Source organism: Montipora capricornis, chromosome 11 (assembly GCF_036669925.1).
Source record: "Montipora capricornis isolate CH-2021 chromosome 11, ASM3666992v2, whole genome shotgun sequence".
NCBI lineage: Eukaryota > Metazoa > Cnidaria > Anthozoa > Scleractinia > Acroporidae > Montipora > Montipora capricornis.
In genome coordinates, this window is record NC_090893.1 from 3,280,787 (window position 1) to 3,350,786 (window position 70,000).

General features: G+C 39.1%; 3 protein-coding genes and 2 long non-coding RNA genes across 5 annotated transcripts in view; 2 read left to right on the forward strand and 3 right to left on the reverse strand.

The window, feature by feature from the left end:
- The window catches only part of LOC138023926 (putative histone-lysine N-methyltransferase PRDM6), a 10,586-nt gene extending 8,008 nt beyond the window's left edge, over positions 1-2,578 (reverse strand). Inside the window, exons 1-2 of the mRNA XM_068871012.1 lie at positions 2,457-2,578; positions 445-629 (exon numbers count right to left, since the gene is read on the reverse strand). Coding sequence (XP_068727113.1) covers positions 445-619 — 175 coding nt within the window. The 5' untranslated portion in view covers positions 620-629; positions 2,457-2,578. The remainder of the gene's footprint in view (positions 1-444; positions 630-2,456) is intronic.
- Positions 2,579-13,500: 10,922 nt separating this feature from the next.
- On the reverse strand, positions 13,501-31,609 carry LOC138023715 (asparagine synthetase domain-containing protein 1-like). Its single transcript, XM_068870757.1, has 12 exons — positions 31,441-31,609; positions 31,110-31,322; positions 29,962-30,096; positions 29,105-29,245; positions 26,689-27,692; positions 22,711-22,948; positions 21,714-21,748; positions 20,173-20,338; positions 18,057-18,124; positions 16,838-16,921; positions 15,685-15,775; positions 13,501-14,284 (listed from the first exon to the last, which is right to left on the reverse strand). Exons 1-12 carry the CDS (start codon positions 31,498-31,500, stop codon positions 14,102-14,104), a joined length of 2,418 nt encoding a protein of 805 aa, XP_068726858.1. The 5' UTR covers positions 31,501-31,609; the 3' UTR covers positions 13,501-14,101.
- A 42-nt stretch (positions 31,610-31,651) lies between these two features.
- On the forward strand, positions 31,652-44,075 carry LOC138023549 (ATPase ASNA1 homolog). Its single transcript, XM_068870551.1, has 9 exons — positions 31,652-31,804; positions 32,627-32,774; positions 34,532-34,589; positions 35,216-35,306; positions 36,695-36,845; positions 40,080-40,187; positions 40,657-40,801; positions 41,305-41,363; positions 42,617-44,075. The coding sequence occupies exons 1-9, from the start codon at positions 31,680-31,682 to the stop codon at positions 42,734-42,736; spliced, it is 1,005 nt and encodes a 334-aa protein (XP_068726652.1). The 5' UTR covers positions 31,652-31,679; the 3' UTR covers positions 42,737-44,075.
- A 1,853-nt stretch (positions 44,076-45,928) lies between these two features.
- On the forward strand, positions 45,929-47,591 carry LOC138025059 (uncharacterized). The gene is made up of 3 exons (XR_011127138.1): positions 45,929-46,185; positions 46,750-46,834; positions 47,302-47,591. It is a non-coding gene; the product is annotated as an uncharacterized lncRNA (long non-coding RNA).
- Positions 47,592-59,097: 11,506 nt separating this feature from the next.
- On the reverse strand, positions 59,098-60,606 carry LOC138024919 (uncharacterized). Its single transcript, XR_011127097.1, has 3 exons — positions 60,494-60,606; positions 60,117-60,185; positions 59,098-59,997 (listed from the first exon to the last, which is right to left on the reverse strand). It is a non-coding gene; the product is annotated as an uncharacterized lncRNA (long non-coding RNA).
- Positions 60,607-70,000: the final 9,394 nt, after the last annotated feature.

A 70,000-nucleotide genomic window follows, 5' to 3' on the forward strand; every position in this document is an offset into this window, starting at 1 on the left:
TGACAGGACAAAAATGTCAACAGTCGAATTCAAGTGATAGGGCTCTTTTGGACTTTCTCAAGTAAATTTCAAATGCAATTTTGCGATTGTTTCCGTGTTTCGCACTACTCCGCGTATTTTTAATATCGTTGATGTCTCAGTGCACATTTGTAGCAAATCAGACAACAGCCAAAAGAAATTGAATTTTTCGCGTGCGTTTTCCGCTTTTTGAGTTGATTGGTTTATTTAATAATCTGCTTCTGTTGTAAATGATCGTGATGATACTCTATTTTTAAAAAAAACGCTCCTAAAAAAATAGAAAACATACGTACAATTGGCCTTGGAATAAGAAAATAGCGAATGTCGTTTTGAGTACCAACTCTGACTTCTTAGCTATCTTATCGTATGAGTTTCGTAAGTTTCAACAGAAAGTCTGTTGCATGCATGCCAGCATGCCCACGTTACCTTGGCAATTCTCCCTCTGTTTAAGCAATTTAAGTGGGTCTTCAATAAGTGCAGGCTCAACAGGCTTGTGGCCATACAAGTACATGCAGATATCTTCCAAAGAGAACTGCGGCCTCTTGGCTAGCGCTCCGGTTACTGGATATTTTAATTCACTCAATGGACACGTCCTGTTCATGCTCTCCTTGCTATATTGAAAGGAAAACAAAAATGGTGAGCCTTAGGCACTGTCTCGCAACACGTGAACATAGGCCATGTGGTAAGCCGACGAACCCGTTTTCGTCATCAGTGCTTCGGGTCTTATGTCTGCGCATGACCCGAGTCATGCGTAAAAGAGAAGAGCTCTGGTGACGAGATTGCGATGATCCCACACAGTTATTGGAAAGACCAGTGGGTGTCGCCTACGTCATGCTTTGTAAACAGGAACTCTAATAATTTAAGGTCGATGGATCTCTTGTCCCATTTTTACGCCTGGCAAGAAACAGAGCAAGAAACAAGCAGGGCAGTAGCGATTTTACCTGTTTTGGTATGATAAGTGAATGTGGGTAATGAGACAACAAAAACCCGTATTCGGTAGATGATAAAATCTCGATAAAAGTTATTGTTTTCGTTTTGCAAGTTGATGTGATCACAATGCTAGTGAGTCAAAGAGAAGTACCTCAATCACTATGCCACTCCTATTATGATGATGATGATGATGATGATTATTATTATTATTATCCGTTAGTATCTGGAGAAAGCATTTTGGTCAGGCTATCATTGCCGACTAAAATAAACACTATTGGGCTACCTTTCTCCTTTTGTTTTCATACAACAGGTTCATTTATCAGCCAGTTAAAGCAATTTTCATTGTCTGGATGGAGTTAATTTACCCAATGTTCGATCTTGGTCCTGTTTAGACCGTCACAAAAGCGTGGAAATTTTTATAATGCCAAAAAGTCTTTCACCGTTTGATAATTTCTATCCTTGTCCAGTGCTTTGAGAAGAAAACACGTCGCCAATATATAACTATGGTTTTTCGGCCCAATGTTTCCATCTGAATTAAAGTTTGTTTGAATAAGATTCAAATTCATTCGAATTGTTTACTCTACTGGTACACGCAGAACCTTAGGACATTTTTTTGTAATAACCTAAATGGAAAATCTTCATCTTTGTCATGGCCAGTGCAACAGGCCGAGAAACTAAAAAAAAAAAAACATTCTGCGTCGCGTTAAGAGGACAGTTTTGCCGACAACATCACATCGAGTTTATGCAACTTGAACTGAGTCCAAAACCTGACGAATCATTAGTCCTTTGAATAAATAACCGTATTTTTAACTCACTTTTTCCTTTTCTTTTATAGCAATTATAATAAACAATGTTTGTTTGTGAGCATTGGAGACTTAATTAGTTTGGAGCTCTTTGAAATGTGGCCAGGATTTTCGGTATTATTTATTTAAACAAAAAACCCGCGTATCTAACAATCACAAAGCCACACATAAAAGTTAATTCTCCTCAAAGAATCTAATTTACAGCACCGTTGTGGGCTTGAAATTTCAAGGGTTTTGTTTATGATACAATCTACGGGTCATTAGTAAATTATTAATCATCTTAAACTAGTTTTACCACAACTTTTGGAAAGAATTATTTCCAAGCACATTTAATGCAGAATACCTTTGAATCGCTTTGCCCAATTTCTGCGATCTTACTTCAGTTCCTTTACTCTTAAACAGATTTACTATTACATAGCAATGTAGCATCGTATGGCAAACTTTGTCTTTTGTGAGAACTGCTTTAATTTCGGAGTTCAGAAAAAACGTCGCCCTCTTCTTTTTTCGCAGGGAAAAACAAATCAGCACTCGATAATGTTCACTTAAAATCTAAAACAAGAATTTGAAATGTAAGCCTTGCGAGCAACAGCCAAAACTGAGTTTGTGGCTTTTGCCGGGCAATTGTTTTGTCGCCTTTAAGTTTAGTTCGTATCAACAAGAAAACTAAGTAGATATACACAGCACTAAATATAAATACAAACTCACAAATTATCTCGGAATTATCTTTCTTTCGAGCTTGCAATGTGACGGGATGCCCGATCCAAGGCAGTTTCTTGTGCATAATTAAATTATCTACAAAACCAACTGTCAAGGGGTTCGCACTTTTTGACAGATATCTTTAATTTGTTGAGCAGGTAGTTTAACTAGTCTTATTATCAATATTCATGATGAGAATTCTTTTGGGTATAGACCGCCAAGTGACAAAATAAAACAATGTTAGCACGCCAGGTGAATACCGATAAAAAAATCGAACTTTTTTACTTTTGTTGTTTGGCTTTATGAGTTTTTTAACTTCTAAACTGTTTAGTTTTGTCAAATTAAACACCAACTATACCAAAGTGGTCGGGATACAGAGAGACTAAATCTTGCTTTTTGCTTGGCAGAGAAAAACGTCTTTGTTTAACTCCTTAGGGTGTATTTTTTTGTTGAAACAATTCTTAGCTTTTAGCATAGCGGGTGCTACACAATTATGACGTTTAGCTTTTTTTTATTTTTACAACACACACGAATGTCTTTTGTTTTGCGAAAATAAGGGAGACAAAAGGGACTAGAAAACTCTTTCGCAGCGAAGGACTGTCTTCAACTTCTTGAAAATTACATTTTGAGTTTACCGATGGTCAATTCCTGAAATTGATCTGAGAAAAAAAAAGCTAGCGCATGAAGTTTGAGTACAAGGATGTAGAAAGAGTTTTTAAATTCTACTCTAACTTTGTTATTTCGATAATTAAAGTTCCTGAAAGCAAGACTGATATTCCTACTTACAAAAAGAATGTAATTATTCGAAGATTTGGACACTGAATCATCGAGGGTTCTAGCGCAATAAGGAATTTCTATCGATCTAGAAGGCATAACATGACATCTTTCGCTGAGTTGCAGTCATTTTTCCAGTTTGTACTGAGCAAAAATTAGCTACTTCTGTATATATCTCGTCCCAAATACGCGATCTCTCGCCACTCACTGGCAGCTAAGAACTCCCTGATCCCTGGAGTATTTTATGCCCCGATGAATGGCACTTGTGTGAAATTGTGACAACTACCAGCACAACCATACGGTTCTTAAGCTACAGGTATTCTTTTTAAAACGATAGCATAGTTTAATGATTTGCACAAGCCTGTGCACATTTTTATTAAACCATTTGAGCAAACTCGATTTTTTCTTTTTCTTTCTTCTTGAAACGAAATACGTTTGCAGTTTTAGAAAAACAAGTGGTTCACGTATTAAAGTGTGCATTTTGTACGGCGTTATCCAGATCTTCTTTCGAAGTTCGAAGTCAACGATTTATAAGCAAGAGCTGTTACGTTCTAGGCGCACAAACTACTCTTCTTTTGTACATGTGCTCCGGCGCAAACTTCCCCCTCGCATCCAAAACTCTAAACTATCACTAGATTAACGCAGAAAGAAGGATGTATCCGGGTTTTGTTGGGAGAGGATAAAAATGTTTTAAGAATTTACTGTGCAAGATGAACCAAGATTCCTCAATTTATTCCAGTGCGATCGAATTAGCAATTATACAAGCGCTTTGGAAGAAAACGCCTTGTTAAATAAACTCAACAAAGTCAATGGGCTAGGTCTTATGACTGCATTTCCTAAGTTCCTGTTATAATATTAATAACCAGCAAAATGCTGGACAAACAAGAATTATACATCATGCTGAAGTTATTCTCTTTTAGAAGTTTGACTATTAATCACTATGCCAATGTGTCAAAAAGTCTCGGGATATTTTGTTGGCTAACAGCTCTAATGAAAACTAGATAGGAATTCTCACTTTCGTGGTAACGTTCGTTACTTCAAGATAAACAATAAGACATGCTTAAAATTTGACTAAATTTAACCCTTTGAAAATTTGAAAAAATAAATGAAAAACACCCTGATGGTCTAAAAAAAATGTGTATCATCACAGTGTGAAAAACTTGTGAATCTTGTTGAAATTAATAATATTCTTTTAAATTACAGTGGCTCATTCAATGATAGCTCATGATAATGATTGTCAGAAAAAGCATTGAAAGAGAACAAACTCGGAGTTTTCTTATATTTTGACCTTCTTTGAAGTTTGAACTTACAAAGTTTTCTAAAATATTAACGCCTTGCACAGATTGTTGTCAACTTTTAGTTAGCTTTGAGAGTTTAATGTCGTACTTATAAAATTTTCTTTTATCGTTAGCTGGTTTACGTCAATCGCTTAAGAAACACCTTAAGGGATAAAGTTTATATTTAAGTTGACATAAACAATAAGAAATAAAACAGAAGGGAGTTTACGCTCCGACAATTTATACCAGTATCTAAAAACAAAGGAGTTACTGGTATCGAACTGGAGTTAATGCCTTTTATTAATCTAATTTACTCAATTTTATCCACCGTTGACGGTTCTCAGGTTGGTTACACATACATTCGGCGGGTCATTGTTGAATAATTTAGCATTAGGGTCCCATTTTTACCGCATGGTCTGTTAAGAATTTTGTACGCCCCCGAAAAATCTTTTCTTTGTTTAAGTGTATTTGGCTGAATGTTATAAGCGAAAAGGAACTAAAGAAAAAACATTGAATAAGATTTTTGCAGACAAAGAAAATGGAAAATGAGAAAATACCGAGGTGTTCATCGACACAAAATTAGGAGCTTGCATTAAATTGGAAATTATTCGTTTTGACGTCAATTTTGAGAGGTACTCATGCACTCACATTCGAGAAAGTTTTGTAACTTTCTTGTAACATTTGTATGTGGTTGAATTATAACTTTGAATGGACAACTCTACTAGCATTCACTCTATAACATATACATTCGTGTTTGTGTTTAAGATTTAGTACGAAATATCAACAACGATATTTAACAGTTAGAGATGCTCCGTTTTAATTAATATAGACACAAATTACACACATAAAACTCACTCGAAAGATTCCTTTCCGTCCTCTTCGACCTGGCCTTCAATGAACACCCGCGCCTTGTGCATAATTGAATCGTCTTCAGTCCAAGTGTCATAAACTCTACACTTTTTGACAGCAATGTTTAATTTGTTAAGCAGGTAGTTTAACTTTTCTTATCATCAATATTAATAATGTGAATGCATTTGGATATTTAGTAACCGCCAATGGTAAGAAGATAATTGAGAAGGTTTTGCACAAAGCCCACGTAAGTCTCTCAGATTCAGCAAAGAACATGACCCGAGCCAGAAAACAAGAGATTTCACATTATTACTAGCAGTTGTTTTAAGCAAGCCGGGTTAGCTTCCAAGTGAGTGTGAACAAAGGCCTGTCGGTTGCCATGGTATCAAACTCCCCTCAGCGTTAATCACGATAATGCTTAACCGAAGTCTACCGGTTGCCATGGTATTTGAACCGGCTTAGGGCTAATCGTTGATCGGTCCCTACGTCTTTTTTGGTCCGGTTCAGCGTTAATCTCAGGTCAAGTGCAACCAAAGCCGGGTACGTGCCAAGGTATTTAATTTGCTGCTTTAATGTTCAGTGCTGATCCTACTTCGAACAAACCGGTTCAAACACTATTTCCAATCCACCGAAGATTGTTGTATGTTTGGTTAGGATCAGTTACATGAAACATATAATTTTACTATGTGAGTTTATTTTTAAAAAAAACCTGGACGAATATTTCTTCTAAATAGGGTCGATAGACTAACCTTCTGGTCATTAATGACTCTCCGGCCCTGCACTGGATTTGATTGCCAACGGCGTCGATTTATCTCGACCGATTATCTCACATCGCTTAATATGAAGTTTGAGACTCGGATTCGAACGAAATATTCCCATGCTTAAGTTAGTTTTCTGAGTTCTGGATGCCTTTCAAGGTCATTCTTATGACTACCGAAATTTTTTTAAAGGTATGAGAACGGAACGGCTTATAAGTACTTGAGTCAGTCTCGTCACCAGAGCCCCGGATCTTATCTCTGCGCGTGACCCGAGGCTCTGCCAAGGCCACAATTCCCCGGGGAAAGTCTATGAAGGAGAACATGCTGCGGGGAGTTCTTATAGCCAAAAATAGGCTAGGTTCGAATTGTGCAGCAACGAAAGAACAGAGTCGAGGTTCAGGGGAATAATTTGCATTTTCCTTTGTTTTGAACATCTTCAGTTCCCACGGCCTGCTCCTGTCTGATCTTGTAGCTCAGTCGGTAGAGCAGCGGTGATCTAACCCGAAGGTCGTGGGTTCTATTCCCACCCTAGTCAAAGTTCTTCTCTGTCCTTGTGTGGGCCCATTTCTATTAGTAGGGCTAACGCTCGCATGGTTCATATGGGGTTGAAAACTATCACTTCACATCATACTCTAATCAGTTAAGTCTGTTCAAATGTAAGTGCTACACGGCCAACGATTGCAAAAACGTAATCCTTCAAAATGCTAAGTATTCCCCTGAACCTCGACTCTGTTCTTTTAATGCCGCACAATTCGAAACTAGCCTATTGGCTATTTGAACCTTACGGCGCCTGCTCACTCTTCGTGCTAACATGAATGCACCAATCAGAGACACTTTTGATTGTTCTTCACGAAAACCAATGAGAAGACACTTTGTTTCAGGGTTCCCCAGAGCTCTTCTCTCCCTCAACACGGAAGAAAAAAGAGCTCTGGGTTGACTCCGTGATATTTATTCATTTTAGCTTGATTTGATCGCTAGTGGCATCACAAGGGCCTTGTTAGCTTTACATTTACACACTTGCCATTAATGCGTATTTTTCACATTGAAAGCCCAGTTTGCGCAATAACTTAAGATATGATTGGGACAACTAAATACACCTCCCTTTAGAAACCTTTAGACTGCACTGAGGAGGAGTTATAAATTTTTGACCTAAAAAACTAGTGCGCATGCTCGGAGCTCGAACTCGCAATCGCGCTGCAAACGAAAGGATAACGACGGCTGCAATGACAACACGTCTAGATGTTAAGACTCTTTGAGCGAATACCGGAGACTCCCAGCCGGGAAATAGACGAGCGTACAGGTGGACAGACACTGATCTGAGACCTCTGTTTTTTGAACCATGTTTTTTTGTAAGCAGACATCTAACCTCTTTCCTTCTATTTTTGAAATTACTATAAGGGACAAGAGAACTGATTATTCATTTCAACAGCTTACTACTTGTATTGTTCACGAGCTACCATTTTTGTCAACTATTTAACACACTCGTAAATGTGATTATAGAGACTACTCACGTCCATTTCGACGCAATAAGCCTCATAGAGTATAGCTCCTGGATACAATGCACCGTGCACGTGCCCTGTTTCGCATCGTTTTCGCTCGTCCACACGTATACGATAAATCGATTTGAAAACGACAACTTTTTGAGGACAACCCAACTACGCATGCTTAACGCATGAGTATTCGTTTTTTATGGTAACTAATTGGAATAGAAGGTTGTCCCACCAAGCACTAATACTTTCAGGTCTAACCCAAAATTGTGGAGGTCTTGGCTGGCAACCACAAGTCGTTTCACCCTCTTGACACACGTAGTGAAAGTACCTAATAATGTTCTGCCGCCTTTTGGAATAGTCAGCTTGAAGAAACAACAAAGCTAAATTTGCTTGGAAAACAGGCATACAATTAGGTTTGAAATAAGCTCAAGTATTGAAGACAAGAAAGTGAGGCGACTGTCCGCCATCTTGAATAAGTTTACAATATTGCGTGTAGTGGATTGGAACTGACAGTGTGATGTCAGCGTTTTTGAAAAGTTCCGTTTTCGTCCGTCGATACGTACTCGCGAAAAGAGCGTTTTCAAAAAGTTCCGTTTTCAGTGATCGATTTAATCGGATACGTGTGGACGGAAGTCGTATCCGTAAAGAAAAAGTTGCGTTTTCAAATGAAAAACGGATATAGTTACGTGTGGACGGGGAATAACAAACAACGTAACGTAACGTAACGTAACGTTGATCTGTATCGTTCAGTAAACAAAATCCCCGCGCGTATCGAACAATCACAAAGCCACACGCGTAAAAGATAATACTCCACAAAGAATCCAATTTACAACACTGCTGTGGATTTGAAATTTCTAGGGTTTTGTTTTTGATACAACCTGCGGGTCATTTGTAAATTATTCACTTTTTCTGACTAGTTTTACCACAACTTTTCGAAAGAAATATTCCCACATTCAGAGAAAAAATACCTTCGAATCGTTTTGAGCAACTTTTTCTTTACTCGTTTCAGTTAATTTTGTTCTGAGGTAGAACTTACTAATACACAGCACTTGACATTGTAGGGCAAGTCATTTCAGACAACTGCTTTAACTCATAATTGTTTAAGCAGATTAACTTATCCCACACTTTTTTCCGCTGAGGAGAAAGCCATTCCTCTGTGGATAATGTCTAGATTTAAACCATGCAAGTAACAGCCAAAACTGAGTTTTTGCGGCTTTTGCCGAACAATTGTTTTGTCGCGTTGAAGTTTGGTTTGTAGCAACAAAGGCTAAAACTGATATAGATATTTACACCACTTAACATAAATAAATACCTTAACTGCTAATCCTGAACGAAATGACTAAACGAACTTAAAAAAAGTTGTTTCGCCTTCTAAAAACTTCCTATTGACGCTAGGATCTGCTCTAAATGTAAACAGCCCTAAAGAAGTTTAGATAAAAGAAACGCCATTATAATCATCTTTATCGTGAAGTCAATAAAATTAGATTGCTTTCCCTGTCGTGCTTTCACAAAATTCAACTGATTTTATAGAATTAATTCAGACAAAAAAATATTACACATAGGAGCTTATTCCCCACACATGCATCAATGCAAAGAACCGTAAGTGTTAATATTCCCGGTTGCAAGGGTTTTCCAGGGGAAACGCCCGAGGTTAAATTTCGGCTTAGATTTTTTTTTTCATTCAGTCATAAAGCACTTAAGCTTATAAAGCGCATGCGCGAAGTTAACCAAAGCGCATGCGTGGCATGGTTGTGCAATGCCTGATTCGTCTTTTAGAGCACATACGCGAGGTTTCAGAGAGCCTACGAGGCGTTGAACGAAAATTGCGTCGTTGAAAGTTAACACGAATATTGTAATATGTCTAATCCGCTCTAATGCACACGCCGTTCGCGGTTGATCCACACTAAAAGATGTCCAGCGTTTTCGGAACGAGTCGGTCCACGAACTTTATGAGAGATCACTTTACGAGCATACATGTATGATTGAACATTTTTTTTTTTAATTCAATATTTATCCAGGGGCATCCAATTTAGCAGAGCTAGTTTAAATGGAGCCCTGAGAAAATGGAGCACTGCCCTTTAAATGGAGAATCATTGCAATCACTTTTATAACCTAAATAATAAATAATAATCTAGTAGCCGCATCTCTCCTGTTTTTCGTTTTCTTTCTTTTTAATTTGACGACCCAGGACATCTGGGAAGTCCGAGTTTACGCAGACATATGCGTCTAGTTTTTCCTAAATTTCAAGAATGGACCATTCATAAACTCAAGTTCGAGTTTCACTTCACGAGCTTCACGTTGCGAAGAATTTTCCCTTCAGTTTTTAGTCTTTGTTACTTTCACGTGCATTTTAAAAACAAGAAGCTCCCCTATCATGTTACCTGAAGAACTATAAGGTTATTTGAAAGAAATCCTACACCCTAAGGACTTAAATAATGATGTTTTTGTTCGTCCAGCCAAAAAGTTATTATAAAATTCAGTTTCTCTTGAACTCGCTGTGTCATGTTTGCAGCTTACTTTAAAAATATTGAACAGTCTAAAAGTTGACAAACTCGTTGAATCAAACAACAACAATAATAGTTTTTTTCGATATTCACCCTTTGTGCTGACCCTTTTTTGTCTCCTCACTTCGAGGTTCATTTCCAAGAATTCTTATTATGAATATAATGAAAAGACTACCTGATTGATTGATGAAAAAACTACCTGTTAAACAAACTAAACATCTCTGTCTAAAAATGCAGGCTCAAGGACAGTTGGACTTGTAGATAATAGGGGGTGGTGATGTCCTTTTTTTATTTTCCGTGAAATGTGAAATGTGCAAAGTCATTTTTTCCTCGTGAAACGTGATTTTTGAGAATAACTAGCAGTGAAATGAGAATTGAGTGTTTAAGTCACCGTGAACTGTGATTTTGCTTCATGTTTTTAGTTTTTTTTATATTTTTATTTTGCGGGAGTAGGTGCTCGAGAAATTATAACAAAAGACTATATATGTAAATATACCTCGGCAGAGGAAGATACAACAACTGCATCTGGATCATTGCATGACTCACTAATACGTGAGCCTAGCTCAAAAATCGTTTCAGAAAGTCGCCAGACTCTTCCGATTGTAACCGTAAAGGTTCTGATGAGTTTCTTGATGGCAGATGCGGCTGTAGCTGTTCACAATCGTAAGGAAATTTGTTTTTTGTAAAAAAGTTCTTTTTCCCCGAGAAACTTGAAATGGCCATTTTATTGTTTGTGAAATGTGAAACGGTCATTTCAAGTTATTTTCCGTGAAACGTGATGAAGACCCGCATTTACCACTCTCATTTAAGACAAAATGCCTCAGACGAGTAAAGAGTCACGTCGGAAACTCAAACGTAATAGAATTCCGAAGTAACTTGTTAAGTTTACTTGTCTTTGTTTGCTGTTGTTGTCCTTGTTGTTGTCGTTGTTCTTCAGTTCAAGTCTGAGTCTAAAAAGGCGACCTACTAAAATCCCGAATTTGTCGCGTTGGGGGTCATGTTGCAGGGACATGGTGCAGCGACATGTTGCAGCGACAAAAAGGTGTGTAGCACACACTGAGGCGACATGCATTAGGGACGTGTAGCGGGAACATTTAGCAGGGACAAATCATAACATTTGCACACACATGAAATTGTTGCGGGTACATGTCCCAGGGATATGTTGCAGCGACATGTCCCCTCGTGTGAACTGATACTTCTATAATTGTGCCACACCAATATTTGGGGCGGGTGCTCCCCCGCGACTTCTCCCATGAAGTTCAACAAGCTGAACTTTATGGGACATGTCGCGGGGACAAAATCACCCCCAAATATTGGTGTTGCACAATTATAAAAGTATCAGTTCACATGAGGGGACATGTTCCTCCAACATATCCCTGGGACATGTCGCTGCAACATGACCCATCGTGTCTGCCCACCTTAATGTGGTTGTCAGGACGAGAAGTGTCAGGAATTTGTACTAAAATGAAAGATGCACCTGCGGGGCGTGCATAGCATAGCCATTATTTTTGTTCATTAAAACTATTGTTTTGTGATGTCAGGATGAAGTTTGCGATTTGACAAAATTCAAAGAAACTTGTTCGATTTTCGTACAAAAAATCTCTTCCCAGGTAACTACAGATATGGAAAAATTCTCCAAAGTGAGAATCAAGTAAAAATAAAAAGATAATTGTTATGCTTTTACGACAAGCAGCTGTCTCTCGTTTGCCCTTTGTCGTTCCACGGAAACGCGCGAAGCATAATATCTCTATTCTTTGATTGCACTCACATGATAAGACGGGCATGTTGGTGCCAAAACAATAGAAAAATGTAGCCCACGTTTTGCATAATAATAGAGTCAAATAGCCCTTATTCACGATAGCCGCCATGTTGGTTTTTAAATTGTCACGCAAATTAGCCATGTGTTATGCTGGGGGGCAAACATTGGAATAAAGGCAAATTGCGGAAAATCGGCTCGTCGAAATTTGAATTAATATTGCTAAAAGTACATTTTAGAATTTAGAATTAAGTACCTTTTATAATAATTTTATATTTTTGATTGCCTTTGACATTTTGACTTTCTACTTCCTTATCTGCTCATTTTTCACTAACAAAACATCGAGGTAACTTGTGTAATCATTCTATTTTACTACTTAGATGATAAACATTCAATAAACGTGAAACAAATCATCTGTGTGGCTAAAATGTTCGTTTTAAGCTCTCTAATTTGTGTTGTTTGCCCCCTCAGAAGTGTGTAGCTAATTTGCGTGATAAAGGCAAATCCAACATGGCGCCCATCGTGAACAAGGTCTATTCCCAAAAGACTTTTTCGCTATTCTTGGGTTTCACTCACGTGATCAACAACCACAAGTCGTTTCACCCTTCCTCCTCTTGACACACGTAGTGAAAGTACCTAATAATGTTCTGCCGCCTTTTGGAATAGTCAGCTTGAAGAAACAACAAAGCTAAATTTGCTTGGAAAACAGGCATACAATTAGGTTTGAAATAAGCTCAAGTATTGAAGACAAGAAAGTGAGGCGACTGTCCGCCATCTTGAATAAGTTTACAATATGCGTGTGACAATATTGACAGTGTGACGTCAGCGTTTTTGAAAAGTTCCGTTTTCGTCCGTCCACACGTACTCGCGAAAAGAGCGTTTTCAAAAAGTTCCGTTTTCAGTGATCGATTTCATCGGATTCGTGTGGACGGAAGTCGTATCCGTAAAGAAAAAGTTGCGTTTTCAAATCAAAAACGGATAGTTAGGTGTGAACGGGGAATAACAAAAAACGTAAGAAAATGTTCGTTTTAAGCTCTCTAATTTGTGTTGTTTGCCCCCTCAGAAGTGTGTAGCTAATTTGCGTGATAAAGGCAAATCCAACATGGCGCCCATCGTGAACAAGGTCTATTCCCAAAAGACTTTTTCGCTATTCTTGGGTTTCACTCACGTGATCAACAGCCATGTTTTTCAAGGAAAACAAAAGACGTTAGCATAATAATAGCTTTCAATTCCCGGAGAATTGGATCGGGACACCAACATGGCCGCCATTTCATTGTTTGGGGACACCAACATGGCGGCCGTGACGTCATGTGAAATCCAAGAATTGTTCTTTCCACAAATATGGCCGCCGTGACGTCAGGTGTAATCAAAGAATTACTGATGATTATGCAAGAAATTTTTTTTTTGGGGGGGGGGTGGGGTGGGGTAAAAGAGGTGTATTTATGGGACTTGTGCAAGTAGTGAATGTAATCTTTAGTACAAAAATTAAAGTTAAAGATACTCCGTTTAGTTAAGACATTAAATCACTTCGCATATTCTTCGGCCTGGTTTTCCGTTAACACCCACGTGTGTAATTGAGTCATCTGAAGTCCAAGTGTCATAAAGTAACACTACACTTTTTGACATAAATATTTATTTATTTAGCAGGTACAATAACTTTTAATGTCACAAATGTCAATCATGACATTAGCCGCACAGGTCAAGGAAACAATTGAAGAGGTTCGCACAAAGTCGGAGCATGTCTACTCGATTTAGCAACAATCAAAAACGAACTTGCACCGAGTTAGAAGAGTGGAAACTTAACATTAATTGTTAGTTGTTCTAGACAGGCTAAATTACAGATGTAACCAAAGCTTATCGGTTGCCATGATATTTCAACCGATTTAGCGCTGACTGCGGGTCAATTGTGACTGGAGCCCATCGGTTGCCATGGTATACGTATTTAACCCCATTAAGTGCCCGTGGCATGTCATGAGTAACCAAGCTATATCCATTCTCATGATAGGTGTACATGATAGGTGTACAGATAAAGGTGTATAAACAAATGGGTGGACAGATAAACAGGCAGCCAGATTTAAGATGTTTTTATTTAAAACTTTCCCATTTGATAGCAGACCTCATGAAGTGGTCCTCGAAGGTCTTTTAGTTATGCAAGGCAACTCTGTATAAAGAAATTCCCACAGTTTGTTTTGCAGCACGAAGAGGTTTTTTATCTTCGTCACTTCCAATCACTGTATCACAGGATACTAACACTCCAGCCTGGAACAGGCCTCCGACCCTTTCTCGCCACTGCTTTCCAATTTCGCGATGCGAGACCCAAACTGAATTGCTCTCTTTGGTAACTCCGACGATGACGTCAAACCAAGCAATCTGGCCGCTTGACGAAGAAGCAGCTTTTCTCCAGTGCCCCTGGGAAGACCTGGGTCCGTCTGAAATTATTTAAGAGTATTAAAATATTTAGCTTCCTATTTTCGGACAGGCAAACGTCAGTATGAAATTTGCGTTTGACGCAAAATTAAGAAAACGTTGCCTTTTCGTCATATCTTGCCTCCTGGCTCCACATACAGTGCAAGCGCCCACAGCAACTTCAGAATTGGTGTACGCTTAATGTACGTCAATTGAGTTTTATCAGAAACCCATAAGGGTTGAAACGTGTAACGCGCGTTCACAGCTTCCGAATATTCAGTGCTAAGTACCATATTTGGAACCCCTCGCTCCAGTTAATTTCGCGCGAGAACATTGGTGGTATTGCGTCACGGTGTTTTTGCGAACTGATTGGTTGAATGTTTCTCTCTTGTTGTTCCAAATATGGTACTTAGCAAATTGAATATTCAGAAGCTTGTTTCCCAGCACACAAGGGGCCGTTACACGTTTCAACCCTTATGGGTTTCTGGTTTTATATAATAAGCTCAATAGTGCACGCATTTTGATTGGTTCTCATCTATGATCTTTAAGAGGGCAGACGCATAACTGACGTCATCCTTTTAACAAAAAAACTTTTAATTCTTTATTATATAAAACAAATAGATTCCATGTTGCCGTGCGTCTCTTTCGGGAGCTTAAGCAACGACAACGGCGACGGCAACTAGAACGTCACAAATTTGCATATTTAGTGCGCAAAAACAATAGCTTTGCACGCTCTGCACGTGCGTTTTTCACTTTTGTCCATTTCTTTGCCGTCATTAGCAAACCAACAACGTGAAATAGCAAAATTTGAGGTTTTATGAAGAACGTCAGCAAATGAAGATAAATTTTCATTTTCTCTCCTAAATTGAGTGCCGTTCCGACTAGTGTCATTTTTGAGGAACTACCACACCGTTGTCATATTACAAAGGTTGAAATAGTCACGAAGCGATTGAAATAACGCAAATTTAAATTTTGAGATGACATTCTCATTGCCGTCGCCGTTGTCGTTTGCTTCAGCTTCCTAATAGATCACAGAAGAAAAAGGGGCACACGAGGCGATAGCCAAGAGCGTCACTGCATGATGTTGTCACCACATTTATTTCAATCACTTCGTGACTATCTCAACCTTTTTAATAGGACAACGGTGTAGCAGTTCCTCAATTAAATGTGGTAAGAACATCAGTGACACTCTCGGCTATCACCTTGTGTGCCACTTCTTTTTGTTTTTACCAATGATCTTTCATTGAAACCGATGCGCGGCAAAATGGCCTCTATTTGTTAAGTGGATGCAGGCTGGAAGTTTGTTTAAAACACGGGAAAAGCGCGTTATTTGTTCAAGGCGCCGGCGAGCCGGAGCAATTCCAGCTGTTCGAGATTTCTTTCATTTTGCCAAGCGCAACAAACAGTGAGGGGCTATTATTACCTTTATCCAGACAGGCAAGGCATTTAAAAAGGAGACAACTTCCTCATCAAGAAAAGGGAAACGAGCCTCGCGGCCATGATCCGATATACACCTGAAACGAGTCAAAGTAGAGAAATAAAAGTACTTCAAAAGAGGTTAGTTGCTGTTGTTAATGTGGTCAGCCAGCCAATGGCCGTTTTTATAAATAACAGACGAATAATCCGTCTGGGGCGAACTTAAGCAAACATGTTTTCTGAGTCTGTCAAATTCGTTTAATATAAAGACGGGCACAAGACGTATAATGCGTCTGGACGAACTATCCAGTTTAGAGCATCTTCGAAGTCTTTATACTAGACGAATTTAACAGCAGCAAAAAAATGTTTTCCCAAGTTCGTCCGGTCTTTACACTAGACGAAAAACACGAGAGACGCATAATTCGTCTGGACGCGTACGGATTATGCTCCTGGGCCCAGTTCCTCAAAAGCCGATTAACGCTAATCCCAGATTAAAAATAAACCAAGCAGTTCATTTCTCTACTCCCAAATGCTGTTCAACGCAGATTTTCGGCAGAACTTTCCCTGATTAGACGTCAATCTTGAAAAACAAAATTAAGCAAAAGAAACTTCAGCAAAAAGTTGAAAACGTGAGCCAAACGTTTACGCTAATCCTGGATTAAGTTAATCGGCTTTCGAAGAACCGGGCCCTGGTCTTTTTTCTTAGATTAATATTGGTCAGTCGGTCATATAATCGGATGGGTGGTTAGTCAGTAAGTGCGTCGATTGAGAAGTCTGTCAACGGGAAGGTCAGTCGGCTAAGTCTAAGTAGGTCAGTCTGCCTATTGACTTGGTCCGTCTATCAGTGAGTCCCTCAATGAAGACCGGCGATTATTTTCTAAAGAAACCGTGGTGCTGCATCGATCGGGAGTCAAACACGAAAATTTAGTTTTATCAAACGAGTTCATAAAGGTAAATTAAGCTCTCAAGTCTGCAAGACAAATTTGTGAGCTTACATTTCGAGCGTAAGCTCGAGTGAGTCAGTCTGTCATTTCGCGGGTGCGTCGGTGATGACCAATCAGTCCCCCTAGCTTGAGTCAGCTTGTCAGTCAGTAGGTTTTCTGGCCAGTAAGTCTGTTATTCAGTCAACATGACAGTTCAATATGAAATTTAAAGCACACCTATCGTCCCGGCCAAGATTTCGCTTCGATATTCGCTTGACTTCCATTTCCATCTCGTCCATAAGACCTTCCCAGCCTTCATTACTAGACGGTAAACAAACAAAAGATGTAAATCTTAGGTTTCCATTTTCGGAGCTCAAACCGACTTTTAATCTCAAAGTATTCAACCCTCGTTAGAGAGCTATTTATTTGCAATAATTGTTAAGAAATATCAATGTACTAATGAAATGAATCATATACTGAACTGAGGATATGAAATCAAGTAAACCAATGATCCTCGCAGTAATGGACAGAATTTTAACAATTGCGTAAAGAAGCCTGAATAATTCAGAACTTCAACGGGGTTTGGACCCGTGACCTCGCGATACCGGTGCGACGCTCTAACCACCTGAGCTATGAAGCCACTGACGTTGGGAGCTGGTCAAATATAAATGTACTGGCTATTTTCCAATCCCATAATGCAATACGATTTGGGATGTTCTTTACATAAAAACAACAGAAGTTATTTACTCTTGGGACTGTATCATTGTCAAAATAACGAATAAATCGGTTGTTTACTGTTTCTTACGAAATTCATGATTGTTCAAGATTTGAAGTGTAATCTGTCTACCTATTGGCCTTTTATACTACGTCATCTCTTCTAGTTTCCGACGATTTAATTCAGTAATTATCTCAGTCGTTCGTTTGCTAGAATCGATCCATGCTAGGTCATGCATTTACCGAGGAGGTCTAACCAGTTTTCAGCTTTTCAGCTTCTTTTACACCTCCCTGCCTTTCCTTTCTTTTTTTTTCCCTCTTCTTAAATCATTCTAGTTGTTGTATGTTCTTTTTGGCAAAAATAACACAAACTTCAAATAAACTCGGTATCGAACCCTTTGCCCTTTATTGCTCGGTAATGAATCAAAGTATAACCACTTTTTCCGCTTTATCTTTCAAAGCAAACAAAAAGGTGGATTTTCAATCCAAAGGTTCTAAGAACAACGCAATGTATTTGGGACGATTTCGGAGAATAAATAAAAGTGGAAGACAAATTGTGTTGACGTGATGGGCACTTTAAGCTTATTGTCCTTTAGTCAGGTGTGTTCTTTTTTTTTTCGCTTTGCCCCACCGACATTGGCTTTCTAGCTATTTGCGGGGTACTAAGCTACTTAAGATGTTATTTTGTGGTTGTTGACTGTGGTAGGACCTCAAAGATTTAAGGTCAAGCATCCTCACTTACATGAAGCGTGTTCTGTGCCTGGAATATCCTCCAAGCTGTTCATCAGCTCCCATGCCAACTAATAGGACCTGTTTACATAGAACCAAAAGAAACAACTGTCACCATCGATGATTACACCTCAGACTTCATTCATTTGCCGGGTCCAGTATTATTCACCACCTTTTTCCAGATACAATTGCGGGAATTCCACCTTTTTTCATGGTTCAGTTCCAGCTTCCAGGGAGGCAATGTGGTCCAGTGGTTGGAGCGTTGGGTTTGCATGCGGCTGCTCCGGGTTCAAATCCCGTTCTAGCCTCTGGCTTGGATTTGTTTCCGGTTGTCCCGGATTCAACTCTACCACGCTTTGTAAATAGCCAACTGGTTGCCTCCCGCCAGTTGGGGTTCTTAATAATGTTTCTGTTAAGTTTGAATTGTTACTTTCACCTTGTTAACAGTGGAGTGCCTGTAAACTAGCTTGATAGCTAAGTGCACTTCCACTATAAACAAAGCATTTACATTTTTTTTTTAGCAGCACACAGGACGAACGCCACGAGGTCAATAGGGAATTTAAGCAACAACCGGGAACTTATACGCAACGACAACGGCGACGGCAACGAGAACCTCATCTCGAAATATAAATTTGCGTTATTTCAATCGCTTCGTGACTATTTCAACCTTTTTAATATGACAACGGTGTGGTACTTCTTCAAAAATGACACTGGTCGGAACGGCACTTAATTTAGGGGAGTAAATGAAAATTTATCCTCAGGTGCTGAAGTTCTTCATAAAACCTCAAATTTGGCTGTTTCACGTTTTTGTTTTGCGCACGACGGCAAAGAAATGGACAAAAGTGAAAAACGCACGTGCAGGGCGTGCAAAGCGATTGTTTTTGCCCACTAAATATGCAAATTTGTGACGTTTAGTTGCCGTCGCCGTTGTCGTTGCTTAGCAACGCACAAGCACAAGCATAAAATGCTTATGCAAGTGAAAAGGAACGTCGACATAAGCATCAAAATCATATGCTCATACTCTCCCGTTTTCCCGGTGAAATAGGCGCTCTAATGCTTACGCATGCGCTTGAGCTTGTGCTTGCGTCGCTAGTGAACTGAAACCCAATCTCGACCCCAGAGCTCTTCTCTTGACTGAGGGAGAGAAGAGCTCTGGGGAACCCTGAAACAAAGTGTCTTCTCATTGGTTTTCGTGAAGAACAAACAAAAGCGTCTCTAATTGGTGCATTCATGTTGGCACGAGGAGTAAGCAGGCGCCGTAAAAAGGTTTAAATAGCCAATTTTTGGCTATGAGAACCCTACCGCGCCATGTTCTCCTACATAAAGTTTCCCAGAGCCTTGGGTCGATCCGAGGCTCTGGTGACGAGAATGACTGAAACCAGGCTTAACGACTGCTACGGCGACGATAACGTAAAAAGGGAAAATATTATTGGTTCACAAAAGGAAAAAATACTCGTGCTGCACGTGCGGCACGCATTTCCGGGAATTTTTTGCCGTACTCCACAAAACGAAAACATGAATTCACCATATTTCAGGTGTTGACGACAACGTAAGCATATCACAATGAACCGTATCTTTTCAACCGTTTGTACCAATCCAGTTACGTACAATGCGAACAAAGTGGAATCATCGTGAAATATACTTAAAATAGCGCTAAGTTATGTTTTGAAGTGAACAATTCGTTAACCTTGCCGTTCTCCTTGTTTAAATTCCCCAATGACACAGCGCCCACGATCTTCCTGTAGCTCAGTGGAAGGTCATAGGTTAGGGTCCAATTCGGAGCATTCGGGTTCTTCCGAGTAGGGTCCAATTCGGAGCATTCGGGTTTTTCCGAGTATGCTCGAGTCATAGGGGTCGAGATTGGAGTCATCAGTGATAAATCGTTAATAACAAATACGACTACCATAGGAACAGTTGCAAATACAGCGGCCCCTGAGCCCAACTTTCAATCTGTATTTCAAACTGGAAGTTGCCTATTACTTGAATTACTTTTATTTCTGTCCGCATTGGGCAGCTTCCTATTTCTATCCCTAACTGATCTCGACATTGAAGTTACCTGTTTATCTGTTTTGTTTTTCGAACCCGTTGAAACAAATACTTTGATGACAATTTAAAGGTTGAATTCATACCTTTGCTTTGCTCGTGTAAAGCGTTTTCTCGTCCACCGCGATGCCCGCCTTCAAAGAGGAGGCGCGCAAATGCCCTCTCCCCCGGGCTGCAAACCACAATGCACAGCCAATGCTGTCATCCAGTACAGAGTTCAGGGGGGACACCAAATGGCTAATATGGCGTGTTCTGACGAGAAATATAAAATTCAAGAATGCGAGGGATTATCATTCAAGTGTTACTTCAAATTGTTGCATTTTCTTTGCAAACTGACTGCTCTGGCGGGCAAGTTCTGACAAAAGGAAAGCGCCATAGGTCTACTCAAAAGCTTTCCCCGTTAACCATGTGATATAGATTTTACTCTAACGCCAGACGATTTTTCTCGTCCATGGAAGCCGGTTCAGGAGCGAAATTATCTCCTTTAAATTAACTTTTCTTCAACAAGGATGCCGACGAAAACAAACGTAAGATATAGGCTACGTTCACACGGTACCGGACGAATTTTCTACCCGTTGAAAAATCGTTTATGAAGGGGTTCCGTTCACACGGAATCACGCTAAACGTACGAAAATTTAGATGCCTCGCCGTTCAAAAGTTTGAACGCCCAAATCGGGGTCTACTTTTTAGCCGGTACAGTCGAAAATTTAACCGGCGCGCTGTGAACACCTTGATCTTCTAAATTTTTGCATGGCAAAGGCATGGTTGCATGGATAAGTGGTAACTCAGCTACTATCCTTAGGCTTTCTCTTTCTTGACGCCATTTTGGATTTCGTAAAGTCGCGCTCTGCGCATGAACAGATTGTAAAGTCACTGACAAAGGTTAAACTTAAAGCCAGTTCGTCAGTTCAGTGTGAACAGAGCAAATTTATTGCACGGTTCCGTGCGAACAAAATGTACGGTCAAATTTTCAACCGGTAGAAAATTCGTCCGGTACCGTGTGAACGTAGCCATAATTTATCACAAGAGCAATGAATTTTGGATTATTGCAACTTATTTCGCCTTTAAAATGTGAAACGACTCTCCTGGAATTCAATTGGCATAAGCGGCGTTGACAATAAAAGAGGAAAATGAAAAATCCCTGGTATGCGTTCATGTCGTCCACAAACCTCAAATTTGGCCATTTCAAACCGTTGCCTTAATGACGCACGTGCAATCACGTGAAGAACGTGCAGAGCCACTGTTTTTGCTCTTTAATGCACGAAGTTGTGGGCATCATTTCAGTGGAGTTTGTTTGTTTTTGGCGGTCAAGGTGTTCACAGCGCGCCGGTTAAATTTTCGACCGTACCGGTTAAAACTTCGTCCCCGATTTGGGCGTTCAAATTTTTGAACGGCGAGGCGTCTAAATTTTTGTTCGTTTAGCGTGGTTCCGCGTGAACGGAACTCTATTAAAATGCACGAATTTTCAACCGGTAGAAAATTCGTCCGGTAGCGTGTGAATCGGGCCTTAGTCAACTCTTTTGCTCCTGGAAGGTCAACGGGTAGCTGGGACTTAACGCACCAGTAAACAGAAAAACTTGTGGTAGACTCATATATCTCGCTTTCTTTTCTTTAACAAGTTCTTTACCTCATCTCCTGTAATTCTTCAACTGTGACATCAACCTTTAGATAACAGAAAAAAGGAGAAGAGCGCAATGTAGCGATTTACAAAAGGGTACATACGTGTTCCAGCACCTATTAGTAAGCCTAAACTCAAAAGTGAGGCAATTTCAATGAAAGCTATAGCAATATTTCTTGTTTACAAACATTGACGTCACATTTCTTTTGAAATTCAAATTTGCCAACCACAGAACAAAAGAAGTCATTGTTTCAACAACCAATTAGGTTCTGGTTGGCATATCAATAACAATGCATGGATGATGTCACGACAAACATCGCTATATTTTTCCGGTGGTGCTGTACGAGGAGTAACTTTTGGGTCTGTGGGTAAAAACCTAAAAGTGTGACCATCAGTTATGCAAAATCTACTGAGCAGTACTTTCCTGTGGTGATGTTTATTATCCTGTACAAGGTGGTTTTTAACTTTTGAGTCTGTTGGTGAAATCCAAAAGTGTGACCATTCAAATGAAAGCTACTAAGCAATACTTTCTTGTAGTGTTGTTTGTTATGATGTAAAGGGAAGTTCTATCTTTTGAGTGTGTGAATGAAACCCTAAAGTGTGACGATTCAAATGAATCCTGGGGTCAGTGCTTCCCTGTAGTGCCATTTATCATGCTGCGCTGTACAAAGTAGTTCTAACTTTTGAGTCTAAACGAAATCCTGAAATGTGCCCATTCAAATGAAAACTACTGGGTAGCACTTTCCTGTGGATTAGTTTACTATGATGTACCAGGTATTTCTAACTTTTTCGTCTTTGGGTGAAATCTTTAATGAAGTGAGGCCATTTTAATGAAAGCTACAGACAGAGCAGTACTTCGAATCCCTTTAGCACTCTCATTACCTCCTCGTGTGTAGTAGTTTTTACTTTCAAGTTCACGGCTTGAATTCTGAGAAAAGCGTAAGTCATGACTTTCAGCGTTAATTTAGATAAAGATCACTTGTATATTTGTAAGGCAATATGTCACCTCAATGAAATTCCACCGTCGTCCCGGGTTTAAACGTTGCAGTTCTTCCAAGCCTGATATTCCAGTTAATCGATCCGGAACATTGAAGTTCATTGTTGTTTGTTTTGCTGTCCCCGTTGCATTTCCTCCTTCACTCATCTTCTCTTTTCTTCTTTTCTTTTTTTGGGAGTTATTCAGTTGAGATTTTTGCTCAAATGCAACGTTTATAAGGTCTATGGCTTCGCCTTCCGGTACAAACCTATGAAACGAAACGGATTTATCGTGTGGAATATAACGAGGCAACTTATGGGAGCAGGGGATAGGGCAAATTATCCCGTATTCAATTCCCTGACTTGCCATCATATATGGGTTGAGTTTGTAGGTTCTCTACTCTGCTCCGAGAGGATTTTTCTCCTGGGAATCCGGTTTTCCCCTCTTCTAAAAAACCAACCTACGGTTCGATATTAGTTGTTTGATTTGACTTTTTTTCTGTACAACGCTAAATTCAGTTGTTACTTATTAAATAAAGTTCATTCAGTTATTATTAAGTTTATTATTTTGATAAATAGGGACGTTAAGATCTACGTATATACGACGGCGACGGGTTGACGAAAACCCCGGGGGGGGGGGGGGGACACCCATATGGAACAGACGGGGATGCTTGTGGGAAATTTTGAATTTAACCCCTAAAGGAGACCATCTGGGCGTGGCTCAAGCTTTTTGTGACCCCTAAAGGAGACCAATCTGGGCGTGTCTTAAGCAAATTTTGACCCCTAAAAACAAGTTAAAAAGAAAATTTGACTTCTGTTTCTCTTCGCGTAATTCTGTGTTTCTTCGCGGAACCCTAAACGAGACCTTGGCGGCTTAAAATATTGGCGCTTTGCCCGGAACACCCTAAGCGAGACCAAAATCCAAAATTTACACCCCTAAGCGAGACGACAAGCATCCCCGTCTGTTTCATTTGGGTTGCCCCCCCCCCCCCCCGGGACGAAACCGCCACCTCAAAATAGAACTTGGCCCTATCATAAAGCCAATGACACACGGTTCAACATCTTGCAACATTTGTTGCTCAACAAAATGTTGAACAATGCCGCACAGACGTGTTGGACGGAATAGAGCTGGTCTCTATTTTCGTTCAACATTGTTCAACAACGTTCAACGTGTTGAACGGCATATTTCAACATTCAACATGGCATGACACACTGTTTAACATTTGCTAAACAACAGCTGCAACATTTGTTGATCAACAAATGTTGAAACGTGTATCACCGGCCTAAGTCTTTCGCGATAATTCAGTCTCGTGCACGTCCTACAATATGGGCGAAGTATCCCAAAAAATAAATCGGTACGAGCGGTTTCAGAGTGAAAACATAGTCTAGAATGAAAGATTCTCTGTTGCATGCTTACTACGTTGTCGTCAAAACCTCAAATTTGGTGATTTCACGTCGACGTTATGCAGATGACCGCAAATATACTGGCTAAAATCCGTGCTGCACGTGCAGCACGATTATTTATGCTCTTTCAACCAATGATATTACTCTTTTGTGGCGATGTCGAAGTCGCAGCCGTCGTCATTTCTAAAACACCCTAATTGTAAATGCAGTACATATACGTTTTTATTATATGGAGGAGTGTTTTACTGGGAACTAAACCACTCGTAGATTCCATACGCCACTACATCCGGGACCCGAGTGGCGTATTTTCCGTATGTCACCTTTGTGAGTGTCGTATCGTTCAATGACGTCACGATTCCCGCCTTTTTTCCCCGCCTTTTTTTATAAAGCCCAGCCGTATTTGTAAAACGTGACTACTTTGAAAAACAATAAAATCGGAAATATTCAATATTTAGTCTCCATATAATAAAAAGAACATTACACGTTGGCTCGAAGAAGAACAATATCTCACGAGTGAGCTGATATTGTTCTTGCCACTCGAACATAAAATTCATATCTTCTCGCCACCGTGTAATATCCTCTATATCTTAACCTTGTAAGCGCCTGATTGATAATAGGCAGACGAGTGTGGCTCAGGGGTTGGAGCACTTGCCTTCAGATCCAGCGATCTCAGCCGCGTTCAAGACCCGTTCTGAGCCACTCCTTGAATTTGAGCCCAGTAGCATCTGGTTCAACTTCTCGGCTAAACTTGTAAACAGCCAACTCGGTTGCCTCCGGCCAGCTCGGATTCTTAGTTAATTAATTTTTTGCTGCTGTTGTTGTCGTTGTTCTATCGTTTGGTTGATTGTGTTTCATTGGCCATGAAAAGCCCCTAAGGGAAATGGTGAATAACGCCATTCTTCTATTCGCTCTGACGAGGTCAGCCATTTCATCTTTTCACGGTGACAATTAGATCTTCATCAAACCACATTTTTCTTGTGTTAATCCTCCAACGAGTGACGCAGCACGACCGTTTCTATCGAAACTAAACCCCTTCATTCGTTTATGATTAATTAAGTCTGTTTAGAGCACTTTTTAAAGGACTGTCGAAAGTAATGACGCGAGTGCAATTGCTACGCTTAGTAATTGGTTTCAAAGTTTCGCGTTAGTTTATCAACCTATGAAAAGGAAAACTAAAACCAATCGCAACTTGCACGCGCGATTTTTCCCGCGCTTTGAGTACGTTACATGGAATTGCTACGAATTTGGATTGGTTCATTGCGGCGCTGTTTGCTCCTGCTGTAATTGATCGAAGTAATTACTTTAGTATTTGTTTTACGACACTCAATTGTAAACCGCTCTAATCAATGGAAACCAAAAAATAATGCTTAAGCTTGGTTACCAAGAACAAGGTAAGGCACCAAGTATCTTTCTGTTGTCTGAAGCTTTGGATGAAAAGGATGGTAATTAAAAAAAAAAACGATTATAATAATAGGAAAACCACATATTTTTAGCTGTCAAGGCACATGCAGCTTTTGAGGTTGCACCCGAACAAAACACAAGAAAAAACAACACTTTAATAGAGACAATTGTTTAAATGGTTGCAAAGTCGAAGGCCATGCAGTTCAACTCGTGATTTAAAGCAAAACCGATACACAATCCACTATTCAGTATAATTATACTGTATACACTGGAAATTGTGTGCGGTGTATTCGCTTTTTAATACACCTTATTAGAAGGAGACGGCACCTTTTACAGTACGTCAGCATATAAAAATCACCCTTGTTGCAGCTTCAAACAATACGATTGTACTGCATCTATCTTGTTTTCTTTTCTTTAGAGCAAAAGCGGGCGGAAATTGAAAAGTTGTGCTTTCTGATCGGTTCTGGATGCGGGCACAACTGTTTTCTTATCCCTCCGACGAAGCCGGGTGGAATCGATACGTAATGAATCAACCGTTTGACAAAGATCACTGTCATCAATACATTGAATCGTTTTTATACATCTTTATTTTTAAGCTACTTCGAAAAGTATTCCCACTTCCTTCTTGTTTCAGTTTGAAAGATGATCTTCGTGTATATTTTTCAGCAGTTTTCTCTCAAGTAACTCAGAGATGGAAAGACAGATTTAAACGCGATATTACTAGACCAGTTTACACAGAATGACACTAAATGTCTTGCGTTCTCGGCCACATTTTTTTTCCAATAGGGACCTCCTGGCTGGTAAATGACGTACCGTTATCATTAAGGACGGTGCCTGCTATTGTTATTGCGCATACGTTCTGCGCATCTCGAGATACACGGATTTCCTATGGGTGGTGGTTATTAATACCGGGATAGTTCAAAACTATGCGGAGAAAGCAGAACTTAGCAAGTGCTCTTGGTATCCAAAAAGAAAATTGGGAGTAACCATGCATTTTTCAGAGCTAATTAAGCTTCAATTTGTTGATTAATTATCTTCGAAAAATGCGTTGCTACCTCAATTTTCTTTTTGGATTTCAATAATACTTGTTAAGATACGCTCTCCCCGCATATTCAGTAAACCGCGCAAAAAATACCTTTGAATTAGTAGGCACCGTCCTTAATTTCAGTATAATTTTTATTACTATTATTCTTTTTATACTTACTTATCTGCTAAAGCTGTAATCATCATCGAATCGATTCCGCCAGAAAATAACACGCCAACTCGAGCATCTTTGTTACCTTGTAACGAAGTTATTATTGTTTGCTCTTGTGAAACACTTCTTGCCAACATACTGGTTGAGGTTTCTTTGGAATCCAGCAAACTTAAGTCGTTGTCAGCTCTTGGTAAATTTAAAACCCGCTTCTTTACTGCTTCTCCGAGAACCACTACAAACAAGTCTCTGAAATCTTCAAACCTAGATTTCTCTCTTAACTCACTTGAATTACTTAAACTGTCCACATGTGGTACGTTTGTTCTCTCAGAAGCTTTGGCTGGTGTCCAAAGGTTATTCACTGTTTCTAGGCGGCAATCTTCCAAGGTCTTTGAGTCCAAATTGAGCCTTGAAGTACTACTATTTGACTCTTGGAAAAACGCATCCCTGACAACATTCAAATCACCACTTCTTGTCGATGTTCCACTACGCTGAGTCGAACTCCAAGTTACGTTTGAGACGCTAAGCCATCCTTCAAGAGTTTGCCCGAAATGAGAATGACTACAGGTGTCCTCGCCCCCGCGGCTTCCCAAATTCTCCAGTTTAGTTTTGTTTTCGGCGATTTTAAGACAACAGACCTTGTTTTCGGCAAGGTTTTCCACCCCTCCATCTTCAGGAATATACTCTTCGACTGCGCCATTTTCTCCGCTCACTCGTCGGTCATATGATTCTCGTTTTTTGACAGAGTTTTCTTCTGTATGCTTCAATACTTCTATGTTGTTCGGCGGAGAAAATAGTTTTCTATTAACTTCAATAGTTTGTAAATCTTGTTCATCCGGCATTTGTCTGTTAAATGGTGCAACAGGGCAAGTTAAAAACATCGAGTCTTGTGAATTTTCTAAAGTTTCCTTCCACTCAAATTTACAAATACTGAAAGGGTGGGCACGATCTTGTTCTCTTGAATGATTCGATAACTCCAGGCAGTACAAACCATCAGCTGGAACTTCTTCAAACCGCTGAAATACATTGTATCAAAGATAGGTAACAACAGAAAACATATCGTTTGCGTTTTTTGGCTTTGTGTTCAACAAATACATTGTAAATGACAGCATCGACAGTTTATAAATATTATCGTAAATGGTTTGAACCCTAGGAGTTATAATTATCATAATCGCTGTAAGTGAAGTACGATCGTCCGGGTGAGTCAGTCGGGATTAGGGACCTTAAGATCTACGACGACGACTTCAACAAAAACGTCACCTCAAAATATCACTTTGCTTTATCATAATTCTTTCGCAGTTATTCTAAAAATAAATTGATACCAGCAGTTACAAAGTCAAAACAGAGAATGAAAGATTCTCTGTTGCATGCTCACGTTGTCGTCAAAACCTCAAATTTGGTAATTTCACGTCGTCCTTATGAAGAGGTACCGCACGAATCCGTCCTAAAATCCGTGCTGCACGTGCAGCACGATTATTTATACTCTTTTAACCAATGATATCATTGTTTTGCGCCGTTGTTGTTGCCGTCGCCGTCGTAAAATCTTAAGCTCCCTAAGGACGACGACGGGTAAAGGCCGGTTTACACGGTGCGACTTGTCGGCCCGATTTTTGGCGGCGGCTGAGAAAAAAGTCGGCCCGACATAAAAAATCTGTTGCACTGCAACAGATTTTTTATGTCGGGCCGATTTTTTTCAAAGCCGCCGCCAAAAATCGGGCCGACAAGTCGTACCGTGTAAACCGGCCTTAAGAGAACGCCACATAACAGTAGGCTGCTTTAATTAGCAAAAACAATAGTTCTGCACGCCCTACACGTGCGTTTTACATTTTGATACATTTCTTTGCCGTTGTCGTCTTGGCAACGACGTGAAATGATCAAATTAGAGGCTTTGTGGGAGGACGCGAGGAACCTGACGTTGAATTTTCAATTTTCTCTCTAAATATCCACACCTTTCTCACCAATTTCATTCTTAAAAATTTGCACTCACACTTTCCATGCCGAGCGACTTGGCAACGTTCTCGTAGTCGTCGCTGTTGTACCAATCTCGTTCCCAGGGTCTCTCTTCTCTGTCTTCATTGTCGTGGTAAGACAATGGAGGCGGAAAAGAGAGACCCTGGGAACGAGGTTGGACAATAATCGGCCAAAATCTATTTATTTGACCACTAAAGACTGTTAACAGCGTCATAAGCATTTTGGATGGTCACATCCAATTTGCAAATGTACAGCGATTCATTAATATTAACCATTTGACGTCCAAACCGGCCTTAACCAGCCAGACAGTATTTTACTAACACCAGACGATTTTACTCGTCAATGGGGAACCCCTGGGAGTCAATGGGTTAATCACTCACTGAAAAACTATGTCCCCATTAATTCTGCGTTATAAAAAAAAGGAGGGTTGATGAACTATCAAGCTAAAAGAATTTACCAGATTTGTACCATTTGCCACACAGTTTCTCTCAGCAACAGATGTTACTGCTAGAACATCATCTGGATTGGAGGGAAGATGCCATAACATGCTCCGTCGCCCAAAATAATCTCTGCCAAACCACAGCTTTTGCTCAGTGGCCTAAAACAAAAATGTCACGAAAATAATTCACTTTGTCTGGTAAAACACATAAAAATGGATCTACATGAAACACCATTCCTGTATATCGTTAATAAAACTGCATGACTAATGTGCATCATCAGCAGCATGTGTGCCATAATTTGAATGGCTTAACCTTTTAGCTCCCTTGGAGTTAATCCCCCTTCCATCTGGTGACTTAGCACAAAAATCTGTGTCAATCTTAGGAGGCAAAGAGATTATTAATCAACAACTATATGAAGTTAGTCTCAGAGTCATCGACTGACTAGACTTCAATAATACAGTACAGTGTATCTTTCTTGTATCCTAGCAGTAACTGTTGTGAGGATAGTAAGTTGTTGTCATGATTGTTACAGATACAGGCACAGATGTCGTTGACCTGCCTCTTTTACGGTGTAGTTCTACAAAGGAATGGAAGGAAGGATGATTGGATGAATGAACGGACGAACAGACAGACAGATAGATGGACCAAAGAAACAACAGGCTGATGGAGGACTGACAAATGGATGGAAAGACAGAACTTGGGAACAAAGGAAGGAAGGTACATGCAGGAAGGTAGGAAGGGGGAACGAATGCAACCAATAAATATAGTTTCCGGAAGACGGACCATTCATAAAGTCATCCCATCCTGCAATATAATCATAGAGATGAGTAGTTTTTTTTTTTTTTTTTTCATACAAAAATGCCAGTTTCTTTACCTGCCAGTAAACAAGGGACCATGGACCTTGAACCTTGGCCATTGTGGAAAGGATGTGCTCAGAGTGTGTGACATCCGACTTAGGGCTCGACAAAATTTTCATCAGAACTGAAGTGTCGTTTTCTTCTTTCTTTACCTATTAAAAGGAGATCATACGTGTAAATCGATCAATTTCCTGCTAGCGGGGGTCTCTTTTCTTTTTGCTTTTTCTGGCCCGACGACGACAGGAAAGACTCTACCTCTGTCACAAGTCAAAACTCTCTTTAATCCAACCCCTGTCCACAACCTTGGACCGCATGCCCTATGATACATGTACAGTACATGTATGTTCACTGACAGTGATTTGAGACCACTGTGTCCCGTGCATTCCTTTAGAGTAATTCTGCTGTTGTTAAGACCGAGCCCACACAACATGGAGTATTATGTGAGGATTCAGTTGCTAAGTAACCACTGCACCAGTCACTGGTGGCTCAGTTGGTTGAGCATCGGGTTGCAGTGCGGGAGGTCATGAGTTAGACTGCGGCCAGATCAACACTCAGGGTCTTTAAATAACTGAGGAGAAAGGGCTGCCTTTGTAATTACATCCGCAAATGGTTAGACTTTCAAGTCTTCTCGGATAAGGCCCGGGTTGCTCAAAGCATGGTTAGCGTTAACCAGCGTTAAATACCATGGAAACCTATTGGTTTTGATAACCCTTAACTGACGGTTAGCGTAACTGGGCTTCGAGCAACCGGCCCAAGGACTATAAACCGTAAGCACCGTCTCACAAATATCTTCCATGTTCATTAGTTCCCTGTGAGATGTTAAAGAACCCACACACTATTCGAAAAGAGTGGGGGATGAAGTTCCCGGTGTTGTGGCTGTCCTCTGTGAGTACATGGGTGGGTGGGTATAGCAGGTCCACATCAGCTGAATAGCTGCCAAAATTTCAACCTGCTCAAACTTATAAATAACACAAGACACATAAAATAACATGCACATGATCAACACAGTGAGTTTCGACTCATGGAAGAGGTCTCTTTTTCCGTACACGTCAGCCCTGCGAACCCAAAGAAAAGACTCAGACCTCTTCTCGCAAGGAAATGGATCAACTACACACAAATAAAACTGAGCACATTTGGCTGAGCACTAATATTATGATCACGTTACCTTAATTCCACCAAATATTTCTCCATTCCAACACAAAATGTTCCCAAACTCATCGATCAAAGGCTGGGGAGTCATCTTGCCTCTTAAATGAAGAACCGTACTTGTCAAGGTCAAACAAACTGTTCTTTGATCATTTTTAAGACAAAGCTCTTTAATTCCTCGCCGATCTGGTCCTCTTCGCGCGATATAAGGAAGTATAGAATCTGACAAAGCCTGAAATGAGTGAATTTTCGCTTTCAATACGCAACGCAACGTCATAAAAATACAGAAAATTAACCCGATCACTGCTTGACATTTTAAATCAAGATTTAAGAGACTTCGATTCTCGAACCTGAAAATAACTCCTTGAAACTTCGGTGTCTGTGTATAGACAGAAGCAAATTCCACACATTGTAAAATGTAGTTAAATTAATTATATCATTTACTTGAACCTCTTAAATGAGGGATTCTTTTTTTGACAAAAAGTTCTTCCTTGTCCGCCATATTGAATTTTATGCAATGCGCCTATAGTTTTATGGTCTGCGGTATCCCTTTTCATTCCAGTTCATCTTGTCGTCATCCAAATTCAAGATGGCGACCTCTAACGTAGACGATTTTGAACCTCTAGAACCAAATATTCAAAATATCATCGATCAGGAATCCTTACGTTGGGTTTTTGTCGGTGGGAAGGGAGGTGTTGGAAAGACAACTTGTAGGTGAGTGGTCGAGTAGCTCTGGTAAATTTTTAGAAGACGTTTATAAAAATAAGACTCTTACAATAATTTCGCAATATAAGCTTTAATCTGGAAAATTTATTTTGATATCGGCCAGCGTATAGCATGTTGACTTTTCAATCACTACGGGCCTTTTTGTTTTTTTTTTCATTTTTAACGTTGAGTCAGTCTGTCTATTTTAAAATGTTTATTATGTACACTTCACTCAAATTTAACACTGAGGAAATGAGAGAGAAAGCTAAGTCCGAGTTGCTGTTTGTCTCGGTATCGAAGTGAGGCTTGGTGCTCAACTATTGAAAGGGAAATGAGTTTGATTTGCACAAGAATACGCAACTCATTTCCATTTGAATGGTTGTGCACCAGGACTCACTTTGAAACTGAGGCATGCAGCAACTCGGAAATAGGCTATTGTCAAAGCTCCCTTAAAGTCAAGTATTTACATGTAGCGTGTGCGATCTTTCAAGTTCAGTCATGTTCCTAAGCGTTCTTGTCATTTTATTATTATTATTATTATTATTATTATTATTATTATTATTATTATTATTAACATATTTACATGTACATCTGATCAGCTGCTCAGTATCCTTTACAAGATAAAACAGGGTTACAGTAGAGTTTAATAAGAGTAATTAAATTAATTAAAATAATTTATTGTTCTTAAGAAAGATTGTCATGAATACTTGTACTCATAAGCTTAAAATAGTAATCATCAGCCAATACAGGTGACCACCTATTGAATTGATGTTATTTGGTTTGTTTGTTTGTTTGCTTGCTTGTTTATCTTTTCAATTTTATTTTCCTTAGTTGCAGTATTGCCTTACAACTTGCCAAAAGGAGAGAACGAGTTCTAATAATTTCTACAGATCCTGCTCACAACATATCAGATGCGTTTGACCAGAAATTTAGTAATATTCCAACTGAAGTAAAAGGCTGCAACAATCTGTATGCTATGGTAAGCTAATGTGTTATTTGAGGGCAGTTAATAAATTAATTCCCGTTTTGTATGTCTATAAGTTTTATATTAAATTTTAAACAAAGAAAAAGAAGAGCTTATTTGAATAACAAAATATTAGTATAAATACACAGGTGATTATACAAAATCGCGCGCTCTCATTGGCTCGCTATCTCGGATTATGAGCCGATAATCACCTCGACGGACAAAATGGCTGCCAGTGGTCGTTTTGCCACTGTAAGTGAAGATGATTTCGATTTGAAATGTTTTTTTTTTTCTCTTTTTTGAAATAATCACCTGTGTATTTATACTATTAATTATTAATTGTTAAGTGTGAATCATACCAGGCGTGGATCCAGGGGAGGTGAAATGGGTGAATTCTCACCCCGCCCCCTTTTTCTGAGCTCCCCCCCTCTTCTTGCACAGACGTCAAACACCTCAACCAGGCTTTGGTTCTATTACATTATTAGAAAAATTCACCCCCCCCCATTTCAAAATCCTGGATTGGTGCCTGCATACATGTATGAATCATAGATGTAAGTGCGAATTAATGAAAAGCTAACATTGCTATACCAATACTGATCAAAACAAGTAAAAACTTCAGTAGTATTACCCGGTACAGTAATGCACAATGAAATTTGACATTGATATCTGTGTGATGAAAGTAATCCACTCAATACACATAATCATTGTTGTTATACATGTAATTGACTCTTTGACTCTACCTGTATATGTACAGTACATTTACACCTGTTGCTTTATTAAATGCGTGTATTATGAAAAACAGCATATTGGGACATCACTAAACCATGACACACATGGGCATAGCCAGGATTTTTCAAAGGGGGGGGTCACACTGTGTCAAACAGAGGGTACTCGCATTTTCGCAACCTGAATATTGTAGGTAGTTTGAGTAAAAAACGGCTTACAAAGGGGTGGGGGGGGGGGTCACGGGCACCCCAGGATCCCCCTAGCTACGCCCTTGACACGGCAAAACACCAAAATGGCAAAACGCTGCATAACAAAACACCATGTATGCCCCCACCATACATTGAATACTAACCAATAAAGGTTGGATTTTCAGATTAAAAATCGTTTTAGGCCTACAGCAGTAATTAGGCCTAATTAGGTCTAAAACGTTATTGCTTCTAATTTAATGAGATTAAGACTAGGATTCGGATTAAAATTGAGATTAGGAGCAATATCATGTTAGGCCTAATTCCTGAAGTGACATTTAGGGCGCATTCTTTTGGGACTATTCCGGAAAAGGAATACTCTGAATAGACGGTAATCGTGTTCTTTTGGGACCAATTTGGCAGATGCTTTCTTTTGGAAATTGGTATAATTCCATGTATTTTGTTATTCGTAAACCTTAATAAGAATTACTGGAATAGTCCCAAAAGAATGTGCCCTTAACAATCTCAAATCCAACCTTTGTTGGTTAGTATTGTATGGTGGGGTTGTACATGTAACACAAAGTCTTGATGTTTTGTTTTGCTGTTTCGTGGTTTAGTAATTCCCTTTAAATTCATTTGCTGATACAGTAGCTATTATAGATCCTCTACATGTAGCAAGCGAAGTACTGTTGAGAAGAGGATTTTTTGAAATTGTGTGGCATGTACCTGGTCTAGTGCTTTGTTTTCTTCTAGCATACATGTACACTGTATATGTACATGTTAAATAGTTTGGAAGGTTAATGTAAGGGAAATTTATCAAAGATAGATGTGTGATTTTTTTTATTCCCCTTTTTCTAACAGGAAATAGATCCTAATGTTGGTTTTTCGCATTTGCCAGATGATATTTTTGATGAACCAGGTAATTGTCACCACAACAATGAGTGTACTGTTCAATAATGTTAAGATCAGCAGTCACACCTGTCCATTAACGAATGTCTAGCGGCAAATGCTCTGACCCACGAATCTCAACCACGACCCTGACGTTCAATTCAAAAAGCCAAGAGCTTTTACACTCAATTTTAGTTAAGTTGTTAAAAGTCAAATGAACAGAGGGTGTAGAAAGAACAGTTAGAACCACTTAATTGTAGCTTGAATAGACTGTAAACAGTCTATTCAAGCCTGATCAAGGGTACCCAAATAGGTTTATCAATGCACCAATGAAATTAATTATTTTATGAAAACTGAATCAAATTATGATACATATGTACTTACATAGTTTTTTGAAACATTAATAGGGGTGATTCAGATGTCAATGGGTTTATCAATAATTCATCGATCCATTCATTCTTTCCTTCACTCATTCATTACATTATCTGTCTCTATTTGTCTGTCCATTGATTGGACTCATATCAGCTGATTTCGTCCTTATTGTTTAGGGATAGTCTTAAAATTATATGTAAATTAAGTATGTTTATTCATTTATTCATTCACTCACTGACCCTCACTTACTCACTAGCTCATTCTTTCATTCATCCATTCCCACAGATGTGATGTCCATGGGAAAAAAGATGGTGAAGGAACTTCTAGGAGCTTTTCCAGGAATTGATGAAGCCATGAGTTTTGCTGAAGTCATGCGGTATGTCTACTAGATATATAGGTCAGGTGTATTTTCCTGACATCACTCTTGACTTGTGAAAAACATTTTTGTATCTAGACTAAGTTAAATCTTTTTCTTGGTCAAGGGTTTCCTTCATGTCCCTGTCCATGCATTCTTTTGTTAATTTAACCCCGAACAAGTGCCTCCTGCATTGAATTTAATAATACTCTGGTTGACGCAAGATTATTTACATGTACTTGTCAGTGCCCCGATCAATAAAATTGCACGGTCCTTATTTTACTAAATTCACTTGACTCAAATCAACCAAGAGTTTTCCCGATGGATTCTGTACCTGGAAAAAATACCCTGGTTGAACTGAGTGGGTACATGTAATGTTCGTATGTTCATGTTGTAGTTAAGATTTTTTCTTGGATAAAAAGTTTTTAGAGTGGTTTGATTTTTACTTTCCTATTTTGTTTCATTTATATTATACATTATTATAATCTGAAAAAGAGGAAAGTGAAAAACAAGCTTGTTTGAAACAATTTAATTTAACCCAAGAAAAAGTTAACAAGAACATATACATTGTACTATATGTGGATCCAACAAAGTGGATAGAATGTATAGAATTAAAATTAATGCTGGCTACAGTGGTGAGGGACCTCAGTGCTGGAGCAAGAACTTGTTAATGCACTATCTCTGATCAACAATTCAGGGAAAATTTGTGCAACCACTTTACTTCAATCAATCTAGTAATAATAATAGACAAGAAAGGGTTATGTTTTCACAAACGTTTGCCGTGTAGCACTTATATTTCAACAGACTTAACTGATTAGAGTGTAATGTGAAGTGCTAGTTTTGTGCCCCATATGACCCATGTGAGCGTTAGCCCTACTAATGGAAATGGGCCCACACAAGGACAGAGAAAAACTCTGACCAGGGTGGGAAGTGAACCCACGACCTTTGGGTTAGATAGTGCTGCTCTACTGACTGAGTTACATGTACAAGGTCAGACAGGAGCTGTGGGAACTGAAGATGTTAAATTTAAAGTCACGGCAATGAGCACGTACAAGCACAAGGAAGGATTAGTCGTTTTTGCAAACGTTGGCCGTGTAGCAGTCATATTTCAATAGACTAATCTGATTAGAGGGTAATGTGAAGTGCTAGTTTTCTACCCATAATTATAAACCATGTGAGTGTTAGCCCTACTAATGGAAATGGGCCCACACAAGGACAGAGAAAAACTCTGACCAGGGTGGGAGTTGAACCCACGACCTTTGGGTTAGATAGTGCTGCTCTACTGACTGAGTTACAAGGTCAGATGAATAATTAATGAATAATTCGCTCTCATCCGAAAAGGGCTAGCACTCAAAACATCATCCATTTATCAACTTTTCTGATAGAACCTTTTTTTTTCTTCTTGACAGGCTGGTTAATACGATGGACTTCAGTGTTGTTGTATTTGACACAGCGCCAACTGGCCATACACTCAGACTGCTTGCCTTTCCATCCATTATTGAGAAATCTCTTGGAAAAATTCTAACCCTCAAGAACAGTTTCGGACCATTTATTTCACAGGTGCATGGTTTAAATGTATATTAGGTAATATCAATGTTGGTTGGTTTCTACCATTTTGAAGTGTAAAGCACAGAAATGAGTTTGTTAATCAATCACTCCAGACTATTAATTTAAAACTTGTATCACTCCTGGCTGTGTCAAAAATAATGACTTTTTGTGGTAAGAACATCAGTGACACTTTTTTGTTCTTACCACGGTCAATTACATGTACTGAACAGAATGATGCATTTTGTTAACGCCAGTGATAACCATTCTAAAAATTAAAGTGCTTATGGCCTAACAGTGCAAATCATCTAATTTATTAATTGAGTCATTCTATAATAAGTATTATGATACATTTAACAATAATATGTGACCCTATTTGGGAAAAGGGGGATTAAGGTGAATTTAGAAAACAACGTTTTAACGCGTTTAATCGCGTTCGTCGAAACGCGTGGAAACGCATTTTTTGTGCGTTTAAACAGATTTTTAACGCGTTTAAACAAACGGCTCTGTTGCGCTTCAATTACTGCATTTCGTATGCTGAAAAGTACGCTAATTTAGTTGTATTTGAATGAATAAATTACCTGTTCTATAATATGAAATGCGGAGATTAGAGTGCATGTCTTCCAACCCACTGTGTCAAAATGATCAATTCATCAGCAAACTTACCTTTACCTTTCCTTTTTACATTGCAGTAAGAATCACATTCCGTCTATAATAATTTACTATCCTTTTTTCTGTGAGCGCCTCATGCGCACCGACTTTAGCCCACTTGCAGTGCACGAATCTCGTGCTATCAACAACGGCAACCAGACAATTAGCACACGCAGGAAAGAAGATTCGGTTTTCGAGTCTTCCTAAGAATGGAGCAAGCCGTCGCATTTGAGCCTACGGATTCTGCAGACAAGAGCCAACGATATTGCTCAAAGAAACGCGAACCACTGAACGACGCTTCAAAAATGTTTCCATTAGCGCATCAGGTTTCACCAAGAGGCTGGTCAATCATTTGTCTCAAGCTTGTTTTAATATTTTTAAACTCTTTAAAATTTTCACATTCTCCTCCTTCGTGTTTTCCTCTTCGGAATTTTTGGCGACAAAAAGAGCACGTCGCCAGAATGAAATCGAAGTGATGACGCCGCTAGCCTTCGGGATGTGTCATATGTTATCACTCGAGTAGACTGGTCACGATGTCGTGACGCTCGCCCCGCAACAACTGAAAAATCAGGTTTTCGCCCCATAGCGACGAAAAAATTGGATTGTTTGTACCATTATTGATAATGCCTCGAGAAAATAGAAATTACAGAAAACAGGCTGTCAACATTTAACCACCTTCAGAAGGACGTAATTCAAAGAATGAGCGAATCACATAAACATTTCATCGAAATGTGACAAAGTAAACATCGCATTGACTTGACCAAATACTTCTGGGTTGTGTAATTCTCTCTATTGTTATCGTGGGGAAACAGAAACCTAAATATCCAGTTGCGAGAGAAGTAGGGAGCGATTCAGTGAAACTGGGAACGTTTTTAGATTCGCGAACATTTGGTAGTATCGCAAGTATTTACCGGTTTTTCTGATCAGCGAATTGATTTTTTCGGAACTTCCTTGGTGTTCACGAACAGGCTTTCCATCGGATAGTCTTAATTTATTTGTTACGGATTCTTTCAGTTGTCGCTATAATAATATAATTATTGTGGGACTGTGAGAGAAGTAGCGAACGATTTAACGAAAGCAAGAGCCGTTTTTCGCTATCTTTATGACCGGTACCTTCCGGTGTGATTAATGGCTCGAAGTTGAAGCTTTGGCCGAAGACGCTGAATATATCTGCTCTCGTTCGCTCATGAAATAGGTTTCCTCTGCCAAATGCAAATTACCCGCGAATGTTTCGGGAAGGTTGGATGGGTTCAGAGAAGTATGATCCATTTCTTTCAGAGCTTTGCTTTTTTTGTTATTTCAGAGGTTTAATTGAAAGCGCTATCATATTGTTGCAAGTTATCGTGCTTGTGTCTTGGCGCTTCACTATCTGCCTATTCAACCCCTTTTCATTATCGCAAATCATAAACAAACAGGAAATTAAACAAACTGATGTCTCCTTTTGACAAGTACTAAATGACCAAAAAGTCTAAAATTTCGGAAGGTTGCGTGACTGATCGCGACAAATATGTGGATCAGTTTATTTCTTTTGAGCGGTAAACAGCGAGTCGTCGATCAATTTCTTTTCTAATGGCTTGAACGTAACACTTAAATGCAGCTTTAGTTGAGCCCTGTCATGATGGTACGAGTTGTTTTATCTTCGTTCGGTTACTTGGGCCTTGGTCGTCGCCGGGGTCGTCGCTCAGAGTCGGAAGACAGCCGCTATGTCAACTGCCTTGATCAAACATGAATAAAGGAAAAATGGTAGTAAGTTTTGCATGTGAAGAATGCCTCAGCTGGTAACCCCAATGCAGAATTTTATTTGATTGATTTATAAGTGTTTGCGACTCTACTAAGACCAACATGAACAGCATTCAACAATCAACGTTCTGTTGTACATTTCTAAAACAGGATCGCACATGACAAGAGAAACCTACTGACGACCCTCGCTAATCACAGGGTACACATCAAAGCAAACTTGTGCTTAACACCATCTTGAAAATTCATTTGTACATTCCTCACTTCATTTGAAACAAATTTCTATTGTTTATGCTCATGATTTACCGTTAGAGTCGCTAAGTGAGTGTTTTGTTTTTTCCTCAGAGAACGCCGCCAATTTAGGCATGTTTAGGTTGGACTAATTCGCATTTCTTCTCTTTTCCGAGTACTTGCAGCGACTAAAACAATCAAGATTTCGATGGTTTGTCGAGCTGCACTGTTTAAATAAATCACAGTTAACCCCAGATGACACCCAATAATAATATTATAGCAAGCAGCCATTTAATTATGCGCTCACTTGAGGTAAATTAACAGCGTTTAAACGCGTCGTTTGTGTAAAGCTTTTCCGACATGAAATCTTACGCACGCGTTTTTTTCGCGTTTAAACGTTGTTTAAATGCGTTTAAACGGTGTTTTAACGCGTTTGCGTTTAAAACGATAGAAAACGCGTTTTTTTGTTATTCACCTTAATCCCCCTTGTCCTAAATAAGGTCACATATTGCCATCAATACATTATACGTTGTACATCAGTAATATTATTCTTGGTATTTGCTATCAGCACAGTTTTGTCAGTAAATTTAAAATAATAATAAAAATACTGTTACTTTTTTTATTTGTCAGTTTGGCTCAATGTTTGGAATGCAAGACTTAAATGCGGATTATATGGCCAATAAACTAGAAGACACCTTACCAGTTATACGACAAGTCAGTGAACAGTTTAAAAATCCGGTAAGTGTCAGGACACTGAACTCGATACGCACTATAGTGGTGATAATCTTTGTACATACTCGTAATGAAAGGACAAAGCTATTAAAAGATGGAGAGTAAATGGTTCACAGCTGTTTGAAGGATGGATAGTGCCATTCATCTTTTTGTGCTATATTATCTCACTGTTTTAGTATAATAATACTGTATTATACTACATGTCAAACAACTATTCACCTCAGTGTCAGTGGCTTGTGGTGGATATTTACCTCACCTCTTTGCCGCTCAGTAAATATCCACCCCTAGCCACCTCCCCTCTGGTGAATAGTACTGTTTTCAATTATCAACTGGTTAGCTTCAAAGGCCTGAGCTTCAAACAGTCACACAACTGGGAATATACTGTGCAAGCTGTTCACTTGTAGTCATGCACAAACTCCTGGTCGTGACAATTTCGAACTAACTCATTAGTTTGGGGTGTTTTTTTCTTTTGCAGGACCATACAACATTTGTATGCGTATGCATAGCAGAGTTTTTGTCCCTTTATGAGACAGAAAGACTAGTCCAAGAGCTCACCAAAGCAGAAATAGACACACATAACATAATTGTCAATCAACTTGTTTTCCCAGAAAAACAAAAAGGTGAGGTTTTAAGCAGTTATCAACATGTTTAGGGTGGGCATGTGTGTGGTTGCACCTTTAATCAAATCCCTCCTTAAACTATGGCTGGATGTATCTTTTGAAAGACCGAAGTGCAAGGCCAGCACGCATTGTTAATAGCCAGTCAGTTGGTTCCCTGTACAGCTCAGGGATCTTTGACCATTTTATGTTCTTTTTGACTTATTACTTTATTACTTTCAGATTATTGAAGTGGTGTGCCTGTGAACTAGTAGCCAAAGTGTAGCTTACCCTCCCCCTGAAAGAAAAGTGGGAGGAGGGAGGGAGGGTACGGGCTACATGTAGGCTGGTGAACTAGTTCCATAGCTATTAGTGTACTCCCCCTCTAAAGCAAAGCCTTTTTTTCTTCAAGGAGAAAGGAGAATTCCTAGAGTTTTCCACAAAAGACTGTTTTGCATTTATTATTTTCTTTTGTCTGATTAGGTCATTTTTCTGATTTTTCGATGTTTTTGTGTGTGCGTCGTTAGGTACGGCATGCAGTTTATGCCAAGCAAGAGCAAGGGTACAAACCAAGTATCTTGAGCAGGTACGTACATGCAGTCAGAAGTTTTCAGTTGAGTTTTGAAACGAATTTCGTGATTGGCTGGGTTTGAGTGTTATTTAGAAAGATTGTCTCAGTTTATATAACATTAGGTAGCTTATATTAAGCACATGACGTTTTTTGAGATGCGTGTGTAAACCGGGAGAGAACATTTCGAATCCCAGATCTCTAATGGAGGAAAGATACTTACATGTAGCAAATGTAAATGTGTGTTTTGTGAAGACAAGTTAAAAGGGAAAACAGCTCACTATCGGTTGCCGTTCGTGTCTCAAAATTGTCGCGTACTTAAGTTCCCAATTGTGTTTACCAAACAGTAATACATGTATGTATTAATTTTTTTGTGGTGCCACGTGAAACAACATTTAAAGGTGGCTCTCCTGTTGCCATGATAACCTATAACCTCTTACGTCACAATATGGAGAGCATTTATATGTTATCACGGACAACATCGCCGGTACGTGACAGACCATTGTGGAGTCAATCCTTGTAATAAAACAATCTCTTGAAATTATTGAGACTGGTTTGAGCCACCTTAAAAATTGACGTTTGTATAGATGAAAGGTAGGAGTAATAATGGTCCAGCTATACAGTCGTAGCTAGAGCTCATTCTCATGTGAACTGAGTAGTGTGTAACAGCTGCTAATTAAAAGAATTGTTACTCTCACCCTGGACAGAATGGTTATCCATTGCAGGGTTACCGAGCTCGTAGCCGAGTTAGTCGCTATCTTCTCGTCATTAGGGAGTTTAACAAACGACAACGGCTACGGCATCGTCAACGCCAAAAAGCAGTAATATTATTGGTTAAAAAGAACCAAAATGATCGTGCTGCACGTGCTGCACGCTTTTTTGAACATTTTTTCTCTCGCGTACTCGTCAAAACTACTACGTGAAATGACCAAATTTAAGATTTTGACGACAACGTGGACAAACTGCAGTGATCTTTCAGTCTCGCCCTTTACTTCAAATCCGTCCGTACCAGTCCAGTTGTAGGACACTTCGCACATATTGTAGAATGTAAACAAGATTGAATAATCCCGAAATATACTTAGAATAGCTCCAACGTATATTTTGAAGTGACGTTTTCGTTCCCGTAGCCGTCGTGGTTTCTTAAACTCTCTATTATACCCATGTGGGAAGCAACAGTTTGGATCTAAGTACACTGATTGCCTTTTCTTTTTTTTTTACCTTTTTTTCATGTGAGCTCATATCATATGTATTTTTTGTTTTTGTTTTCCCAGATTGAAGATTTATATGAAGACTTCCATGTTGTTCGTCTGCCACTTTTGGCGCATGAAGTCCGCGGAAAACAGAAAATCGAAGAGTTTTCAAAACATCTCGTCGTATCTTACTCAAAATAGCTTGTGGAACAAAATTAATCACTTTATTACCGCTAGAACATATTTATAGCAATTTTATTGGAAGTAGTCACTTGTCCTAAGGCAGTCGACATCCTGAAAAAAATTAATTTTTCTGCCCATTACTTCGGTTTACAAAAGCCACTGAGGTGGTTATGAGGGAACTTGAGTCAGGCTCAGACATTTATAAGAAAAATTATTTTTCTCCGTGCATTTTTGGGGGGATTTGTTTTGTTTTTTTGGGGTTTTTTGTGCTCTGAGCAGGTATATTGATGATATACATGTAGGATAAAACTCGTCTCTTGGCGTTCATGTATCCTAACAGTAAGCGTGCTCGAAGTCGTGTTTAAACAAGAATCGCGACCTATAGATCTTGGGAGTTTGCCGGCCCGAAGACAGCGATGACGTTGAATAAGCGATCATAGTTTGGGAGAATGATTTCAAGTTTTATAAAGCCACGACAATGCCAACGAACACGCGACTTCGAAATGTACAGTAACTGTGCGCTATCTCAAGACTTTCGCTATTATATACTATGATTGTATTTGTTAAATATTGACGTTGTACATTATAGGCCAATAATCTTACAGCTTTGATTGATAGAGAACGAAGGATTTTCTGTTGTAAGATCACGATGTCTTCAAAGGGTCAAATTTGGTTTGATGCACCTCTACTTTGGAGAACGATGAATGGAGCTTAGAAAGTTACAATTCTAAGACCCGTTCGTCAAACTGCAGTTTCGTACGTCTTTTAAGCTGCATCAATGCTTTAATTAATGTTTCATTGTCAACATTGTTGCTGTATGTAGCTTAAGACAAATGGGGTCATTTTGACGTTTTTGATTTGAAAAGTACGGAAGAAAACTGTGCTAAAATGTGTACGGCATATGGAACACGATTTTTTTTTTCTTTATAAACAAACTAATTATCAGTGTTTTGAGGCCCTGTCGTTGGCGCAGCTGTATCTGTTTCTGACACTCTTTTTGCAGCGACTTTCAACAGAGGTTCATAACACCAAATTCAGTTGTTACTCTGACCAATCACACGAGGTGAAAACATCTCGATTATCCAATCAGAATTCGGAATAACTGCGCGTGATTTACTAAAAGCGCGGGAAAACACGCGACTTCAGTTAGTTTGGGCTTTGCTTCCCATTGGTTGAAAAAGTGGCGGGAGATTTTTAGGCCAATCGTCGAGCAAAGCAATCGCATAAATTTACAAAATTATCTTCGAAATTCAATTGAAAATCGCTTCATATCTTTACATAAGTAATTGAAACTGGGATTGTAATGCAAGAGTTGCATTGGAACTATAAAATTAAAAAAAACGAACGAATACACTGTCACTTCACTGTCTCATATTTTCGTCTCTGGGGATTTCTTGTCTTTCTTCCTCGCAGAGGTCAAATGGAGTTTGACCCGCAGTTTCCGGGTTCAAGACTCGTTCTGAACAACCGTTAAATGTGTTCCTGGTAGCAGCTGGTTCAACTTCTCGGCCGCACTTGTAAATAGCCAAGTGGCTTGCCTCCGGCCAGTTGGGATTCATAACAGTTGTTGTTGTGTTCTGTCGTTTCGTTTATTGTGTTTCATTGGCCCTGAAAAGCTCCTATGGGAAGTGGTCAATTATGTATGTGTTGTATTGTATTCTTGGGTTTCACTCACGTGATCAACAGATATGTTCTTTAACGAAAACAAAAGAGAACGTTTGCATAACGATATAGTTCAATTCCCGGAGGATTGGATCGGGACTCCAACATCGTGTTTTAACAGTAAGACTGAAAAGGTGTCGGGTTGACTGTACCAAACAAGACATTCAGCATTACCAAAGTAAGAGGGGGAGGGGATGATTAAGAGAGGGGAGGGGACCGAGGGAGCGCGACAAAACAAAAATGGAGACATGATGATTGCCATGGAACTGGGGTCAGGCTAAGATTGGAGGAAAGAAGGGAACAGTAGTCCCCTGGGCCTTGTATCATACTCAGCAAAAACTGAGGTTTTCACAGTCTTTCCTTGTCCTTATTAACTTCAATATTGGTCCAACCAAGCTGTAGGTTACTTTGCCAACACTGGAGAACACGCCCAAGATAGAATTACTGAAGGTTGCGCAAAAGTTGTATAGGCGTGTTCCTGCGCGTGGGCATCACGTTTTGAGCATGCGCACTTGAAAAAAAAATCCAAACCCAATGCGCATGCGCAGTATCGAAAACTAAAAAAAGAAAAAGGGATTTAATTTGTTGAATTTCTTGTGCGCAATACTTATTATAGATCTTGTGTAAGCCAAAGAATTCAATACTGTTTACAGAGAGTGGACATTTGGCAATGTTGTGCTTGTGAATAGAGATCGAGGTCTAAGATCGAAATAAATTTAATCAGACGCAATTTTATCTTTAATTTTCATTGAATAAAATGAAATCAAAAAATAACTTAATTGAACATGTAACTTAGGAGCAACAAACCAAAATAGTAAAAACGGAATGAGGTGCATACCCAACTGTTACTTTTGGTCAAGATCGTCTGACATGACATTTCTTTTTCACTTGTAAAATGTTGTGCTTTTATTTTCCATATCTGACATCGCAAAGAAGGAGTATACTTTCGGTTTTTCGGAGTGATGGACGTTATGCGTTTACGGGTGGATCAGATTGAGATTCTTGACGCGTTTTGCTAAAAAACGCGTTTTTTTGGTTTTATCTGCAGTAGTTTATTTCCTTCCCCTGTCTCACCTTGTAGCACTGAAAATCTCTTTTTGAGGTTTTGGCAAGGATTGACTTTGACAATAGAAACAATGTGAATTTGTTCAATGTAAAACTTATCAAGTAATTTTCAGCGCACAATTGAATATTGAATCTCCATTTCTAAAATCTATAAATAATTTTTCATCTCTTTTTTTGTGAAATTCAAGGGACAAAATCCTGGCCCGTCCTGCCCCTTAAATATGGCAAATGATCGGCTTCGTTTTATCCTATAGCTATCAAGCAAAAGTCGACTCGGGTAGTTCCTATTTATTGTAAATTTTGTAGATTTTGATTCTTTTCTCTATACCACCTAAAACTGGAAGACATATTTCACTTACGATATCAAGTTTGCCTGCCTGTTTTGGCCGACATTCTTCGTTATGACGTAAACTATGAGAAGATGTGTGAGGCAAATTGGAATTTCATACAGATATGCAAATGTTATGCTAATTTCCTTGCCCACGTTGTGGAAAGTTAAGCAAAGGAAATTTCAAAATGTCGCTTGTAGATGCTATTTTCCAGCTTTCAGTCCTTCCTTTGTGATTGTTTACATCAGCAATTTCTTAGTGACGTTCTACGCACCGTTGTTAGCCGTTGGGGAAGGAAAAAGAGGCCGAAACGAATCTCCTTGGCGTTGAAGAAGGCTTCGCCGTTCGAGAACTTGCGGGGGACAAATATATTGTCACTGAAACCTGCCGGGATAACTCGTATAACTGCAGGTAAATATATTTAACTTAACTGAGACACATTCTTTCATTTATCGTTGATAGCTTTGTGATACTATCTGACGATTTAATGTTTCCGCGAAGATAATATAACAGCAGCAATAGCTAGTCATCGAACAATCGAACGCACTGTCTAATCAGAAGCTAGACTAAAGAAATAAATTCCTAGTCCTTATTTTACTTGGGAAGATCACACGGTTTTAGCGTTTAGTCAAGTCCATTGAAAAAGGAATTAGTGCTGATGACTAGAGTTTTAGGAATGGTTACAATTGAAGATTTCGCCCTAATTTTCAATAGTTGTTCAGTTGCCGCTATCTGGTATAGCAAAGTAGACAGTATATTACATATAGGAAAAGTACTGCTCTGTAGCATAATGATTTCGGATTGACATCTCGTGTGATTATTTTACGATCATAATAACTAGATTTCAATGGTTGGCAAGAAGTCATTGAAAACAATATTAAACTGAGATATCTCGACTTCAAGAAAAATGAAACTACAAGTTGTTAGGAAACGGTTAGACAATTGACTCATTTAATTCTTGTCATTGCAACGTAGGAGCTCACCCACCCTGGACACAAGAGAACTGATCTACATAAGAAGAGCAACTGAAAGATCAGAGCAATAAAGAATATAAGAAAAGGTGAGAGGGGTTCCTATCAGTATTTTGAAATGTACTTAGGTTATTTCATGTATTGACTACAGATTTATTTCTACTCCATTTCACGATGATGAAATTAACAATGTCCTGCTAAGTTACTGATCAGCTAAGATTTTCTTCAAATTGTTTTTGTCGGACTCCGGAAACAAGTGACTTTTTTTATTGAAATTATTTTTCACATTGCTGGGGCCATGGACACCACGTTATCTCTAAGACATTTTTTTTATTTAAAAGATAAAATAAATAGGAACTATTACATTTGCCAAAGGAAATAGGATAGCTCTGATTTCCTATTTTCTCTTAAAAAAGGAATGATATATTCGAATTAGACTTGTCATTTCGTTATTTCCTAAATTTAAAACAACAACAAAAAATTGTTTTAATGTATTCGATAATGTTTTTGGCTGAATTTAATTTGACTAATTCCATTTTGTTTCATTTTGGTGCAGCATGAAGCACTGGACAAGGTGTTAAACAGGGTGAAAGAAGACAATAACGGAAGCAAGTAAAGGTTAGAATAGTTTATAAAGAAGATAATTAAGTAAAGATTTAAATAAAGAAGATATTTAAATTAAGAATTAAATCAACAAAAAGAAGAAATCAAGCAAGACAGGAAGATGATGATCTTCACAGAAGCAAGAAAAGGTGACTTTTCACCAAAAGGAGGATTAGCTATATTGTACCGTATTTATCTGTGTGTTGAGGCCACACCTTTTAGAACAAATTGGGAAGATCAACAATTGAAGTAATAAAGCGAACAGAAAATTTGGCGAAGCAAGGGATAGCGATACACACATTACAAACGAATGAACCTTGTTTTTGCAAACATGATCCACAATTTTGTGTCCCCTAGAATTTGTGCACAGTGAAACGGGGTTGGGAGAGGTCGGTGGGGTGTATTGTACAATTGGGGTTCACAATCATTGACAACCCATGAAAGTTCTTACGCGTGTCAAGGGGCAATAGCACTAGCGGTTAATTAGGGACAATAATTATTTAGGGTTGGTAACAACTAATAGATCAGGAAATTTAGGTTGTATCTTGAAGACAGAAATCGCTGGAGAACAATTACGCTCTATAGGGCTGTAGGGTCAAATTGTGACTGGCAACAATCGACAGATCATGAAAAATTGGTGATATCAAGGAAGATGAATAGTGGTAGCCTTAGGACGAAAAAGTTGATTGGCAACCACGGGTTAGCGATAGGAGAAACTCATCGTCTGATTAGGTTCGAATCCTTGGCCTATTGTCGGCAATAAGTCTCTTATTATCATATTTCAGTCATGTCAAATAGGGTGGTAGCATTAGAGCGGTAATGTCAAATTGATATTGGCTGTCACTGACATGTCCTAAGTTTCAGTAGTATTATGGGGGGATACATTAAAGATAGCATCAAATGAATTGCTGTATAAATCCCAATTGGCGACATTTGACGGATCACTAGGAAATTTTGATCGTGCCAATTTTATGAGGTCGTGCAGTTTAACAAATTGACCACTTGCAGAATCAACACAAAAGGCAATAGAACCTTGGAAAACTACAGTAACTGCGAAATGAACAGTACTAGTAGATATATTGAGACTTGGTCAGTAGCGGTGCGTTCATCTCATACGTAGCGTTCAGTAAGTCGTACTTGGTACATCAAGAAATTTGTCGTTGGTTACACTAGTAAAGGAGTTATTCTCGAGTTGATTAAAATTGACAAGGCGTTTGATTGAGATACAAAAGAACCAAGTGTGGTGGGGTGGTTATTGGGTAACTGTGGGGCTACATTGTACTTTACATTGCGCGAAGCACGCGCGAGTTTGGACGCGGCTTACTTGCGGGAAAGGTCTCAACACCTAAGTTTTATACGGTACTCTATGGTGTTAAATTCTAGTTGTTAATGTTAAGATTATCTGTGCAGTGCAACCCACGATGAAATGATATTTTCTTTTTACGCGCTCTTTCATTCACGAAAATTATCAATGTTATGCTCGCGTGGTTTAGTTTCTCCGGGATAATGGGGTGCCGATGACGTAGTGATAATGGTGACGATGACGAAATGACGATGCTGACAACGATTGTGATGGTAATGACGATGATGAATGGTGATAATAATGTTGATGATGACAATGATGATGACAACGATGATAGTGATAATGATGATGATGACGATGACGATGATGATAGTGACAACGATGGTGACAATGATGGTAAATGGTGTTGATGATGTTCATGATGACGATGACGATGGTGACGATGATGGTGACAACGATGGTGACAATGATGGTAATGACGTTGATGATGTTCATGATGACAATAACAATGACGATGATGACGGTGATGGTGACAATGATGGTGACAATGATGGTAATGACGTTTATAATGTTCATGGTGACGATGACAATGACACTGATGATGGTGATAGTGACAACTTTGGTGACGATAATGGTGATGACGATGATCAATGATGGTAAAGATGTTGATGACGATAAAGACGGTGATTAGGGCTGTAACGATTGCGCTAGGCTCTTTGTGCGCGCACTTTACATTTCGAGCTCTCCTAAGAATTTTATCGCATTTTGAGCAACGTTTAAAATTTAATTGTTCATAGTTTGGGCTATTTCAGCGAAACATTTTGTCTTCAAGAACAGTTTTCGGCAAGCCGATATTCTTTGAATTGAAATTGAATAATTGAGCAAAACAACAGTTAAATTTCTCAAATGAGCCTGAGTCTGGGTTGCTGTCAACGTAAAGCAATTTAATTTAAACCCATGTTAGTCTACAAAATACATATCTCTAAAATATTTTTTTGTTCCAACAACATGAGTACTTTACCTCTAAGGTCGTTTTTTCTAAACTAACGGAAGGCCGATTATTTGGTAAAGAATTAGGCCTACTTCTTATAATCTCCAAGGGAATTTTTCCAAATTTTTTACAACTTTTGAGAAGCACTTTTTTTTTAATTTTGAGTTCTTTTTGAAAATTCGAGCACTGCGCCGCATGCATGCTTGATTACTTTCTTGCCGTTTTTAATGCGCTGTTGTACGACCTTTCCAATGCAATCGGGACAAGCCTGATGATGATAACTATGAAGAGGATGATCATGGTCATAATGGCGACGACGACTTTGACGTCAATGATGACGATGATGTTGACCACGATGACGACGACGATGACAACGCTGGTGATAAGGACGATGACGATGACGATGTGATGATGACGATGGTAACGATGTTGATGACGACGACGATGACAACGACGACGACTATGACGACGATGTTGTTGACGACGATGATGACGATGATGTTAACCACGATGACGACGATGACGACGACGACGACTACGACAACAATGACGACGATAACGATGACGATGTGATGTAGTGATGACGATGACGATGATAACAATGTTGATGATGACGGTGTGGTGATAATGATGATGACGACGACGATGACGATGTGATGTGATGATGATGACGATGACGATGACGATGATAACGATGTTGATGATGACGGTGTGGTGATAAAGATGACGAGGACGATGATCAACATAACGAAGTCAATACCGATGGTGATGATGATAATATTAACGGCAATGACATTGACAAAACAGCGAACGATGACAATGGCTATTACAAGAAGATAACACTCGCCAAACACAACTACGGGAAGCTAAGAATTGTAAGCTGATTTGAGCTCATTCATGGCCCATGATAAACTTCATGGTAAACCATGATAAACGTCAACGGGAAATCAGTCGTCAGTCAGGAGTAATCACAAGTAAACTGATCAGTCTTGCAAATCAAAAGTCAAGTGAAAAATTTTCTTTGTGACTTAAGAACCCACCCCACCTCCCCTCCCCTTTGGTACCGTCACCCTCCTCCAGAGGCATAACATTGATACACGTTGGTGCAAAAGCTGCCAACGTAGCGCTAGCATTTTATATTACTCCCAATACGCGCTTTTGGCATTCTCACATCGACAAGGACTATTTGACAAGGTTGCGCCTTTTTTTTTCAACAATCACTTTTTTCTGTTTTCATCAAATTTCTGGGGTTCGAAGCTTATTCATTTTATCTTGGTTGCACTGTCAGAATAATAAATAAGGACCTATCCGCACTAGGGGTTGATTTCGTTGATCAAAGCCACTATCAAAGCGAAAAGAACATAAACGTTTCGGTGAAATTGTGGCACACTTGTCAAGGGAAGTAAGTGAAGACAGCGAGTGCAATAAGTCATGCAAATATGCAGAGGTCTTTCAGTAGCAGTTAAAGCTAATTTCACCTTACGTTAGGTTTAGGATCATTGATGCACCAAACAACACAATATTAGGACCACTCTTCCAGCAAATCACACCTAGCAGACTATTTGTAGGTTCTTTCTTCGTAGGACTAAACTCACGACAGACAAGCTACCGATCCGCTTCTTGACTCCAGCCATTTACTAATTGAACAACAATAATCTGGCAGTAAATACAGCACGGACAACTACACCTCAAAGGCTTTTGATACTTCCCCCACTTACGTACTGACTAACTGACTGACTTCCACTGGACAGGGCTATTTTGAAATTTTTATCCATTCCCGACCATTCCCGACCATTCCCGACCATTCCCGACCATTCCCGACCTCGTCAATTTATGCAACTCAACCTTCCAAATATAACGAATACAAATCCAATCCCCATTCCCATTCCTCTAATTTTGACAAGCCCGCCCCAGCCTCTTAATAATGACCGGTCCCCGAGCCAACCTCATCAAACGGATTACTGATATAATAATTTTGTTCTCTAATAAGTAACTATACAGACAAAAGAACAACCTGTTTAAGGATTGATCACACCTAGATGATTAGGGGGACGATCATTAGACGCCCACTCGTAAATATTATTAGAAACGTGTACTGGGTACACCATCTACGACCAAACGTCGGTTTAGAAAACTTAATCTTTTTCAGAACACTACAGATACTGAGACTTTCAGACTTTCAGACTTTCAGACTTTCAGACTTTCAGACTTTGAGATTCACTCAAGCAGACACCTACAGCAAAGCATTCCCATAACATTTATCGGCACAGGCACATTTTTTTCTCTCATTTATCACCGGGATCAAACCATCTTGCACACCTCAGTTATATTATTGATAGCTCAATTTTTGGGGGACTTCTCTTTTGAGCTAAGATTATAATTATCTGTTTGCGGATTTTTCAAAAATATCCTCAAATGCAAGGCAACTTTTTCATCATACAGACTCATCACTTTTGTAGAATTACATCAACGTAGAAAAGCGGAGAATAGATGACAACCAAATAGAACTGAGAGAAAATCAGAGTCTCAGATGGTATTTGAATTCAAGGACCTCCAAGATCTAGGAACATGCCTTAAGTACTGAGCTACTAGAAACTCTATGGTGAGCGCGGATTATCTGTGGCCTGTTGGATAGAACCACAACTTAAAGTCACGTAACGTAACGCAACGCAACGCAACATGCCAGTTGTGACTTATATCTGCATCGCGCAGTCACATTGCGTATCAGAAATAAAAGATGAAAATTGCCACCCTTCCGATCAGTCGTCCAAACTGTTAAAAATACATCAACTATGAAAGAAATACAGAATATGAGATATATTTCTCTCAGCTTGGATCGTTGGAAGGATGGCTCTTTCCATCATAATTTTTCTTGTTACTTAACGTGACTACGCGACGTTGTAATGTGGTTTTAGTCAAAAGCTAATAGATAACCCTGCCCACCATAGAATTTCCAGTAGCTCCGTACTTAGAGCACGCGCCTAAATCTCGGAAGGTCGACGGTTCGAATCCCACCTGGAACTCGAATTTTCTTTTTGGTTGTCATATATTCTCTGTGTTTTGCCAATTAAGTGGTATGACTTATTGCACTCGCAGAATATTTATCTTTTTTTTCTTGACAGTTTTGTTACGATACCTTTTTCCTGTTTCTTTTTAAAATAAAAATGCACTTGCGATTTTTGATTTTCGACTGCATATTATGTCAGCAAGTTAGCGCTAATTTGTTTCAATAGTGGATATTGCTTTTGAAAACTAAAAGGAAATAACATGGTTTGTGCAGATGGGTCCTTTTAAATTAAAGAAATATAGTACGTTTATCGCATGTAGTTTGCCCACAAAATTTAGAGTGTCGGCGTTTGCGCGTTTATTTGTGGCAAGTTCAAAGCTTAAAATGAAGGCCGTAGAATAGAAACTGGCCAAAGGAAAAGCTGTATTCAGTTTGCGGCTTGCATTAACTGCGCTGAACTTGCCACACTTTATTAGCGAACCCCAAAGGTGTTTGTTGCTTTACATTTCGCCGCAATTTCACGAAGTAGTATAGGCAGGCGCTCTTGTTCTTTTGCCATCGAAGCTTTATTAGAAATATAACGCAAATAGCAGTTATGAACATTTTGAGGCAATACATTAATAGACCTGATGTTTCGCATGCTTCAAGAACTTTTCAATGTATGTTGAAATATACGAAACGTCAAGTCTATAAATACGTTGCTTCAAGATGTTTACAACTGCTATTTGTGTCATATTTCGACACTATCGCTTGCGGTTCTCTAGTGTAGAAAGATTTCTCTTAAGTATTCGATATACTCCTTTTTCCAGTAAATGTAAAGTCCCATAAAATCTCTGGAAGTAACTTTTCGTAGGGTGGACTTTGACCTTTCGTCTAAAATGACACTTAGATAAAATACGGCGTCCCAAATACGCATGCGCCGTATTTTTTTAAAAAAATTATAAGCTAAGACTCAAAAATAAAAACACTTCATCATATTGCTGTGTTTCTTTATTATTTCATAGCCTTACTAAAACACAAATATAATATTTAAGTTATGACTCAGAGATTTTATTTATATATCAAAGTGGTAATCTTGGATGTTGTTTTTCGTAAATCTTTATTTTTTCAAAAAAAAAAAGTTGACGCATGCGTACTTTGAGCGCCCGTACTTTTTCCAAGTTTTTTGGCGGGAAAATTTGACTCGGTTTGCACAGCGTTTCCCCTAACAAGTTTTTCAGTTAAAACAGTTAAACTCGTTTAATAACAACACTTTCGATCTCATCCTTAATTGAATACCACCTCGTACGAGAAAAATATAAAGAAACTTGAAGGGAACCTTCACCCCGATTAATGAGTAATTTTAAACCCAATGAAATAATGTACAGTTTGCAATCAAATTTGTTCGACAATTTTCTTCAAAAAAGTGTTTGTATCGAAAAAATGAACTTGAGAATCACTTTCTTTCACTTTCAAATTTCCCGTGCGCCACCATCTTGAATAATTGTGACGTATTACGGTTGAGCTTATTGTTTTCACACAAACAGCATCTGTTATTGAACAATACGGGCAACCATTTCACGTCACAATTATTCAAGATGGCGACGCCCGGGAAATTTAAAAACCAAAACAAGCTTTCATGAAATTCATTTATTTTAAATACAAACGCTTTCATTGGGAAAACTTCGAATAATTTTGATTGTAAACATTCTGTTCTGTGGTTTAAAGTTATTTTCTTCTAGTGGAGACTCCCCTTATATTAATTGAAACGTTTTTGAAGCTCGATGTTTGAACTTCCTTACTGTTATCATTTGCCTTGGATGAAGACGTTCTTCCACTGGACAAACGCAGGAAAGACTTAACACAAAGAAACAGCTTTAAAATGCGTGGCTTAAACTATGCCTCCGAATCGCTATTTTGCATAGCTTTAGACTGGAATGCAAACACAGTTAAATTACAGTAGATAAATTTGATTTTGTTTGACTTTGAACTACTGTAGCTACAACTGCGGGACTGAACTATGTTTTGGAAAGCAGTGATTTAAATTGTTAAAACGGTCTTTTCCCAAAAGGATGACAATCCCTAGACTATATCGGACGTTAACAATTTAAACGCAAATCTAAGGCCCGTTTTAAACGTTGCATTTCACATGTGCCGAATCTAATGCAAATGAGAAAAAATCCATTGGATTCGGCACACGTGAAATGTGATGTTTAAATCGGACCTAAAAATTATTTTTTGCCAATCTGCCGAGAAGTTATTTCGTGTTTCTTAGCCTATTGTTTTCAATTTAGGGATCATGAGATGATTGCACGTGGACAAAATTGAATATAAGAAAACTTATACGACGTTTCTATTACCAGCTTCAAAATCATCCAATAACTCAGTTTTCATGGGATGAACGAATTCAAGAAAAGATTGCTGAAACTAGTTGTTTGAAAATCCGTCCTCTCTTGCAACGAGTTTCGAAACGTAACTTTGTTCCAAGCTATCCTAGTAAAATACTTAATTGACCGCTCACGACATCCGGCAAAGAGCATGCCAAATAGGCCTTTTGCAACTAACGATCACATGGTACAAAATCCGCCATGCAGGAGGGCAAGGTCATTATTATTCTACCACTGGGACATTAAAACAAAGAGATCTGAACCAGTCAACCTTGACTTGCCATTGTTTCAATGTCCCAGTGGGGGAATAATAATGAGCTTGCCCTCCAGAATGGCGGATTTTGTACCATGTGATCGTTAGTTGCAAAAGGCTTATTCTTGACAAGTTTCCGTCAGGTAAATAATTGACTGTAAAAAGGTTACAAAGAATCAATGTTCAGCCGAGCTACAAAGGTTCAAAGTCAATCAAAATCAAACCCATCGACCACAAAGTTCACTATGTTTTCCTCCCAATAAAGTCTGTTGCGCAAAGTAACTGTCGTAGAAATGCGTCGCCGAAGCGCTTTAGATGCTGTTGTCCAGTAGAAAAGGCCTCTGCTTATGAATTAACTACAATTAAGAGCCCATGATAAACATGTCAACTTTAATGTCTGTTGAAGCATCACTTTGAAAACATTGCTCGCTGCTCTAATCGTTTATCGCGCACGCTTGTTGATTCAAAAGTTGCGCCCAGCTCATCGAACGACGGAAAACAGAGGTTATACAGACCAAGAGAATATAATCCAATCCGAGTCAAAGAGAACTGTTCTACCTTTGTTAAAGGAAAGCTCAAACGACAATTAATTGGTGTCGATGTAAAATCGACTCGTTCTTGTGCTCTATAACAAACCAAAGGAAGACAAGATGCCCCACCCCACCCCCTCCCAGTGGAATGAAACCCGAAGACTCAATTATCTATCCATCATCTCAAGATTATCTATGACTTCTACCGTTACTACGGCAAGGGTGACTGCCACTCCGATCCCGTTGAATGCATCCTGGTTTTTACCGACCTCAAATGGACGGAAAAGCTGAGTGAATTTTGCAAACAAAAGTTGAGATTATGACCAGGTGGTGGGTTTTTTCCGTTTAATTTTAAGAAAATTATCATTGTCTTGAATTTTTGAGAGAGAGCGTGTGTCCCTAACTTAACCTAGACTAACCCTTAAGGCAAATGTGTTTACAAAGGTTTTGGTAACTTAGAGGAACCTAATTTGGAAAACACGACTGTCTATATTTCACGTATTCCCATGAAAACTAGAAGTTTGTGACATTTATATTTTTTTCCTTGGTCGTTGTTCAAGATTGATGCGGTCTGTATAACGTCAGTTCCGATTAATACGCAATCCCGTAGCATTGAAAGGAAAAGATTTTACTGCGCACCAGACATTAAAGTTGTGATGAACCCAAACAATAATTGGCGTAGCGAACAAACTGCATGACAATTTTATGGCAGTACCATTAGCAATAATATAAGACCGACGTCAAAGATTTATTAATCGGTATGACGGTATGTGTCTATTTGTTTATTTAATATTTATTTACTTTCATGCTACTATATTTAACTTTCTTTCAAGCGGTAATGAAAATAAAAGGAAAACTTTGATGTTTTGTCAGTTACAAATAAATCTGAAATGATTTTGAATTGAAGGTGAAATCAACTCCTTATGCCAGAGTCCAGTCGAGAGTGTCCGGGCTAGTGTTGTCTACGTCATCTTTTACAGTTTTCCGTTTTTAGTTGGTCAATCGCCTGTTCAGTCCTGCCAGTTTCACTAGCACGCAAGCAGGCTCTTGCTTTGAAATGGCGCGCGGCCGAAATATAGGAGCTTAATTGGTTACTAGTTTTAGAAACTAGTGACTAAGCTCCTATATTTCGACTGCGCGCCATTTTCAACGGAAGAGCCTCCTTGAAAGGCTACAGTTTCACCAACACGAGTGGCCTGGCGGTCGCAGCAGATGATCTTGGAAGACATTCGCGACTTGTCTTTGTTTTTCACTGTCGTAGCTACAAGCTCTCGTGATTGGTCAGCAAGCACCGCAATGTTCAAGGCTCGCACAATCCGTGGATTTGTCTCTTTAGCATTGACGCATTAAAGGTTCCACGGCTTTGTAGATACTAGTTGTGCTGCACGTTTAGTTTGTGTGATGATCGTCGGCTGTGGGGCGGCTGTCGTTGGGTCTTGTGTTTTAACAGAGTTGACAGATTAGTCTCTGTGGTAGTGTCATAAGTAATCTTTCATCCACTATTAAGCAGGGCTCTTTTCACTAAAGCGCGTACAACTGTCTTATATTTTTTAAAAGGTAGAGTAATGTTGTAAGGCGTCTTAATGAGAGTGCAAAGCACGTTTCAGTCTACAGTACTAGTAGTAAGTGATCAGTTGTCATCACAGCGTTCACTTGCAACTGTTTTTGAGAATCTTCGATTACTTCTCTGTGCATTAATGTAATTGTGTATTGTGGACTTAATTTGCTATTCCTTGTTCCGAGATCTACATCACGAAAAGAACGGAGACTGGTGAGAACTCGGGCTTTCCCGTTAGTGAATTACCGGTTAATTGATCAAAGTATTGGAATCAAGTAGAATCACGTGGAACGATTGGAAAGAATTTAGCAATTCCATAAGATGGTTGTGCCAGTTTGAAATTGATGGTACAATCTGTTTCGTCAATGAATCTCAGAACAGGAATTGTGTTTGACTCTCGTTCATTGTTTTGTTATCAAAAGCCACTTGTTTCTTGAGATGTAGTACTGCCATGATGATGTCAGTCACCGATTCTTCGTCGATTGTCCTTTGTGTTAAGATTCGTCAGTCAGTCGCTATGGAGTCATTCTGCTTTAGTTCAAGTGGTTTTCAATGATGGAAAGTATAAACCATTTTAAAACATTTTGCTTTGAAGCTGCTCTGACCTATTTTCTTACTAACTATCCAGGTAAAAATCTTAAGCATGGAGGGCGAGAAAATTGTTTACTCTTAACAATGGAAATCTCGAGTTTACTGATTTTAGAACTACAGTAGGTTGGAAAAGTGTTTTTCACTGTTTTAACGCTCGATAAGTCTATGTTATCTTAAACGCAAGTGTATTAAGGGCTGACCAGCGTAATTATTATGCATATTTTTATTTGAAGGGAAAGCAATTCTCCAGGGCCTATGAAACTTGGCAGGCAGTTAGCTATCGGTATTGATATAACTTTCCAAAATGTTCCGTACCACATTCTTGTCACGTGACCCGAAATCGACTTATAACAGTTATATTTTTTACTCAAAAATGGGGAACATTCAGCTACAATATATCAATCTTGTTTCTTCATTATTCGATGACCCCTTTTAAGGGCTTTGTCATGTCCACATGTAAAGAGCAAGGAACAATTGAAAAAAATAGGTCACGTGACATGATAAACATCCAAATATTTTAAAAGGTAAATACGGAGTACCACATTAAAAGGCCGCATTCGGTAGGCACAGTTGTACTAAACGTGTTAATGCCAAACGTTTTCAGAATTTTGAAGTATAAATGTTCCCCATTTTTGAATAAAGGATATAAACGTAGTAATTTGCTTTAGGGTCACGTGATCAAAATGCGATGCAAAATATTTTGATAAATTAATAACAGCGATAAAAACTTTCTGCTAAGTTTCATGGACATTGGACAAATACTTCCCTTCAAATAGAAATATGCATACTAATTAGATTGGTCAGGCCTTAATACACATGAGAAAAGTATTTATTTTTACTCTCGCTATCATTGATTGACAAATGTTACCCCGGTTAAGGAAATGGAGAGATGACTATTTATGGATGGTGAATCGTGGATACTCGGAAAAAGTACGAGTGCTCTTTCCGGAGATTCGAAGGCTTCCGATTACAAGCTTGTTCGTGGGAGCCTGGTCATAAAACTAGGTTCTGGTAAGAATTGTCATGCTATACTGTTAGCATTCTCGCTGTAATTTCATCCCTAGCAGTAGGGCGGAACAATAGTAATCAAACCTACTTTAATGACCAAAATCCCACGAGTCTTCAATGATCAGTCGTCGAGGATCCGAGCTTGTAATCAGGAGGTCGTAGTTTCACTCGGGTTCGCTCGGACATTTTCCGAGTTCCCCCGAGTTACAATCACAGAAAAACATCCCTATTTGTATTTATTGTTATATTTAAAGAGCCGACGGTTTACACTATATGGATTTTAGTAACACCGACAAAAAGAGTATTTTAACGATCTTTAGTTTTATCACCGAATAACAGATTTGAACTGTTAACTTTCCACGTATCGATCGGTACCATGACCATAAAATTGTCAAACATGTTGTCACACGAGCCGTGCGATAAGAGTATGTGGGCAACATTAAAGCTATACACCAAGCGATCAGTTACAAAAAATATGATTGGATAGAAGCAAAGATCGTCAAACGCCCAAATTGCGCAAACAATTGCAATGCATGCATTTTGAAACAACAACGCTCGTTTTGCGACTCATTTGAGGTGATAAGATCCAAATACACTGAGTCAGGAAACAAAATATCAAACTGCTTAATCAAACCCACTGATCGCTTAATGTTGAAATGGTGACTATGAAAATTAATCCTATGTCATCTCTGCTGTGCTACTCCGATCTAATGCAACAACTTTAAACTTTGACCGCGGAATAGTCATTTGAGGATAAAAAGAGTCTTCTTTCCACTTTGAAGCTCACGCCATGTTCGTCGTCGTGCGTGCAATCCAAGAATACAATCCCATTAACACAAAGACAACCTGATAAGCTCGCTCCAGTGAAAGTAAAACGAAATCGATTGTAAGGAAACTTTGCAAAATAGCCACCATTTCTAAAGAATTAGTAAACTCTAGAGCTCTTATCTTTGTCGAATCAATTTCCTCCTGATTCTTCGATTCACATCTTCCTTCATTTGCTGTTTCTTTTTGTGTCCATTCTCTGTCCATTGGTACTGACCTTAAATATAAATAAATTGAGGATAGGTGAGACTAGTTTAAAGAAGAAGCGTCTATTTTAGTAAACAGATTAGTACTATTTAATAATTGTTCATGCAGCTGATGCAGGTAAATGTTTACCTTAAACGACTTTGTCTTCAAAACTTTCCCTTCTCTTTCCGAAGAACCTGAAGTCGTTCGGTTTCCGACCTGCGAACAATACCAGAACAATACATTAGTTAAAGTTCACAAGTTTTGTTATCTTAAATTTTCTAAGTTACAATTTGTCTTCGAGAGACTTTGAAATATATTTTCTTAAGCGCTGGTGAAGTTATTCAAAACACTTCACCATGGCTAAAGTAGTTTCTTCTTCGTTAAATTGGTCAACGAATAAGTTTTAATTCTCGAAAGAATTACGACAAATAAGTCCAGCAACAAGCTAAGCACATTCTAGAAACGTAATTCGCTGTACATAAACTTCTCTTAAGGCTTAAGAAAGTAACCATGCGAAAACTTACCATGTTTGAATAAGCGGGACAAATAGACTTGCCTCCTCCGTCTTGGTCCAAACAGCGGCAAAAGAGTACCGTTTCAAAGACAAACCATGAAGCAGAAACGCAGCACATCTTGCCAACGTGACAGCAACTGTAAAATGGGCGAAATTTTGCGACGTTGTATGAATATGGATTAGATTGTCCAGAACCAATCACTGATAAGAACGTCATTAATATGAAAAGGGCGTTCTTGTCCGCGCATTTTAATGCAAATTGCAAGAACCGGAAAGGAAAAGAACAGAAAGCAAATTACTTTTTTATCAGAGTTGTTGTATTACTAAAATGTTTTCCTAATTTTCGGACAGTATCCCACCTGCAGAAGCTACAGTTTATTACGCAAAAAACAAAACAAGACAAAAATCCTACGGGATAAAAAGACATTACATCGGCAAAGAATCGAATAGGATTCGATACCGCTGAATTTGAACTAAGCGGGATCCTGCTCTAACCATTGAGCTATGACAGCATATACTTAAGAGAAGTAGAAAATTTCTCATTCCCACAAGTGCGTATGATTCACGAAATAGGAACTAGAAGGCGATCTTTCATCAAACGACTCCATTATTAAAATGTTTTTCTCATTTGCGCATAATTTGTTAGCTTGAGGTGCAGAAAAAAACAGCCAACTTAAGCAAAACAAAGCAAAACACTTAACAAAAAAAAAACAGCAACGGCCAGGAATCGATTTCAAAAAAAAAACCTGCTAAGTTTGAATTGGGCGGGGTGCTCTAACCAATGAGCTATCTCGGCCGATGCTCGAACAAAATAGAAATTTCTCCACACCACAAGTTCCTCCCATTGAAGTAAGAGAGGCTAGAAATCGTTTTTTTTTTTTTCAAACAAACGGATAAACTACTAAAACGATTTAAACATTTGCGAAAAATTTTCCAGTTCATGACGCGTAAGCGCCAGCTTATTAAAGAAAACAAAGATAAAAACTTAAGAAATAATAAAAAAACACAGCATCGGCTAGGAATCGATTTGAATTCGAACCCGCTAAGTTTGAATTGGGCGGGGTGCTCTAACCACTGAGCTATCCCGGCCGATGCTGGAGTTAACTTGTAAATTTCTCAATTTTATAAGTGCGTCCGAATGACGTAACAGGAGCAAGAAAGCGTTCCTTTTATCAAACAACTATTTTCCTAAAATGTTTTCTATGTTTGCGCACAGTTTGCCAGCATTAGGTTCACTAAGAAATGACAGCTAATCAAGCAAAACAAAACAAGAAAAATGTCAGGAGGTAAAAAACACAGCATCGGCCAGGAATCGATTTGAATTCGAAACCCGCTAAGTTTGAATTGGGCGGGGTGCTCTAACCACTGAGCTATCCCGGCCGATGCTGGAGTTAAGTTGTAAATTTGGCAATTTTATAAGTGCGTCCGAATGACGTAACAGGAGCAAGAAAGCGTTCCTTTTATCAAACAACTATTTTCCTAAAACGTTTTCTATGTTTGCGCACAGTTTGCCAGCATTAGGTTCACTAAGAAATGACAGCTAATCAAGCAAAACAAAAAAAGAAAAATGTCAGGAGGTAAAAAACACAGCATCGGCCAGGAATCGATTTGAATTCAAAACCCACTAAGTTTGAAATGGGCGGGGTGCTCTAACCACTGAGCTATCCCGGCCGATGCTGGAGTTAAGTTGTAAATTTGGCAATTTTATAAGTGCGTCCGAATGACGTAACAGGAGCAAGAAAGCGTTCCTTTTATCAAACAACTATTTTCCTAAAACGTTTTCTATGTTTGCGCACAGTTTGCCAGCATTAGGTTCACTAAGAAATGACAGCTAATCAAGCAAAACAAAAAAAGAAAAATGTCAGGAGGTAAAAAACACAGCATCGGCCAGGAATCGATTTGAATTCGAAACCCGCTAAGTTTGAATTGGGCGGGGTGCTCTAACCACTGAGCTATCCCGGCCGATGCTGGAGTTAAACTGTAAATTTCTCAATTTTATAAGTGCGTCTGAGTGACGTAACAGCAGCAAGAAAGCGTTCTTTTCATCAAACGAGTATTTTACTAAAATGTTTTCTATGTTTGCGCACAGTTTGCCAGCATTAGGTTCACTAAGAAATGACAGCTAATCAAGCAAAACAAAACAAGAAAAATGTCAGGAGGTAAAAAACACAGCATCGGCCAGGAATCGATTTGAATTCGAAACCCGCTAAGTTTGAATTGGGCGGGGTGCTCTAACCACTGAGCTATCTTGGCCGATGCTGGAGTTAAGTTGTAAATTTGGCAATTTTATAAGTGCGTCCGAATGACGTAACAGGAGCAAGAAAGCGTTCCTTTTATCAAACAACTATTTTCCTAAAATGTTTTCTATGTTTGCGCACAGTTTGCCAGCATTAGGTTCACTAAGAAATGACAGCTAATCAAGCAAAACAAAACAAGAAAAATGTCAGGAGGTAAAAAACACAGCATCGGCCAGGAATCGATTTGAATTCGAAACCCGCTAAGTTTGAATTGGGCGGGGTGCTCTAACCACTGAGCTATCCCGGCCGATGCTGGAGTTAAGTTGTAAATTTGGCAATTTTATAAGTGCGTCCGAATGACGTAACAGGAGCAAGAAAGCGTTCCTTTTATCAAACAACTATTTTCCTAAAACGTTTTCTATGTTTGCGCACAGTTTGCCAGCATTAGGTTCACTAAGAAATGACAGCTAATCAAGCAAAACAAAACAAGAAAAATGTCAGGAGGTAAAAAACACAGCATCGGCCAGGAATCGATTTGAATTCGAAACCCGCTAAGTTTGAATTGGGCGGGGTGCTCTAACCACTGAGCTATCCCGGCCGATGCTGGAGTTAAATTGTAAATTACTCAATTTTATAAGTGCCTCCGATTGACGTAACAGCAGCAAGAAAGCGTTCGTTTTATTAAACGACCATTTTCCTAAAATGTTTTCCATGTTTGCGCACAGTTTGCCAGCATAAGGTGCACTAAGAAATGACAGCTAATCAAGCAAAACAAAACAAGAAAAATGTCAGGAGGTAAAAAACACAGCATCGGCCAGGAATCGATTTGAATTCGAAACCCGCTAAGTTTGAATTGGGCGGGGTGCTCTAACCACTGAGCTATCCCGGCCGATGCTGGAGTTGAATAGTAAATTTCTCAATTTTATAAGTGCGTCCGAATGACGTAACAGGAGCAAGAAATCGTTCGTTTTACAAAACGACTATTTTCCTAAAATGTTTTCCATGTTTGCGCACAGTTTGCCAGCATAAGGTGCACAAACAAATGACAGCTAATCAAGCAAAACAAAACAAGAAAAATGTCAGGAGGTAAAAAACACAGCATCGGCCAGGAATCGATTTGAATTCGAAACCCGCTAAGTTTGAATTGGGCGGGGTGCTCTAACCACTGAGCTATCCCGGCCGATGCTGGAGTTAAATTGTAATTTACTCAATTTTATAAGAGCGTCCGAATGACGTTTCAGAAGCAAGAAAGTGTTCTTTTTAATAACCGACGATTTTCCTAAAATGTTTTCTATTTCTGTGCACCGTTTGCCAGCGTAAGGTGCACTAAGAAGTGACACCTTATCAAGCAAAGCAAAACAAAACAAGAAAAAAATCAGGAGGTAAAAAACACACTATTGGCCAATAATCAATTCTGATTCGAAACCCGCCAAGTTTGAATTGGGTGGGGTGCTCTAAACCTCTGAGCTATCCCGGCCGATGCTCCAACAAAACAGAAAATTTCTCCACACCACAAGTTTGTCTTTTTGAAGTAAGAGGAACTAGAAGGGCTTTTTGGTATCAAGCGCGTTTGATACTGATTGCGCACAGTTTTCTAGTTCAGGATGCATTAGTGCGTCCTATTTACGTGAGAAGCGCTACTAGGCATTTTTTTGACAAATAGTTTATTCAATAAATGTTTTCGTCATTGGTGAACATTTTGCGTGTTGACTTTGCATAAGAGGTAGCTTATTAACCAAATCATCAATTCTTAGGAGAAAAAAAACATGCTGAGGTTTCCGCCACGAATCGATTCGGATTCCATACTCGCAAAGTTTGGATTGGGCGGGGTGATCTAACCACTTAGCTATACCGGTCAATCTTAGGGGAAATAGAAAATTTCTGAATACAATACAAGAGTCTTGTCTGCAAACTATGCACTTCTTCACAATTTCCAAAGCGTATGAATTATGGGGCACAAACGTTTGCTGTTTCCACAATCAAAAAAAGAAAAAAAGTTGCATTGGCCGAGGAATCAAACATACGATTATCCGCTGAGTTTGGGTTGGGCTGGGACCTCTTATCAAGTCATCATGCAGTCCCGACCGATGCTTGATAGATGATATAATTTCTTAGAAATCACATCTTCCCAGACCCATCTTCGTCAGATGTTTCTTTAAAGAGCGAAAACACTTTCAAATGCAAAGATCATAGAAATTGGGTTGGGTTGGGCTTCAGATGTACCCACTTGAGTATTCCAGGCCGATGCTTTTTCGAAGACGTAAAATTTTGAATAAAGTTGCTTTTTTTCCTTTACAGTGATTCTACGGTGTTGGTGTCTCCCTTTGCAGTAAGAAAAAGTTTTGCTCAGCCATTAAAATGAATCAACCCCTGAGGTTGGATTGGGCGGGGAGTTCTTACTACGTGAAATATGGGTGGTAGGCGACGTAAATTTAATTCAGTTATAATTAAGTAAAGTACGATCGTCCAGGTTTACTATATCAGAGTACTGCATGCAAGAGGTATTCTATAATACACGTACATACCTTAGACCTATAGACGAAATGCACCAATCACTGTTAGTCTTCCCAGCCAATTACACCTAGGCTCAACTGACAGTCGACCAATAACATCACGAATAAGTTGACCACTGACATCTACGACAGGAGTTTTTATAGTATCTACTGACATTACACAATCATTTGACTCTGAAGATGACTTCCACTCAGGTTGTCGAAACGTCAGTCAATGTCATCTCAAACAGTCCTTCTTAGGATTACACTCACCCGAACGATCGTACTTTACTTAATTATGATATGACCCCTGGGCTCAAACCATGGCCAGTTTTGGCAATCTAAAGAGACTGTCCTATTACAAGCAATGATCTCTTTTTCGCATAACGGCAATCCTGTAATGCAAGATAAAACACAAATTTTTGCTCAACACGATGCACTTAATATTATTGGCAAATATGAAAACGTGAAAGCTAAAGGGTTTGTACGGGAATGCTCATATCTCAAAAACGAACTCGATGGCCCCATTTTCTAATAGCTTGAAAGTTAATAGCAGGGTAAGATGAAACTCTTTGCAAACTTAAAAAAAATCTCTGGAGCGGATTCAGAGCCACCTTAATTATAAATAAATTAATAGTAAAGTTAGCGATGAATGTGCTCCAAATATTTTATTTTTAGCTTTGCAAAGAGTTTCAATTTAGCTTGCTTATTATCTTCCAGTGACGGAAGATTTAGTAATAGGCCATTTTCGAAATATCAAACATTCAGCTTGGTAGTGAGGCAGCGTGGACAAAAACAATAGAAACACGTTGGAATGAATGCGAAAAATATTCGCATATCATCCACTTTCCTTTGTCTTTGTCCTCAGTCTAAACCTCTCTTTCAAGCTGAATTTTAATATATCGAAAAAGGCCTATTCGTTTAACAAAAATACATAATCGCCATTAACATGAGGAGGAGTTTACCTTTCCTTCTGATTTGCATTCCTACGAAGGGTAACATGCGATTGACTGCTTCAACATCATCATCTGCTTGCAATTGTTTCAGAGAACCAACTTTTCCTGTCTACGGTGCGGATCTGTGCGAACGAATAGACGGCGTTCCCAGGACGCATTGATGGGAAACACTTTTATATAAGCTTCTTAAATGCATTAATAATTCATCACCCAAGTCCACCAATCACAGGATGCACCTCATATCACGTGGATGAGTTTTCATACCCAATGAAAACAAAGAAAATGAAAATCTTTGGATCGAAGCGATATCGAAATCGCGATACAATAGATGGCCACTCGTTCGAGAAGCTATACCAAAAGCTTGTGCTTTGTGTTTCATCACGGGGTTCCAAACACCTCGAAACAATAAAAGCACCCGGCCTTCGGTGCTGTGCTTTCATCTTGTTTTATTCATTACTTCAATATTTCAACTGGACATATGTCGACGACACCTTCGCTTTGGTACCTGACCTAGATAAACCCTAATACTAATTTCTTTGCGGTACTGAATGGCACGCACACAACAATCCAATTTATAATGAAAACAGAAGTTGACAGCAGGTTCCCCTTCGTCGACCGGTATGCAAACCATCAGTACAAGAAACCACCTTAACACCTGTGTCTATAAAAAAAAAAACCAACAAAGGACTGCTACTTCATTATCAGAGCCATGTTGATGACAAACACTAACGATCACTTTTAAGAACTATGCTTGATCGCGAAAAACCCCTTATCATCGAACTTCACCGATTCTATTCGCACAAGAATGCTAGTACCTGAGAAACGTGTTTCTGATCTACATGAAAATATCTGGAAAAATTGACTGTTCATACTTTCAACAAAGTCAACTCCTCACAAGGCCAGACCCAGCATCTTATTACCTCTGTACGTGTCACCTACGCCTTGAAAGACCAGATAGAAATCCGCCGACTATGTACGTCGAAAACTATAGACGTCACCTTCTTGGAAAAAAAAACTACCATGTTATCCAACCATTTCTTACAAGTAGGAAAATTTCAGACGATTTATAAGTCACGGAGACAAACTCCGCCAAATGAACCCACAATACGTGGTGTATAAATTAAACGTGATGCGAATTATGTGGACTACACGACCCGCCACCTCTATCTGCGCACTGATAAGCACAGATACTTCCCGATCGGACACACCTTAAATTAAAGAAAAAAGCACTACAAAAAGCCGACCAATCTTCATGAAGAAGTTATCACCGTTAAAGAATGCCGTGAATTTGAGTGCTTCCATTGCGAGATGCTCCTAATGAGTAAAAAAGAATACCATCTCTAAACACTCAAAAACACTCCATTCCAGCAAAACGTTTTACCTCGAACATTCTTTGGTTTTCGCACCTCTTGATAGTCCCAATGCCTTTTCACACCTTCGAGGCCCTACCAGGGCGGGTCCTCGTTCCTTTAAGCTTGCTCCTTTTAAAAAAAATTTCTTGCATTCCCTTGTTCTGATAATTACTTCGAAATTACTTCCGCTTTTTGATCCCAAATAACCCATTACGTACTACATGTACTAAGCGAGCTCGAGGGCCGTACTGTAAAATTCCGGCCAAAAACCAGCCAATCAGATTACTCTATTTAGCATGAGAATGAGTTAGTTAGTTAAGCCCTTGGCTCCAAGTTGGAACATGGGCCATCAACAAAAAGCCTCCAGAGACGTCTCTTTTCTGCCAACTGTTGCAGCTCCTTCCAGCATGAGAATTGCTTGTCATATAATAAAATGGTCGTGTCCCCTTGTTTCTTAAGATATTTTGTCTCTGTTTCCCTGTTCCCCAGTTCAAATTAGCCATGTTCCATTTTTCCCCAAACTTCTGCGAGGGCCTTACTTTCATTCTTCAGAAACAATTTTACCAAACTCTTTTTAATCTACACTTTTACGTTTGATGATGGTGACACGATGTCGTCGAGTTCGTTTCAAGAAAGATATAAACAGTTAAAGGGAAACAGTCGCGAGAAGCGCATGCGCTAGCGTCTTGTGAAAACTTGAAAAGCGTTAGGTTAACTTTTTTCAAGTTGAATCGACAAATTCAAAATGGTGTCCACTGGGGAGGGCCATGGTGGACAAAGGAGAAACTCCGGTGAATATACGTGACTCACGCGTGAATCCATAATGGCGGCTAGAATTTTCCGTGGGCTCGAGAGCAAACAAACTCGAGCATGCGCAGCTCATGACAGCGCCCCTTTAAAAAGAAAACATAAGGTGTTTTTTGATGGATCACCACCCGTTGCTATGGTAACATATTAGGTCACACCCTCCAGCGCATTTAATTGAAGTGCCTATCATCTCGACAAACTTTTTCTCTGTATTTATTCTCCGAAATCGTCCCAGCTATATTGTGTTGTTTATAGAACCTTTAAACTCACATATATTTTTTATTCGCGTTGAAATACGGGAAAAATGGTCATAGTTTGATCCATGAGGAGCAATGAAGAGGAGTGGGTTCCATACCGGATTGACGTCACAGATTACTTTGCATCGCGTTTTCAAAGAATAGACCATTTGCGAGTTCATGTCTGCCTCCCCTTCAAAGTGAGTCTAAGTGCGAAGTTTTTGTGATGGTAATTAGTTCTACTTTACACAGAGCGGTTTTCAATTGAGCGTCGAAAGTAATTAGATAATTACTTTGGTTTATGATTACTTCACTCAGTAATTGTTTCAAAGTTCTCGCGCCATTTAATCAACCAATCAGAAGTGAAATCCAAACCAGTCCTGGCTGGTGCGTGCACATTTTCCCGTGCTTTGTGTCGGCTACGTGTAATTACTTCGAGTTTTGATTGGTTTGCTGGATTGTCTTAGTCTTTTTTGATTGGCCAAAGTAATTACTTTGGTTTTGGTTTTACGACACTCAATTGAAACTCGCTCTGAGTGAAAACTAATTTTCATAACAAAAACTTCTCATTTGGACTCGCTTTGAAGAGGAGGCAGACATGAACTCGGAAATGGCCTATTATCAAAGGAAGTCTGTGACGTCAACCATGTATTAAACTCATTCCTCTTCCTTGCGCAGTCGTATATAGAATTGCAAACTTTTTTTTTACTTTCTAGGAGCCTCTGAAGCAGTGACTGAAGGAGAGAGTTTCGTGAACCAAAGAATTAGCGTAAGACAAGTGCAGAGAATTGTTGAGCGAAAAGGGTTTATTGAGGTGCATGTTGGACATTTATTAAGCTTTAATTATATTGCTATTTTACATAATGGAATGGAGCCCTGCGTAGTGATAGTGTTATATAGAGTCAATCCTTCTTATAGTACAAAATGAAACGGCTTCTAGCCTCTTTATCCTTCGTTTTCTAGGTTACTAGACTTGCCATAAGGCGACCTCACGAGAATCCCAAGGAAATTGTTTGGGCGAGCGAAGCGTGATTTTTCGGACGCGAGGCGGATGAGCGAGCGACAAAGTAGCGCCATCAAAATGAGACGATGGACTTTTTTGTAAGTCGACGTTACAACATACGATCAGTTCTACGCTGCGGGTCATTATTACTCGGGCTTTCCAGGGAAAACGCCCGAGATTAAATTGCGGCTTTATTATTATTATTTTTTTGGAGTCAGTCTCAAATAGCAATCAAGCTTGTAAAACGGATGCGCGAAGTTAACTAAAGCGCATAAGTGGCATGGTTGTACAATGGCTGATTCATCTTTTATAGCGCATGCGCGAAGTTTAAGCCAATGTGCTAGACGCGAGTGAAGCTGTAATGTACAATATAATTCCTTTACATGGTCAATTAAGTTTTGTAATCACGTGATTTCGAGCGCAAATAGCCCTTT

Excerpts from the sequence above, each read along its gene's own strand:
- LOC138023549 (XM_068870551.1), top strand. The coding sequence starts at position 31,680 with ATGGCGACCTCTAACGTAGACGATTTTGAACCTCTAGAACCAAATATT. Across the intron at positions 34,590-35,215 it reads TGATATTTTTGATGAACCAG|ATGTGATGTCCATGGGAAAA; the intron begins GTAATTGTCACC and ends CCATTCCCACAG. Across the intron at positions 40,188-40,656 it reads GTGAACAGTTTAAAAATCCG|GACCATACAACATTTGTATG; the intron begins GTAAGTGTCAGG and ends TTTCTTTTGCAG.
- LOC138023715 (XM_068870757.1), bottom strand. The coding sequence starts at position 31,500 with ATGTGTGGAATTTGCTTCTGTCTATACACAGACACCGAAGTTTCAAGG. Across the intron at positions 22,949-26,688 it reads ATTACAGCTTTAGCAGATAA|GTTTGTACCGGAAGGCGAAG; the intron begins GTAAGTATAAAA and ends TTCGTTTCATAG. Across the intron at positions 14,285-15,684 it reads CCTTGCCTGTCTGGATAAAG|ACGGACCCAGGTCTTCCCAG; the intron begins GTAATAATAGCC and ends AAATAATTTCAG.